Source organism: Acipenser ruthenus, chromosome 42 (genome assembly GCF_902713425.1).
Source record: "Acipenser ruthenus chromosome 42, fAciRut3.2 maternal haplotype, whole genome shotgun sequence".
Classification (NCBI taxonomy): domain Eukaryota; kingdom Metazoa; phylum Chordata; class Actinopteri; order Acipenseriformes; family Acipenseridae; genus Acipenser; species Acipenser ruthenus.
Window position 1 is genome coordinate 4,549,777 of NC_081230.1, and position 69,961 is coordinate 4,619,737.

A 69,961-nucleotide genomic window follows, 5' to 3' on the forward strand; every position below is an offset into this window, starting at 1 on the left:
GTGCTGGTGAGGAGCTAAGGACAGTTTGGCATGCAGCTGGGACCCAGCGCAGGGTCGCTGGTCCCAGTGCGCGTGCTGGGGAGGTGCCAGGGACCATTTGGTGTGACGCTGGGACCCGGCATGGGGTCGCTGGGGCGCGTGCACACGCTGGTGAGGTACCAGGGACCATTTGGCAAGCTGCTGGGACTCCACGCGGGGTCTCTGGGGCCCGTGCGCACGCTGGTGAGGTGCCAGGGACCATTTTGCGAGCCACTCGGACCACTCCTGGGGTCTCTGGGGCCCGTGCGCGCGCTGGGGAGGGGCCAGGGACCATTTGGGAAGCCACTGTTACCCCGCGGGAAGTCGCTGCGGCGCGTGCGCACGCTGGTGAGGTGCCAGGGATCATTTGGCGAGCCGCTGGGATCCCGCGCGAAGTCGCCTGTCCCCATGCGTGCGCTGGTGAGGTGCCAGGGACCATTTGGCGAGCCGCTGGGACCCCGTGCGAAGTCGCTGGGGCCCATGCGCGCTAGGGATGTGCCAGGGAACATTTGGCGAGCTCTCTGGGACCCCATGCGAAGTCGCTGGGGCCTGTGCATGTGCTGGGGAGGTGCCAGGGACATATGAACATAAGAACATAAGAACATAAGAACATAAGAACATAAGAAAGTTTACAAATGAGAGGAGGCCATTCAGCCCATCTTGCTCGTTTGATTGTTAGTAGCTTATTGATCCCAGAATCTCATCAAGCAGCTTCTTGAAGGATCCCAGGGTGTCAGCTTCAATAACATTACTGGGAAGTTGGTTCCAGACCCTCAAAATTCTCTGTGTAAAAAAGTGTCTCCTATTTTCTGTTCTGAATGCCCCTTTATCTAATCTCCATTTATGACCCCTGGTCCTTTTTTCTTTTTTCAAGTCAAAGAAGTCCCCCGGGTTGACATTATCTATACCTTTTAGGATTTTGAATGTGGGACCGTTTGGCGAGGCGCACAAATCCCGCGCAGGGTCTCTGAAGCCAGTGCGTGCGCTGGGGAGGGGCCACAGACCATTTGGCGAGCCGCTGGGACCCCGTGTGAAGTTGCTGGGGTCCGTGCGTGTGCTGGTGAGGAGCTAAGGACAGTTTGGCATGCAGCTGGGACCCAGCGCAGGGTCGCTGGTCCCAGTGCGCGTGCTGGGGAGGTGCCAGGGACCATTTGGTGTGACGCTGGGACCCGGCATGGGGTCGCTGGGGTGCGTGCACACGCTGGTGAGGTACCAGGGACCATTTGGCAAGCTGCTGGGACTCCACGCCGGGTCGCTGGGCGGTGTGCGCACGCTGGTGAGGTGCCAGGGACCATTTGGCGAGCCACTCTGACCACGCCTGGGGTCTCTGGGGCACGTGCGCGCGCTGGGGAGGGGCCAGGGACCATTTGGGAAGCCGCTGTTACCCCGCGGGAAGTCGCTGGGGCGCGTGTGCACGCTGGTGAGGTGCCAGGGACCATTTGGCGATCCACTCGGCCCACGTCTGGGGTCTCTGGGGCCTGTGTGCGTGCTGGGGATGTGCCAGGGATCATTTGGCGAGCCGCTGGGATCCCGCGCGAAGTCGCCTGTCCCCATGCGTGCGCTGGTGAGGTGCCAGGGACCATTTGGCGAGCCGCTGGGACCCCGTGCGAAGTCGCTGGGGCCCATGCGTGCTAGGGATGTGACAGGGAACATTTGGCGAGCTCTCTGGGACGCAAATCGTCCCTGGCACATCCCCAGCACGGGCACGGGCCCCAACAGGGACCATTTGGCGAGCCACTCGGACCACGCCTGGGGTCTCTGGGGCCCGTGCGCGCGCTGGGGAGGGGCCAGGGACCATTTGGGAAGCCGCTGTTACCCCGCGGGAAGTCGCTGGGGCGCGTGTGCACGCTGGTGAGGTGCCAGGGACCATTTGGCGATCCACTCGGCCCACGTCTGGGGTCTCTGGGGCCTGTGTGCGTGCTGGGGATGTGCCAGGGATCATTTGGCGAGCCGCTGGGATCCCGCGCGAAGTCGTCTGTCCCCATGCGTGCGCTGGTGAGGTGCCAGGGACCATTTGGCGAGCCGCTGGGACCCCGTGCGAAGTCGCTGGGGCTCATGCGCGCTAGGGATGTGCCAGGGAACATTTGGCGAGCTCTCTGGGACCCCACGCGAAGTCGCTGGGGCCCGTGCATGTGCTGGGGAGGTGCCAGGGACCATTTGCGAGCTGCTATGACCCCGCCTGTGGTTGCTGGGCTCTGTGTGCGTGCTGGCGAGCCGCTGGGATTCCACGCGATCTCGCTGGGGACACTGCGCGTGCTGGGAAGGTGCCAGGGACATTTTGGCGAGCCGCTGGGACCCCACACGGGGTCGCTAGGGACTGGGCGCGCGCTGGGGAGGTACCTGGGACCATTTGGCGAGCCCCAGGGACCCTGCACAGGGTCTCTGAGCCCTGTGTGTGTGCTGGGGAGGTGCCAGGGACAGTTTGGCGAGCTGCTTGGACCCCGCGTGATGTCACTGGGGTCCGTGCTCGCGCTGGATAGGTGCCAGGGACCATCCGGTGAGCCGCTGGGACCCTGCACAGAGTCGCTGAGGCCATGCATGTGCTGGGGAGGTGTCAGTGACTGTTTAACGAGCCACTGGGACCCAACGCAAAGTCGCTGGGGCCCATGCACGTGCCGGGGGATGTGCCAGGGACCATTTGGCAACACGCTGGGAACCTGCGCGGGGTCGCTGTGGCCAGTGTGCGTGCTGGTGAGGTGCCAGGGGCCATTTGTCGAGCAGCTGGGACCCTGTGCGGGGTCGCTTGGGCCTGTGCGCGTTTTGGGGAGCCGCCAGGGATTGTTTGGCGAGCCGCTGGGACCCTGCGCATGGTCGCAGGGTACAGTGCGTGCGCTGGGGAGGTGCTAGTCACCATTTGGCGAGACGCTGGGACACCACACGGGGTCACTGGGCCTTGTGCATGTGCTGGGGAGGTGCCAGGGACCATTTGGCAAGCAGCTCGGACCCCACGCGGGGTCTCTGTGGACCGTGCGCGCACTGGGGATGTGTCAGGGACTATTTGGTGAGCCGCTGTGACCCCGAGCGGGGTCGCTGGATCCCGTGCACGCTGGGGAGGTGCCAGGGACAGTTTGGCGAGCAGCTGGGACCCCGTGCAGTGTCTCTGGGGCCCATGCGCGCGCTGGGGATGTGCCAGGGACGGATTGGCGAGCCGCTGTGACCCAACGCGAAGTCGCTGGGGCCCGTGCACGTGCCGGGGGAGGTGCCAGGGACCATTTGGTAAGCCGCTCGGAACCTGCGCGGGGTCTCTGGTACCCGTGTGCGTGCTGGGGAGGTGCAAGGGACCATTTGGCGAGCCGCTGGGACTCCACGCGGGTTCGCTGGGGCCCTTGCACGTGTTGGTGAGGTGCCAGGGACCATTCGACGAGCCGCTGGGACCCTGCGCGAGGTCACTGGGGACTGTGCGATCACTTGGGAGGTGCCAGGGACTGTTTGGCGAGCCACTGGTACCCCACACGAAGTTGCTGGGGCCCGTGTGCGTGCTGGGGAGGTGCCAGGGATCATTTGGCGAACCGCTGGGACCCCAGGCGATGTCGCTGGGGCTCTTGCGCGTGCTGCTGAGGTGCCAGTGACAGTTTGGCAATCCGCTTGGACCACGGGAGAAGTTGCTGGGGTTTGTGCACGCCCTGTGTAGGTGCCAGGGACCATTTGGTGTGATGCTTGGACCTCGTGCGCGGTCACTGGGCCCCGTACACACACTGTGGAGGTGCAAGGGATCTTTTGGCGAGCCGCTGGGACTACACGCGAAGTCGCTTGGGCCCGTGCGCGCATTGGGGGGTGGCTAGGGACCATTTGGGAAGCCGCTGGGAACCCGCGCAAAGTCGCTGGAGCCCATGTGAGCGCTGGGGATGTGCCAGGAAACATTTGTGAGCTGCTAGGACCCCACGTGTGGTTGCTGGGCTCTGTGAGCATGCTGGATAGGAGCCAGTGACCATTTGGCGAGCCGCTGGGATGCCACGTGATGTCGCTGGGGCCCCTGCGCTTGCTGGTGAGGTGCCAGGGACAGTTTGGCAAGCCGTCTGGATCATGCGCGAGGTCGCTGGAGCCCCTGCCGTGCTGGGGAGGTGCCAGGGACCATTTGGCGAGCTGCTGGGACACCACGGGGTGTCGCCTGTCCCCATGCGTGCGCTGGTGAGGTGCCAGGGACCATTTGGCAAGCCGCTTGGAGGACGCGCGAAGTCGCTGGGGTTCGTGCGCGTGTTGGGGAGGTGCCAGGGATCATTTGGTGTGAGGCTGGGACCTCGGGCAGGGTCGCTGGGGTGCGTGCGCACGCTGGTGAGGTGCCCGGGACCATTTGGCAAGCAACTGGGACTCCACGTGGGGTCGCTGGGTGCTGTGCACGCACTGGGGACGTTCCAGGGACCATTTGGTGAGCCGCTGGGAACCCGCGTGGGGTCGCTGGTGCCCGTGCGTGCGCTGTGGATTTGCCAGGGACCATTTGCGAGCTGCTGCGACGCGTGCGATGTCGCTGGTGCCCGTGCGCGCGCTGGGGATGTGCCAGGGACCATTTGCGAGCCGCTAGGACCCCACTTGAAGTCGCTGGGGCCCGTGCATGCGCTGGTGATGTGCCAGGGACCATTTGCGAGCGTCTAGGTCCCCGCTTGAAGTTGTTGGGGCTCGTGCGCTTGCTGGGGATGTGCCAAGGATCATTTGGCGAGCTGGTGGGACCCCGCGCGAAGTCAATGGGGCCCATGCACGCGCTGGGGATGTGCTAGGGTTCATTTGTGAGCCGCTAGGACCCCGCTTGAAGTTGTTGGGGCCCGTGCCCGTGCTGGGGATGTGCCAGGGACCATTTGGCGTGCCTCTGGGACCTCGCGAGTGGTCACTGGGCCCCGTGTGCACGCTGGGGAGGTATCAAGGACCTTTTGGTAAGCCACTTGGACTGCACACGGGGTCGCTGGGGCCCATGCGCGTGCTGGTGAGGTGCCAGGTACCATTTGGCGAGCTGCTGGGACACCACGTGTTGTCACTGGGTTCCCTGTGCATGCTGGTGAGGTGCCAGGGACAGTTTGGCAAGCCGCTTGGAGGACGCGCAAAGTCGCTGCGGTTCGTGCGCGTGCTGGGGAGGTGCCAGGGACCATTTGTTGTGACGCTGGGACCCGGCACAGGGACGCTGGGGCGCGTGCGCACGCTGGTGAGGTGCCAGGGACCATTTGGCAAACCGCTGGGACTCCACACGGGGTCGCTGGGCGGTGTGCGCACGCTGGTGAGGTGCCAGGGACCATTTGGCGAGCCACTCGGACCACGCCTGGGGTCTCTGGGGCCCGTGTGCGTGCTGGGGATGTTCCAGGGATTATTTGGCGAGCCGCTGGGACCCTGCACGAAGTCACTGGTCCCCATGCGCGCGCTGGGGAGGGGCCAGGGATCATTTGGGAAGCCGCTGTTACCCCGCGGGAAGTCGCTGGGGCCAGTGCACCCGCTGGGGATGTGCCAGGGACGATTTGCGAGCCGCTAGGACCTCGCTTGAAGTCGCTGGGGCCCGTGCGCCCGCTGGTGATGTGCCAGGGACCATTTGCGAGCCGCTAGGACCCCTCTTGAAGTTGTTGGGGCTCGTGCGCTTGCTGGGGAGTTGCCAGGGACCATTTGTGAGCCGCTAGGACCCCGCTTGAAGTTGTTGGGACCCGGCATGGGGTCGCTGGGGCGCGTGCGCACGCTGGTGAGGTGCCAGGGACCATTTGCCGAGCCACTCGGACCACGCCTGGGGTCTCTGGGGCACGTGCGCGCGCTGGGGAGGGCCAGGGACCATTTGGGAAGCCGCTGTTACCCCGCGGGAAGTCGCTGGGGCGCGTGCGCACGCTGGTGAGGTGCCAGGGACCATTTGGCGATCCACTCGGCCCACGTCTGGGGTCTCTGGGGCCTGTGTGCGTGCTGGGGATGTGCCAGGGATCATTTGGCGAGCCGCTGGGATCCCGTGCGAAGTCGCTGGGGCCCATGCGCGCTAGGGATGTGCCAGGGAACATTTGGCGAGCTCTCTGGGACCCCACGCGAAGTCGCTGGGGCCCGTGCATGTGCTGTGGAGGTGCCAGGGACATAAGAACATAAGAACATAAGAACATAAGAAAGTTTACAAATGAGAGGAGGCCATTCAGCCCATCTTGCTCGTTTGATTGTTAGTAGCTTATTGATCCCAGAATCTCATCAAGCAGCTTCTTGAAGGATCCCAGGGTGTCAGCTTCAATAACATTACTGGGAAGTTGGTTCCAGACCCTCAAAATTCTCTGTGTAAAAAAGTGTCTCCTATTTTCTGTTCTGAATGCCCCTTTATCTAATCTCCATTTATGACCCCTGGTCCTTTTTTCTTTTTTCAAGTCAAAGAAGTCCCCCGGGTTGACATTATCTATACCTTTTAGGATTTTGAATGTGGGACCGTTTGGCGAGGCGCACAAATCCCGCGCAGGGTCTCTGAAGCCAGTGCGTGCGCTGGGGAGGGGCCACAGACCATTTGGCGAGCCGCTGGGACCCCGTGTGAAGTTGCTGGGGTCCGTGCGTGTGCTGGTGAGGAGCTAAGGACAGTTTGGCATGCAGCTGGGACCCAGCGCAGGGTCGCTGGTCCCAGTGCGCGTGCTGGGGAGGTGCCAGGGACCATTTGACGAGCAGCTGGGACGCCGTGCGGGGTTGCTGTGTCCCGTGCGCATGCTGGGGAGGCGCCATGGACGGTTTGGCGAGCCTTTGGGACCCCGTGTGGGGTAGCTGGTGCACGTGCACGCACTTGGGAGTTACCAGGGACCATTTGGCGAGCAGCTTGGACACCGCGTGGGGTCGCGGGGTTGCGGGGTTGCTGGGCCCCGTGCATGCGCTGGTGATGTGCCAGGGACCATTTGCGAGCGTCTAGGTCTCCGCTTGAAGTTGTTGGGGCTCGTGCGCTTGCTGGGGATGTGCCAAGGATCATTTGGCGAGCTGGTGGGACACCGCGCAACGTCAATGGGGCCCATGCACGCGCTGGGGATGTGCTAGGGTTCATTTGTGAGCCGCTAGGACCCCGCTTGAAGTTGTTGGGGCCCGTGCCCGTGCTGGGGATGTGCCAGGGACCATTTGGCGTGCCTCTGGGACCTCGCGAGTGGTCACTGGGCCCCGTGCGCACACTGGGGAGATATCAAGGACCTTTTGGCAAGCCACTTGGACTACACACGGGGTCGCTTGGGCCCGTGCACATGCTGGGTATGTGCCAGGGACCATTTGGCGTTCCTCTGGGACCACTACCGAAGTTGCTGGGGTTCGTGCACGTGCTGGTGAGGTGCCAGGGACCATTTGGCGAGCCACTCGGACCACGACTGGGGTCTCTGGGGCCCGTGCGCGCGCTGGGGAGGGGCCAGGGACCATTTGGGAAGCCGCTGTTACCCCGCGGGAAGTCGCCTGTCCCCATGCGTGCGCTGGTGAGGTGCCAGGGACCATTTGGCGAGCCGCTGGGACCCCGTGCGAAGTCGCTGGGGCCCATGCGCGCTAAGGATGTGCTAGGGAACATTTGGCGAGCTCTCTGGGACCCCACGCGAAGTCGCTGGGGCCCCTGCATGTGCTGGGGAGGTGCCAGGGACCATTTGCGAGCTGCTATGACCCCGCCTGTGGTTGCTGGGCTCTGTGTGCGTGCTGGGTAGGAGTCAGGGACCATTTGGCGAGCCGCTGGGATTCCACGCGATGTCGCTGGGGACACTGCGCGTGCTGGGAAGGTGCCAGGGACATTTTGGCGAGCCGCTGGGACCCCACACGGGGTCGCTAGGGACTGGGCGCGCGCTGGGGAGGTACCAGGGACCATTTGGCGAGCCCCAGGGACCCTGCACGGGGTCTCTGAGCCCTGTGTGTGTGCTGGGGAGGTGCCAGGGACAGTTTGGCGAGCTGCTTGGACCCCGCGTGATGTCACTGGGGTCCGTGCTCGCGCTGGATAGGTGCCAGGGACCATCCGGTGAGCCGCTGGGACCCTGCACAGAGTCGCTGAGGCCATGCATGTGCTGGGGAGGTGTCAGTGACTGTTTAACGAGCCACTGGGACCCAACGCAAAGTCGCTGGGGCCCATGCACGTGCCGGGGGATGTGCCAGGGACCATTTGGCAACACGCTGGGAACCTGCGCGGGGTCGCTGTGGCCAGTGTGCGTGCTGGTGAGGTGCCAGGGACCATTTGTCGAGCAGCTGGGACCCTGTGCGGGGTCGCTTGGGCCTGTGCGCGTTTTGGGGAGCCGCCAGGGATTGTTTGGCGAGCCGCTGGGACCCTGCGCATGGTCGCAGGGTACAGTGCGTGCGCTGGGGAGGTGCTAGTCACCATTTGGCGAGACGCTGGGACACCACACGGGGTCACTGGGCCTTGTGCATGTGCTGGGGAGGTGCCAGGGACCATTTGGCAAGCAGCTCGGACCCCACGCGGGGTCTCTGTGGACCGTGCGCGCACTGGGGATGTGTCAGGGACCATTTGGTGAGCCGCTGTGACCCCGAGCGGGGTCGCTGGATCCCGTGCACGCTGGGGAGGTGCCAGGGACAGTTTGGCGAGCAGCTGGGACCCCGTGCAGTGTCTCTGGGGCCCATGCGCGCGCTGGGGATGTGCCAGGGACGGATTGGCGAGCCGCTGTGACCCAACGCGAAGTCGCTGGGGCCCGTGCACGTGCCGGGGGAGGTGCCAGGGACCATTTGGTAAGCCGCTCGGAACCCGCGCGGGGTCTCTGGTACCCGTGTGCGTGCTGGGGAGGTGCAAGGGACCATTTGGCGAGCCGCTGGGACTCCACGCGGGTTCGCTGGAGCCCTTGCACGTGTTGGTGAGGTGCCAGGGACCATTCGACGAGCCGCTGGGACCCTGCGCGAGGTCACTGGGGACTGTGCGATCACTTGGGAGGTGCCAGGGACCGTTTGGCGAGCCACTGGTACCCCACATGAAGTTGCTGGGGCCCGTGTGCGTGCTGGGGAGGTGCCAGGGACCATCTGGCGAGCCGCTGGGACACCAAGCTATGTCGCTGGGCGCCTGTGTGTGCTAGGGATGTGCCATGGACCATTTGGGAAGCCGCTGGGACCCCGCGCGGGGTCTCTGAGGCCCGTGTGCGTGCTGGGGAGGTGCCAGGGATCATTTGGCGAGCCGCTGGGACCCCAGGCGATGTCGCTGGGGCTCTTGCGCGTGCTGCTGAGGTGCCAGTGACAGTTTGGCAATCCGCTTGGACCACGGGAGAAGTTGCTGGGGTTTGTGCACGCCCTGTGTAGGTGCCAGGGACCATTTGGTGTGATGCTTGGACCTTGTGCGCGGTCACTGGGCCCCGTACACACACTGTGGAGGTGCAAGGGATCTTTTGGCGAGCCGCTGGGACTACACGCGAAGTCGCTTGGGCCCGTGCGCGCATTGGGGGGTGGCTAGGGACCATTTGGGAAGCCGCTGGGACCCCGCGCAAAGTCGCTGGAGCCCATGTGAGCACTGGGGATGTGCCAGGAAACATTTGTGAGCTGCTAGGACCCCACGTGTGGTTGCTGGGCTCTGTGAGCATGCTGGGTAGGAGCCAGGGACCAATTGGCGAGCCGCTGGGATGCCACGTGATGTCGCTGGGGCCCCTGCGCTTGCTGGTGAGGTGCCAGGGACAGTTTGGCAAGCCGTCTGGATCATGCGCGAGGTCGCTGGAGCCCCTGCCGTGCTGGGGAGGTGCCAGGGACCATTTGGCGAGCCGCTAGGACCCCTCTTGAAGTTGTTGGGGCTCGTGCGCTTGCTGGGGAGTTGCCAGGGACCATTTGTGAGCCGCTAGGACCCCGCTTGAAGTTGTTGGGGCCCGTGCACGTGCTGAGGAGGTGCCAGGGACCATTTGGTGTGACGCTGGGACCCGGCATGGGGTCGCTGGGGCGCGTGCGCACGCTGGTGAGGTACCAGGGACCATTTGGCAAGCTGCTGGGACTCCACGCGGGGTCTCTGGGGCCCGTGCGCACGCTGGGGAGGGGCCAGGGACCATTTGGGAAGCCGCTGTTACCCCGCGGGAAGTCGCTGGGGCGCGTGCGTACGCTGGTGAGGTACCAGGGACCATTTGGCAAGCTGCTGGGACTCCACGCGGGGTCTCTGGGGCCCGTGCGCACGCTGGTGAGGTGCCAGGGACCATTTGGCGAGCCACTCGGACCACTCCTGGGGTCTCTGGGGCCCGTGCGCGTGCTGGGGAGGGGCCAGGGACCATTTGGGAAGCCGCTGTTACCCCGCGGGAAGTCGCTGCGGCGCGTGCGCACGCTGGTGAGGTGCCAGGGATCATTTGGCGAGCCGCTGGGATCCCGCGCAAAGTCGCCTGTCCCCATGCGTGCGCTGGTGAGGTGCCAGGGACCATTTGCGAGCTGCTGCGACCCGTGCGATGTCGCTGGTGCCCGTGCGCGCGCTGGGGATGTGCCAGGGACCATTTGCGAGCCGCTAGGACCCCACTTGAAGTCGCTGGGGCCCGTGCATGCGCTGGTGATGTGCCAGGGACCATTTGCGAGCGTCTAGGTCCCCGCTTGAAGTTGTTGGGGCTCGTGCGCTTGCTGGGGATGTGCCAAGGATCATTTGGCGAGCTGGTGGGACCCCGCGCGAAGTCAATGGGGCCCATGCACGCGCTGGGGATGTGCTAGGGTTCATTTGTGAGCCGCTAGGACCCCGCTTGAAGTTGTTGGGGCCCGTGCCCGTGCTGGGGATGTGCCAGGGACCATTTGGCGTGCCTCTGGGACCTCGCGAGTGGTCACTGGGCCCCGTGTGCACGCTGGGGAGGTATCAAGGACCTTTTGGTAAGCCACTTGGACTGCACACGGGGTCGATGGGGCCCATGCGCGTGCTGGTGAGGTGCCAGGTACCATTTGGCGAGCCGCTGGGACACCACGTGATGTCGCTGGGTTCCCTGTGCATGCTGGTGAGGTGCCAGTGACAGTTTGGCAAGCCGCTTGGAGGACGCGCAAAGTCGCTGCGGTTCGTGCGCGTGCTGGGGAGGTGCCAGGGACCATTTGTTGTGACGCTGGGACCCGGCACAGGGACGCTGGGGCGCGTGCGCACGCTGGTGAGGTGCCAGGGACCATTTGGCAAGCCGCTGGGACTCCACACGGGGTCGCTGGGCGGTGTGCGCACGCTGGTGAGGTGCCAGGGACCATTTGGAGAGCCACTCGGACCACGCCTGGCTTCTCTGGGGCCCGTGTGCGTGCTGGGGATGTTCCAGGGATTTTTTGGCGAGCCGCTGGGACCCTGCGCGAAGTCGCTGGGGCCCGTGCACCCGCTGGGAATGTGCCAGGGACGATTTGCGAGCCGCTAGGACCTCGCTTGAAGTCGCTGGGGCCCGTGCCCCTGCTGGTGATGTGCCAGGGACCATTTGCGAGCCGCTAGGACCCCTCTTGAAGTTGTTGGGGCTCGTGCGCTTGCTGGGGAGTTGCCAGGGACCATTTGTGAGCCGCTAGGACCCTGCTTGAAGTTGTTGGGGCCCGTGCACGTGCTGAGGAGGTGCCAGGGACCATTTGGTGTGACGCTGGGACCCGGCATGGGGTCGCTGGGGCGCGTGCGCATGCTGGTGAGGTACCAGGGACCATTTGGCAAGCTGCTGGGACTCCACGCGGGGTCTCTGGGGCCCGTGCGCACGCTGGGGAGGGGCCAGGGACCATTTGGGAAGCCGCTGTTACCCCGCGGGAAGTCGCTGGGGCGCGTGCGCACGCTGGTGAGGTACCAGGGACCATTTGGCAAGCTGCTGGGACTCCACGCGGGGTCTCTGGGGCCCGTGCGCACGCTGGTGAGGTGCCAGGGACCATTTGGCGAGCCACTCGGACCACTCCTGGGGTCTCTGGGGCCCGTGCGCGCGCTGGGGAGGGGCCAGGGACCATTTGGGAAGCCGCTGTTACCCCGCGGGAAGTCGCTGCGGCGCGTGCGCACGCTGGTGAGGTGCCAGGGATCATTTGGCGAGCCGCTGGGATCCCGCGCGAAGTCGCCTGTCCCCATGCGTTCGCTGGTGAGGTGCCAGGGACCATTTGCGAGCTGCTGCGACCCGTGCGAAGTCGCTGGTGCCCGTGCGCGCGCTGGGGATGTGCCAGGGACCATTTGCGAGCCGCTAGGACCCCACTTGAAGTCGCTGGGGCCCGTGCATGCGCTGGTGATGTGCCAGGGACCATTTGCGAGCGTCTAGGTCCCCGCTTGAAGTTGTTGGGGCTCGTGCGCTTGCTGGGGATGTGCCAAGGATCATTTGGCGAGCTGGTGGGACCCCGCGCGAAGTCAATGGGGCCCATGCACGCGCTGGGGATGTGCAAGGGACCATTTGGCGTGCCTCTGGGACCTCGCGAGTGGTCACTGGTCCCCGTGTGCACGCTGGGGAGGTATCAAGGACCTTTTGGTAAGCCACTTGGACTGCACACGGGGTCGCTGGGGCCCATGCGCGTGCTGGTGAGGTGCCAGGTACCATTTGGCGAGCCGCTGGGACACCACGTGATGTCGCTGGGTTCCCTGTGCATGCTGGTGAGGTGCCAGGGACAGTTTGGCAAGCCGCTTGGAGGACGCGCAAAGTCGCTGCGGTTCGTGCGCGTGCTGGGGAGGTGCCAGGGACCATTTGTTGTGACGCTGGGACCCGGCACAGGGACGCTGGGGCGCGTGCGCACGCTGGTGAGGTGCCAGGGACCATTTGGCAAGCCGCTGGGACTCCACACGGGGTCGCTGGGCGGTGTGCGCACGCTGGTGAGGTGCCAGGGACCATTTGGAGAGCCACTCAGACCACGCCTGGCTTCTCTGGGGCCCGTGTGCGTGCTGGGGATGTTCCAGGGATTATTTGGCGAGCCGCTGGGACCCTGCGCGAAGTCGCTGGTCCCCATGCGCGCGCTGGGGAGGGGCCAGGGACCATTTGGGAAGCCGCTGTTACCCCGCGGGAAGTCGCTGCGGCGCGTGCGCACGCTGGTGAGGTGCCAGGGATCATTTGGCGAGCCGCTGGGATCCCGCGCGAAGTCGCCTGTCCCCATGCGTGCGCTGGTGAGGTGCCAGGGACCATTTGGCGAGCCGCTGGGACCCTGTGCGAAGTCGCTGGGGCCCATGCGCGCTAGGGATGTGCCAGGGAACATTTGGCGAGCTCTCTGGGACCCCATGCGAAGTCGCTGGGGCCCGTGCATGTGCTGGGGAGGTGCCAGGGACATATGAACATAAGAACATAAGAACATAAGAACATAAGAACATAAGAACATAAGAACATAAGAAAGTTTACAAATGAGAGGAGGACATTCAGCCCATCTTGCTCGTTTGATTGTTAGTAGCTTATTGATCCCAGAATCTCATCAAGCAGCTTCTTGAAGGATCCCAGGGTGTCAGCTTCAATAACATTACTGGGAAGTTGGTTCCAGACCCTCAAAATTCTCTGTGTAAAAAAGTGTCTCCTATTTTCTGTTCTGAATGCCCCTTTATCTAATCTCCATTTATGACCCCTGGTCCTTTTTTCTTTTTTCAAGTCAAAGAAGTCCCCCGGGTTGACATTATCTATACCTTTTAGGATTTTGAATGTGGGACCGTTTGGCGAGGCGCACAAATCCCGCGCAGGGTCTCTGAAGCCAGTGCGTGCGCTGGGGAGGGGCCACAGACCATTTGGCGAGCCGCTGGGACCCCGTGTGAAGTTGCTGGGGTCCGTGCGTGTGCTGGTGAGGAGCTAAGGACAGTTTGGCATGCAGCTGGGACCCAGCGCAGGGTCGCTGGTCCCAGTGCGCGTGCTGGGGAGGTGCCAGGGACCATTTGACGAGCAGCTGGGACGCCGTGCGGGGTTGCTGTGTCCCGTGCGCATGCTGGGGAGGCGCCATGGACGGTTTGGCGAGCCTTTGGGACCCCGTGTGGGGTAGCTGGTGCACGTGCACGCACTTGGGAGTTACCAGGGACCATTTGGCGAGCAGCTTGGACACCGCGTGGGGTCGCGGGGTTGCGGGGTTGCTGGGCCCCGTGCGCATGCTGGGGAGGCGCCAGGGACCGTTTGGCGTGGTGCTGGGAACCCGCGCGGGGTCGCTAGGCCCCGTGCGCGTGCTGGGGATGTAGCAGGGAACATTTGGTGAGCTGCTGGGACCCAACACGAAGTCGCTAGGGCCTGTGCGTTTGATGGGGAGGTGCCATGGACCATTTGGCGTGCAGCTGGTACCCCGCGTGGGGTAGCTGGTGTACGTGCGCGTGCTGGGGAGGTGCCAGGGACCATTTGCGAGCCGCTAGGACCCCACTTGAAGTCGCTGGGGCCCTTGCATGCGCTGGTGATGTGCCAGGGACCATTTGCGAGCGTCTAGGTCTCCGCTTGAAGTTGTTGGGGCTCGTGCGCTTGCTGGGGATGTGCCAAGGATCATTTGGCGAGCTGGTGGGACCCCGCGCAATGTCAATGGGGCCCATGCACGCGCTGGGGATGTGCTAGGGTTCATTTGTGAGCCGCTAGGACCCCGCTTGAAGTTGTTGGGGCTCGTGCGCTTGCTGGGGAGTTGCCAGGGACCATTTGTGAGCCGCTAGGACCCCGCTTGAAGTTGTTGGGGCCCGTGCACGTGCTGAGGAGGTGCAAGGGACCATTTGGTGTGACGCTGGGACCCGGCATGGGGTCTCTGGGGCGCGTGCGCACGCTGGTGAGGTACCAGGGACCATTTGGCAAGCTGCTGGGACTCCACGCGGGGTCTCTGGGGCCCGTGCGCACGCTGGTGAGGTGCCAGGGACCATTTGGCGAGCCACTCGGACCACGACTGGGGTCTCTGGGGCCCGTGCGCGCGCTGGGGAGGGGCCAGGGACCATTTGGGAAGCCGCTGTTACCCCGCGGGAAGTCGCTGGGGCGCGTGCGCACGCTGGTGAGGTGCCAGGGATCATTTGGCGAGCCGCTGGGATCCCACGCGAAGTCGCCTGTCCCCATGCGTGCGCTGGTGAGGTGCCAGGGACCATTTGGCGAGCCGCTGGGACCCCGTGCGAAGTCGCTGGGGCCCATGCGCGCTAGGGATGTGCCAGGGACCATTTGGCGAGCTCTCTGGGACCCCACGCGAAGTCGCTGGGGCCCGTGCATGTGCTGGGGAGGTGCCAGGGACATAAGAACATAAGAACATAAGAACATAAGAACATAAGAACATAAGAAAGTTTACAAATGAGAGGAGGCCATTCAGCCCATCTTGCTCGTTTGATTGTTAGTAGCTTATTGATCCCAGAATCTCATCAAGCAGCTTCTTGAAGGATCCCAGGGTGTCAGCTTCAATAACATTACTGGGAAGTTGGTTCCAGACCCTCAAATTTCTCTGTGTAAAAAAGTGTCTCCTATTTTCTGTTCTGAATGCCCCTTTATCTAATCTCCATTTATGACCAATGGTCCTTTTTTCTTTTTTCAAGTCAAAGAAGTCCCCCGGGTTGACATTATCTATACCTTTTAGGATTTTGAATGTGGGACCGTTTGGCGAGGCCAGTGCGTGTGCTGGGGAGGGGCCACAGACCATTTGGCGAGCCGCTGGGACCCCGTGTGAAGTTGCTGGGGTCCGTGCGTGTGCTGGTGAGGAGCTAAGGACAGTTTGGCATGCAGCTGGGACCCAGCGCAGGGTCGCTGGTCCCAGTGCGCGTGCTGGGGAGGTGCCAGGGACCATTTGACGAGCAGCTGGGACGCCGTGCGGGGTTGCTGTGTCCCGTGCGCATGCTGGGGAGGCGCCATGGACGGTTTGGCGAGCCTTTGGGACCCCGTGTGGGGTAGCTGGTGCACGTGCACGCACTTGGGAGTTACCAGGGACCATTTGGCAAGCAGCTTGGACACCGCGTGGGGTCGCGGGGTTGCTGGGCCCCGTGCGCATGCTGGGGATGTTCCAGGGACCGTTTGGCGTGCTGCTGGGACCCTGCGCGAAGTCGCTGGTCCCCATGCGCGCGCTGGGGAGGGGCCAGGGATCATTTGGGAAGCCGCTGTTACCCCGCGGGAAGTCGCTGGGGCCCGTGCACCCGCTGGGGATGTGCCAGGGACGATTTGCGAGCCGCTAGGACCTCGCTTGAAGTCGCTGGGGCCCGTGCGCCCGCTGGTGATGTGCCAGGGACCATTTGCGAGCCGCTAGGACCCCTCTTGAAGTTGTTGGGGCTCGTGCGCTTGCTGGGGAGTTGCCAGGGACCATTTGTGAGCCGCTAGGACCCCGCTTGAAGTTGTTGGGGCCCGTGCACGTGCTGAGGAGGTGCCAGGGACCATTTGGTGTGACGCTGGGACCCGGCATGGGGTCGCTGGGGCCCGTGCGCACGCTGGTGAGGTGCCAGGGACCATTTGGCGAGCCACTCGGACCACGCCTGGGGTCGCTGGGGCCCGTGCGCACGCTGGTGAGGTGCCAGGGACCATTTGGCGAGCCACTCGGACCACGCCTGGGGTCTCTGGGGCCCGTGCGCGCGCTGGGGAGGGGCCAGGGACCATTTGGGAAGCCGCTGTTACCCCGCGGGAAGTCGCTGGGGCGCGTGCGCACGCTGGTGAGGTGCCAGGGACCATTTGGCGATCCACTCGGCCCACGTCTGGGGTCTCTGGGGCCTGTGTGCGTTCTGGGATGTGCCAGGGATCATTTGGCGAGCCGCTGGGATCCCGCGCGAAGTCGCCTGTCCCCATGCGTGCGCTGGTGAGGTGCCAGGGACCATTTGGCGAGCCGCTGGGACCCCGTGCGAAGTCGCTGGGGCCCATGCGCGCTAGGGATGTGCCAGGGAACATTTGACGAGCAGAGGACCCAGCGACCCCATACGAAGTCCCAGCTGTTCGCCAAATGATCCCTGGCACCTCCCGAGTACGCGCATGGGCCCCAGCGACCCCGTGCGGGGTCCAAGCAGCTCGCCAAACGGTCCCTTGCAAGTCCCCAGCACGCGCATAGGCCACAGCGACCACGCATGGGGTCACGACGGCTTACCAAATGGTCCCTGGCCCATCCCAAGTGCGCGCAGGGGGCCCAGAGACTTTGCGCGGGGTCCCAGTGGATAGCAAATATTCCCTGGCACATCCCCAGCGCGCTCAGGGGCCCCAGTGATTTCGCACGGGGACCCAGCGGCTTGCCAAATGGTCCCTGGCCCCTCCCCAGCGTGCACACGGGGCCCAACGACCCCGCGCGGTGTCCCAATGGCTCGCCAAATGGTACCTGGCTCCACCCCAGCGGGTGCACGTGGCCCAGTGACCCCATGCAGGGTTCCAGCGGTCGCCGAATGCTCCCTGGCACCTCCCCAGCATTCGAATGGAGCCCATCGACCCACCTCAGGGTCTCAGCGGCTCACCAAATGGTCCCTGGCACCTCCCCAGCGCGCACGGGGCCCAGCGACCTCGCGCCTGGTCCCAGAGACTCGCCAAATGGTCCCTGGTACCTCCCCAAAGCACGCACTGGGCCCATTGACCCCACACGGGGTCCCAGCGGCTTGCAAAACGGTTCCTGGCACCTCCCCAGTGATCGCACGGACCCCAGTGACCTCGCGCAGGGTCCCAGAGGTTCGCCAAATGGTCCCTGGCACTTCCCCAGCGCGCAAAAGGCCCAGTGACTTCGCGCTGGGTCTCAGCGGCTCGCCAAATCATCCCTAGTACCTCCCCGGCACACGCACTGGGCCCAGCGACCCCACGTGGGGTCCCAGCGGCTCGAGAAATGGTCCCAGGCACCCCCCAGTGCGCGCACGGGGCCCAACGACCTTGTGCAGGATCACAGCGGCTCGCCAAATGGTCCCTGGTGCCTCCCCAGAGCGTGCACAGGGCCCAGCGACCCCACATGGGGTCACAGCAGCTCACTAAATGGTCCCTGGGACCTCCCCTGCCATTGCACGGGCCCCAGCGACATCACGCAGGGTCCAAGCAGCATGCCAAACTGTCCCTGGCACCTCCCCAGCACGAGCATGGGTCACAGCTACCCCACGCGGGGTCCCAATGGCTCGCCAAATGGTCCCTGGCACCACCCCAGCACACACACGGGGCCCAGCGACCCCGCGCGGGGTTCCAGCCGCACTCCAAATGGTCCCTGGCACCTACCTAGCGCACACAGGCCCCAGCGACTTTGCACGGGGTCAAAGCGGCTTGCCAAATGATACCTGGCAACTTCCCAGTACGCGCACAGAGCTCAGCGACCCCGTACGGGGTCCCAGCGGCACTTCAAATGGTCCCTAGCACCTCCCGAGGACGCGCACGGGTCCCAGCGACTTCGCGCGGGGTCCCAGCGGCACGCCAAACTATCCCTGGCACTTCCCCAGCACGCGCACGGGACCCAGCGACCACGTGCGGCATCCCAGCTGCTCGCCAAATGGTCCCTGTTACCTCCCCAGCGCACTCACTGGGCCCAGCGACCCCACACAGGGTCCCGGCGGCTCGCGAAACGGTCCATGGCACCTCCATAGCACGCTCACGGGCCCCAGTGACCCCATGCGGGATCCCTGAGGCTGGCCAAGCATTCCCTGGCACCTCCCAAGCACGCGCAAGGGCCCCAGCTACAGCACACGGGGTCCCAACGGCTCGCCAAATGGTCCTTGGCACCTTCCCAGCACGCGCACAGGGCCCAGGGACCCCTGGGCAGGGTCCCAGCCGCTCACCAAACAGTCCCTGGCACCTCCCCAGCACGAGTACGGGACCCAGCGAGATTGCGCAGAGTCCCAGCGGCTAGCCAAATGATCCCTGGCACATTCCCAGCGCGTGCACGGGCCCTAGCGACTTTGCGCGGGGTCCCAGCGGCTCGCCAAATGGTACCTGGCACCTCCCCAGTGCGCGCTCAGGCCCCAGCGACCTCGCACGGGGTCCCAGCAGCTCGCAAAATGTTACCTGGCTCCTCCCCAGCGCACGCAAGGGGCCCAACGACCCCGCGCCGGGTCCCAGCAGCTCTCCGAATGCTACCTGGCACCCCTGCAGCGCACTCACAAGGCCCAACGACCCCGCGCGGGGTCCCAGCAGCTCGCCAAATGATCCCTGGCACCTCCCCAGCGTGTGCAAGGGGCACAGCGACCTCACACAGGGTCCCAGAGGCTCGCAAAATGGTCCCTGGCACCTCCCCAGGGCGCGCACAGTCACCAGCTACCAGACGTGGATTCCCAGTTGCTCCCCAAAAGGTCAATGGCATCTTCCCAGAGCGCGCTCTGGGCAGCGACTTCGCGCTGGGTCTCAGCAGCTCGCCAAATCATCCCTGGCACCTCCCCAGCACGCGCACGTACACCAGCTACCCCACGTGGGGTCCCAACAGCTCGCCAAATGGTCCCTGGCGCCTCCCCAACATGCGCACGGGCCACAGGTACTCCGCATGGGGTCGCAGCTGCTCGTCAAATGGTCCCTGGCACCTCACCAGTTCACGCATGGGCACGAGCGAGCCCGCGCCAGGTCCCAGCAGCTCGCCAAATGGTCCCTGGCACCTCCCCAGCACTCGCACTGGGACCAGCGACCCAGCGCGGGGTCCCAGCTGCACGCCAAACTGTCCTTAGCTCCTCCCCAGCACGCGCACGGACCCCAGCGACCCCATGCAGGGTCCCAGCGGCTCGCCAAATGATCCCTGGCACCTCCCCAGCATGCGTACAGGCCCCAGCAACTTCATGCGGGGACCAAGCGGCTCGCAAATGGTCCCTGGCAAATCAGCAGCGCGCGCACGGGGCCCAGCGACTTCGCGCGGGGTCCCAGTGGCTTGCCAAATGGTCCCTGGCACCTCCCCAGCGCGCACATGGGCCCCGGCGACTTCGCACGGCGTCCCAGCAGCTAGCAAATAGTCCCTGGCACCTCCCCAGGGCGCGCACAGGCACCAGCTACCAGAAGTGGATTCCCAGTTGCTCCCCAAAAGGTCCCTGGCATCTCCTCAGAGCGCGCTCTGGGCAGCGACTTCGCGCTGGGTCTCAGCAGCTCGCCAAATCATCCCTGGCACCTCCCCAGCACGCGCACGTACACCAGCTACCCCACGTGGGGTCCCAACAGCTCGCCAAATGGTCCCTGGCGCCTCCCCAACATGCGCACGGGCCACAGGTACTCCGCATGGGGACTCAGGTGCTCGTCAAATGGTCCCTGGCACCTCACCAGTTCGCGCATGGGCACCAGCGAGCCCGCGCCAGGTCCCAGCAGCTCGCCAAATGGTCCCTGGCACCTCCCCAGCACAGGCACGGGCCCCAGCGACCCCGCGCCAGGTCCCAGCAGCTCGCCAAATGGTCCCTGGCACCTCCCCAGCACTCGCACTGGGACCAGCGACCCAGCGCGGGGTCCCAGCTGCACGCCAAACTGTCCTTAGCTCCTCCCCAGCATGCGTACAGGCCCCAGCAACTTCATGCGGGGACCAAGCGGCTCGCAAATGGTCCCTGGCAAATCAGCAGCGCGCGCACGGGGCCCAGCGACTTCGCGCGGGGTCCCAGTGGCTTGCCAAATGGTCCCTGGCACCTCCCCAGCGCGCACATGGGCCCCGGCGACTTCGCACGGCGTCCCAGCAGCTAGCAAATAGTCCCTGGCACATCCCCAGTGCGCGCACGTGTCCCAGCGACTTCACGCGGGGTCCCAACGGCTCGCATAATGGTCCCAGACCCCTCCCTAGCACGCGCACAGGGCCTAGTGACTTCGCATGGGGACCCAGCGGCTTGCCAAATGGTACCTGGCTCCTCCCTAGCGGGTGCACGTGGCCCAGCGACCCCATGCAGGGTTCCAGCGGTCGCCGAATGCTCCCTGGCACCTCCCCAGCATTCGAATGGAGCCCATCGACCCACCTCAGGGTCTCAGCGGCTCACCAAATGGTCCCTGGCACCTCCCTAGCGCGCACGGGGCCCAGCGACCTCGCGCCTGGTCCCAGAGACTCGCCAAATGGTCCCTGGTACCTCCCCAAAGCACGCACTGGGCCCATTGACCCCACACGGGGTCCCAGCGGCTTGCAAAACGGTTCCTGGCACCTCCCCAGTGATCGCACGGACCCCAGTGACCTCGCGCAGGGTCCCAGAGGTTCGCCAAATGGTCCCTGGCACTTCCCCAGCGCGCAAAAGGCCCAGTGACTTCGCGCTGGGTCTCAGCGGCTCGCCAAATCATCCCTAGTACCTCCCCGGCACACGCACTGGGCCCAGCGACCCCACGTGGGGTCCCAGCGGCTCGAGAAATGGTCCCAGGCACCCCCCAGTGCGCGCACGGGGCCCAACGACCTTGTGCAGGTTCCCAGCGGCTCGCCAAATGGTCCCTGGCACCTCCCCAGCACGAGCATGGGTCACAGCTACCCCACGCGGGGTCCCAATGGCTCGCCAAATGGTCCCTGGCACCACCCCAGCACACACACGGGGCCCAGCGACCCCGCGCGGGGTTCCAGCCGCACTCCAAATGGTCCCTGGCACCTACCTAGCGCGCACAGGCCCCAGCGACTTTGCACGGGGTCAAAGCGGCTTGCCAAATGATACCTGGCAACTTCCCAGTACGCGCACGGAGCTCAGCGACCCCGTACGGGGTCCCAGCGGCACTTCAAATGGTCCCTAGCACCTCCCGAGGACGCGCACGGGTCCCAGCGACTTCGCGCGGGGTCCCAGCGGCACGCCAAACTATCCCTGGCACTTCCCCAGCACGCGCACGGGACCCAGTGACCACGTGCGGCATCCCAGCTGCTCGCCAAATGGTCCCTGTTACCTCCCCAGCGCACTCACTGGGCCCAGCGACCCCACACAGGGTCCCGGCGGCTCGCGAAACGGTCCATGGCACCTCCATAGCACGCTCACGGGCCCCAGTGACCCCATGCGGGATCCCTGAGGCTGGCCAAGCATTCCCTGGCACCTCCCAAGCACGCGCAAGGGCCCCAGCTACAGCACACGGGGTCCCAACGGCTCGCCAAATGGTCCTTGGCACCTTCCCAGCACGCGCACAGGGCCCAGGGACCCCTGGGCAGGGTCCCAGCCGCTCACCAAACAGTCCCTGGCACCTCCCCAGCACGAGTACGGGACCCAGCGAGATTGCGCAGAGTCCCAGCGGCTAGCCAAATGATCCCTGGCACATCCCCAGCGCGTGCACGGGCCCTAGCGACTTTGCGCGGGGTCCCAGCGGCTCGCCAAATGGTACCTGGCACCTCCCCAGTGCGCGCACTGGGCCCATTGACCCCACACGGGGTCCCAGCGGCTTGCAAAACGGTTCCTGGCACCTCCCCAGTGATCGCACGGACCCCAGTGACCTCGCGCAGGGTCCCAGAGGTTCGCCAAATGGTCCCTGGCACTTCCCCAGCGCGCAAAAGGCCCAGTGACTTCGCGCTGGGTCTCAGCGGCTCGCCAAATCATCCCTAGTACCTCCCCGGCACACGCACTGGGCCCAGCGACCCCACGTGGGGTCCCAGCGGCTCGAGAAATGGTCCCAGGCACCCCCCAGTGCGCGCACGGGGCCCAACGACCTTGTGCAGGTTCCCAGCGGCTCGCCAAATGGTCCCTGGTGCCTCCCCAGAGCGTGCACAGGGCCCAGCGACCCCACATGGGGTCACAGCAGCTCACTAAATGGTCCCTGGGACCTCCCCTGCCATTGCACGGGCCCCAGCGACATCACGCAGGGTCCCAGCAGCACGCCAAACTGTCCCTGGCACCTCCCCAGCACGAGCATGGGTCACAGCGACCACGTGTGCCATCCCAGCAGCTCGCCAAATGATCCCTGGCACCTACCTAGCGCGCACAGGCCCCAGCGACTTTGCACGGGGTCAAAGCGGCTTGCCAAATGATACCTGGCAACTTCCCAGTACGCGCACGGAGCTCAGCGACCCCGTACGGGGTCCCAGCGGCACTTCAAATGGTCCCTAGCACCTCCCGAGGACACGCACGGGTCCCAGCGACTTCGCACGGGGTCCCAGCGGCACGCCAAACTATCCCTGGCACTTCCCCAGCACGCGCACGGGACCCAGCGACCACGTGCGGCATCCCAGCTGCTCGCCAAATGGTCCCTGTTACCTCCCCAGCGCACTCACTGGGCCCAGCGACCCCACACAGGGTCCCGGCGGCTCGCGAAATGGTCCATGGCACCTTCATAGCACGCTCAAGGGCCTCAGTGACCCCATGCGGGATCCCTGAGGCTGGCCAAGCATTCCCTGGCACCTCCCAAGCACGCGCAAGGGCCCCAGCTACAGCACACGGGGTCCCAACGGCTCGCCAAATGGTCCTTGGCACCTTCCCAGCACGCGCACAGGGCCCAGGGACCCCTGGGCAGGGTCCCAGCCGCTCACCAAACAGTCCCTGGCACCTCCCCAGCACGAGTACGGAACCCAGCGAGATTGCACAGAGTCCCAGCGGCTAGCCAAATGATCCCTGGCACATCCCCAGCGCGTGCACGGGCCCTAGCGACTTCGCACAGCGTCCCAGCAGCTAGCAAATAGTCCCTGGCACATCCCCAGCGCGTGCACGGGCCCTAGCGACTTCGCACAGCGTCCCAGCAGCTAGCAAATGGTCCCTGGCTCCTACCCAGTGCGCGCACAGGGCCCAGCAACCACGCGTGGGGTCCCAGCGGCTCACCAAATAGTCCCTGGCACCTTCCCAGCGCGCATACGGCCCCCATCGACTTCGACCGTGGTCCCAGAGTCTCGCCAAATGATCCCTGGCACATCCCCAGCGCGTGCACGGGCCCTAGCGACTTTGCACGGGGTCCCAGCAGCTCGTCGAATGCTACCTGGCACCCCTGCAGCGCGCGCACAAGGCCCAACGACCCCGCGCGGGGTCCCAGTGGCTCGCCAAATGATCCCTGGCACCTCCCCAGCATGCGCAAGGGGCCCAGCGACCTCACACAGGGTCCCAGAGGCTCGCCAAATCGTCCCTGGCACATCCCGAGCGCGAAAACGGGCCCCAGCGACTTCGCGCGTGTGTCCCAGCGGCTCGCCAAATGTTACCAGGCTCCTCCACAGTGTGTGCACAGGGCTCAGCAACCATACGGGGGGTCCCAGCGGGTCGCAAATGGTCCCTGGCCACTCCCCAGAGCGCGCATGGGGCACGGAGATCCCGTGCGGGTTCCCAGCGGCTTGCCAGATTGTCCCTGGCCCCTCTCTAGCGCGCCCATGGAGCCCAGTGGCTCGCCAAGCATTCCCTGGCACCACCCCAGCACGCGCACGGGCACCAGCTACAGCACATGGGGTCCCAACGGCTCGCCAAATGGTCCCTGGCACCTCCCCAACACACGCACTGGGCCCAGCGACCCCGCGCGGGGTTCCAGCGGCTCGCCAAATGATACCTGGCAACTTCCCAGCACGCGCACGGAGCTCAGTGACCCCGTACAGGGTCCCAGCGGCACTTCAAACGGTCCCTAGCACCTCCCCAGCACGAACACGGGTCCCAGCGACTTCGCGCGGGGTCCCAGCGGCACGCCAAACGATCCCTGGCACTTCCCCAGCACGCGCACGGGACCCAGCGACTTTGCGCGGGGTCCAAGCGTCTCGGCAAATGGTCCCTGGCACCTTCCCAGAGCACGCAAAAGGCCCAGTGACTTCGTGCGGGGTCCCAGCAACTCACAAAATGGTCCCTGGCACCTCCACAGCATGCTCACGGGCCCCAGCTACATCACACTGGGTCCTAACGGCTCGCCAAATGATCCCTGGCACATACCTAGCGAGCATACGGGCCCCAGTGACTTTGCACGTGGTCCCAGCTGCTCGTCAAATGGTCCCTGGCAACTCACCAGCATGCGCACTGGGCCTAGCGACCCCGCGCGGGTTCCCAGCGGCACACCAAACAGTCCCTGGCAACTCCCCAGCACGCGGACGGGACCCAGCGACCCCGTACGGCGTCCCAGCTGCTCGCCAAATGATCCCTGGCGCCTCTCGAGTACGCGTGGTCGCTGGGGCCCATGCACATGCTTGGGAGGTGCCAGGGATCATTTGGCGAACAGCTGGGACGCCGTACGGGGTCGCTGGATCCAGTACGGGGTTGTTCGGTCCTGTGAGCGTGCTGCGGAGGTGCCAGGGACCGTTTGGCAAGCCACTGGGACCCCGCACAGGGTTGCTGAAATCCCTGCGCGCACTGGGGAGGGGCCTGGTATCATTTGGCGAGACGCTGGGACCCCGTACGAAGTCGCTGGGGCCCGTCACGTGCACGGGACCCAGCGACCCCATACGGAGTCCCAGCTGTTCGCCAAATGATCCCTGGTACCTCCCGAGTACGTGCATGGGCCCCCACGACCTCGTGCGGGGTCCAAGCGGCTCGCCAAATGGTCCCTGGCACCTACACAGTGCGCTCTCATGGCCCAGCAACCCTGCGCTGGGTCCCAGCAGCTCGCCAAATGGTCCCTGGCATCTCCCCAGAGCGCGCACGTGCACCAGAGACCCCACGCGGAGCCCCAACGGCTCGCAAGACCATCCCTGGCACTTCCCCAGCGTACGGATGGGACCCAGTGACCCGGCACGGGGTCCCAGCAGCACGCCAAGCGGTCCCTGGCACCTCACCAGCACGGGCACCGCCCCCAACGACCCCGTGCAGGGTCCCAGAGGCACGCCAAGCGGTCTCTGGCACCACTACCAGCACGAACACTGAGCCCAGCGAACACGCGCTGGGTCCCAGCGGCATGCCAAACGGTCCCTTGCAAGTCCCCAGCACGCACACGGGCCACAGTGACCACGCATGGGGTCACGGCGGCTTACCAAATGGTCCCTGGCCCCTCCCCAGTTCGCGCAGGGGTCCGAGAGACTTTGCGCGGGGTCCCACTGGATAGCAAATATTCCCTGGCACATCCCCAACACGTGCAGGGTTCCCAGTGACTTCGCACGGGGACCCAGCGGCTTGCCAAATGGTACCTGGCTCCTCCCCAGCGCGCACGATGCCCAGCAACCTCGCGCCTGGTCCCAGAGATTCGCCAAATGGTCCCTGGTACCTCCCCAGCGCACGCACTGGGCCCAGTGACCCCACACGGAGTCCCAGCGGCTTGCAAAACGGTTCCTGGCACCTCCCCAGCGATCGCACGGACCCCAGTGACCTCGCGCAGGGTCCCAGAGGCTCGCCAAATGGTCCCTGGCACTTCTTCAGCACGCGCACGGGCCCCAGCGACTTTAAGTGGGGTCCCAGCGGCTCGGCAAATGCTCCCTGGCCCCTTCCCTGAGCGCGCAAAAGGCCCAGTGACTTTGCGTGGGGTCCCAGCGGCTCGCGAAATGGTCCCTGGCACCTCCCCAGGGTGCGCACAGGGCCCAGCGAACCCACGCGGGGTCCCAACAGCCCCCCAAATAGTCCCTGGTACCCCCTGCAGTTTGCACACAGGCCCCAGCTACCAGACGTGGAGTCCCAGCGGCTCCCCAAAAGGTCCCTGGCATCTCCTCAGCCCGCGCTCTGGGCAGCGACTTCGCGCTGGGTCTCAGCGGCTCGCCAAATCATCCCTAGTACCTCCCCAGCGCACACACTGGGCCCAGCGACCCCACGTGGGGTCCAGCGGCTCAGGAAATGGTCCCTGGCATCGCCCCAGTGCGCACACGGGGCCCAATGACCTTGTGCGGGGTCCCAGCGGCTCGCCAAATGGTCCCTAGCACCTCCCCAGCACGCACACTGGGCCCAGCGTACCCACGCTGGGGCCACAGCGGCTCACTAAATGGTCCCTGGGACGTCCCCAGTACGAGCATGGGCCACAGCTACCCCACGCGGGTTCCAAATGGTTCGCCAAATGGTCCCTGGCACCTCCCCAGCACACGCACTGGACCCAGCGACCCCGCGCGGGATCCCAGAGGCTGGCCAAGCATTCCCTGGCACCTCCCAATCATGCGCAAGGGCCCCAGCTACAGCACAAGGGGTCCCAACGGCTCGCTAAATGGTCCCTGGCACCTCCCCAGCACGCGCACGGGGCCCAGCGACCCTGCGGGGGTCCCAGCGTCTCGCCAAATGGTCCCTGGCACCTTCCCAGCACACGCACAGGGCCCAGGGACCCCTGGGCGGGGTCCCAGCCGCTCACCAAACGGTCCCTGGCACCTCCCCAGCACGCGCACGGGTCCCAGCGAGATTGCGCAGGGCCCCTGCGGCTAGCCAAATGGTCCGTGGCCTCTCCCCAGTGCACGCACGGGCCCCAGAGTCCCAAGGCGGGGTCCCAGCGACTTGCCAAACGGTCCCTGGCACCTCCCCAGAACGCGCACGGGACCCAGCGACCATGTGCGGCGTCCCAGATGCTCGCCAAATCATCCCTGGCACCTCCCCAGCACGCGCACGTACACCAGCTACCCCACACGGGGTACCAGCTGCACGCCAAATGGTCCATGGCACCTCCCCAGCACACGCACGGGCCCTAGCGACTTCGTGTTGGGTCCCAGTGGCTCACCAAATGTTCCCTGGTACATCCCCAGCACGCGCACGGGGCCTAGCGACCCCGCGTGGGTTCCCAGCGGCACGCCAAACGGTCTCTGACGCCTCCCCAGCACGCGCACGGGACCCAGCGACCCCGTGACCCCATGCGGTGTCCAAGCTGCTCGCCAAACGGTCCCTGGTAACTCCCAAGCGCGCGCACGTGCACCAGCTACCCCACGCGGGGTCCCAAAGGCTCGCCAAACCGTCCGTGGCGCCTCCCCAGCATGCGCACGGGCCACAGCTACCCCACGTGGGATCCCAACAGCTCGCCAAATGGTCCCTGGCTTGTCAAAATATCCCTGGCACCTCCACAGCGCGAGCACGGGCCCCAGTGACTTCTTGCGGGGTCCCAGCGGCTTGCCAAAATGTCAAAGGCACCTCCCCAGCACGAGCACGTACCTCAACAACTTCACGTGGGGTCCCAGCGCCTCACCAAAATGTCCCTGGCACCTCCACAGAGAGCGCACTGGACGAAGCGACCGCATGCAGGGTCACAGCGACTCGCCAAACGGTCCTTGGCATCTCCCCAGCGTGCACACGGGGCCCAGCGTCCCCGCTCGGGGTCCCATCGATTCGCGAAAGGGTCCCTGGCACCTCCCCAGCGCGAGCACGGGCCCCAGCGACTTCTTGCGGGTTCCCAGCGGCTCGCGAAACGGTCCCTGCCACATTCCCAGCGAGTGCAGGGGCACCAGCGACCTCGCGCAGGGACCCAGTGGCTCGCCAAATGGTCCCAGGCACCTCCTCAAGCGAACGCATGGTCTACAGAGACCTCACGCAATGTCCAATCAGCTCGCCAAATGTACCTTGGCACCTCCACAATGCGCGCACATGCCCCAGCGACCCCGCTTGGTGTCCCAGCAGCTCGCCAAAATATTAAAGGCACCTCTCCAGCACACGCATGTGCCTCAACGACTTCGTGTGGGGTCCCAGCTCCTCAGCGCGCGCTCTGGGCAGCGACTTCGCACTGGGTCTCAGCGGCTCGCCAAATCATCCCTAGTACCTCCCCAGCGCACACACTGGGCCCAGCGACCCCACGTGGGGTCCAGCCGCACTCCAAACGGTCCCTGGCACCTCCCCAGCACGCAAACGGGACCCAGCGACATTGCACAGGATCCCAATGGTTCGCCAAATGGTCCCTGGCACCTCCCCAACACACGCACTGGGCTCAGCGACCCCACGCGGGGTCCCGGCGGCTCGCGAAACGGTCCATGGCACCTCCCCAGCAATCACACGGATTCCAGCGACCTCGCGCAGGGTCCCAGAGGCTCGCCAAATGATCCCTGGCACTTCACCAGCGCGCGCACGGGACCCAGCGACTTTGCGCGGGGTGCAAGCGTCTCGGCAAATGGTCCCTGGCACCTTCCCAGAGCGCGCAAAAGGCCCAGTGACTTCGTGCAGGGTCCCAGCGACTCGCGAAATGGTCCCTGGCGCCTCCACAGCACGCTCACGGGCCCAGCGACCCCATGCGGGATCCCTGAGGCTCGCCAAGCATTCCCTGCAACTCCCAAGCACGCGCAATGGCCCCAGCTACAGCACACGGGGTCCCAACGGCTCGCCAAATGGTCCCTGGCACCTTCCCAGCACGCGCACGGGCCCCAGCGACCCCGCACGTGGTCCCAGTCGATCGCCAAATGGTCCCTGGCACCTCCCCAGCATGAGCACAGGGCCTAGTGACCCCGCTCGCGGTACCAGCGACATGCGAAACGATCCCAGGCCCCTACCCGGCACGCGCACAGGGCCCAGCTACTCCGCAAGGGGTCTGAATGGCTCACCAAATGGTCCCTGGCCCCGCCCCAGCACGCACACAGAGCCCAGCGTCCCCGCACGGGGTCCCAGTAGCACTCCAAACGGACCCTGGCACCTCCCCAGCACGCACACCGGGCCCAGCGTCACTGCGCGGGGTCCCAGCAGCTCACCAAATGGTCCCTGTCACCTCCCCAGCACGCAGACGGGCAACAACGACTTCATTCGGGGTCCCAGGGGCTCACCAAATTGTCCCTGGCCCATCTCCAGCACACGCACGGGGCCCAGTGACTGCGTGTGGGGTCCCAGAGGCACGCCAAACAGTCACTGGCATCTTCACAGCACGCGCACGGGTCCCAGCGACCCAGCGACCCAGCGCGGGGTCTCTGCGGCTCGCCAAATGGTCCCTGGAACCTCCCCAGCGGGTGCACAGGGCCCAGCGACCCAGCTTGGGGTCCCAGTGGCTCGCCAAACGGTCCCTGGCGTCTCCCCAGGGCGCACGGGCCCCAGCGACCCTCCACGGGATCCCAGAGGCTTGCCAAATGGTTCCTCGCACCTCCCCAGCACGCACGGGCCACAGCGACTTCGCGGTGGATCCCAGCGGCTCGCCAAACGGTCTCTGGGACCTCACCAGCACGCGCACGTGGCATAGCAACCACACTCGGGGTCCCAGCGGCACAAAAAAACGGTCCCTGGCACCTACCCAGCGAGCGCCCTGGACCCAGCGACCTTGCGCGGGGACCCAGTGGCTCGCCAAATGGTCCCTGGCACCTCCCCAACGAACAAACTGGGCACAGCGACATCGCACGGCGTCCCAGTGGCTCGCCAAATACTCCCTGGCACCTCCCCAGCATGCGCATGTGCCCCAGAGGCCCCGTGCGGGGTCAGAGCGGCTAGCCAAATGGTCACTGGCCCCTCCCCAGCACGCGCACGCGTCCCAGTGACCCCACTCGGAGTCCCAGCGGCTCACCAGATGGTCCCTGGCCCCTACCCAGCGCGTGCACGGGGCCAGCGACCCCACGCAGGGTCCCATCGGCTTGCCAAATGGTCCCTGGCACCTCCCCAGCGTGCACGGGCCCCAGCGACCCTGTGCGTGGCCCTAGCGGCTCGCCCAATTGTCCCTGGCACCTCCCCAGCGCGCGCACAAGCCCCAGCCACCCCACATGGGATCCAAGCGGCTCGCCAAATAGTCCTTGGCACCTCCCCAGCACATGCGCAGCTGCGTTCAGGACTGCGCAGCCCTTTTATATTTGGTGACGTTTTGTGCATATGAATGGTAAAATGCAGTTTTGAACAGCGAACGCATACACATGCGCAGCTGCGTAGTTTTAGCCGAATTGCTGCTTATGCGCAGCTGCGTTCAGGATTGCGCAGGCCATTCATTTTTGGTATTGTTTTGCGCATATAAATGTTAAAATACAGTTTTGAACGGCGAACGCATACACATGCGCAGCTGTGTAGTTTTAGCCGAGGTGCTGCACATGCACAGCTCTTTAGTTTTAGCCGAATTGCGCAGCTGCGTTCAGGACAGGCCTTTCATATTTGGTGACGTTTTGCGCATATATATGGTAAAATGCAGTTTTGAAAGGCGAAAGCGTACGCATGCGCAGCTGGGTAGTTTTAGCCAAGTTTCTGCGCATGCGCAGCTGCGTAGTTTTAGCAGAGGTGCTGCGCATACGCAGCTGCGTAGTCTTAACCGAGATGCTGCGCATGTGCAGCTGCGTTCAGGACTGCGCAGACCTTTCATATTTGGTGACGTTTTGCGCATATGAAAGGTAAAATGCAGTTTTGAATGGCGAACGCATACGCATGCACAGCTGGGTAGTTTTAGCCGAGTTTCTGTGCATGCGCAGCTGTGTAGTTTTAGCCGAGTTGCGGCGCATGCGCTGCTGTGTTCAGGATTGCGCAGGCCATTAATTTTTGGTATCATTTTGCGCATATAAATGTTAAAATGCAGTTTTGAACGGCGAACGGGGAAGTGCAAGGGACAGTTTGGCGAGCCGCTGGAAACCCCACATGAAGTCGCTGGGGCCCGTGTGCGTGCTGGGGAGGTGCCAGGGACCATTTGACAAGTCGCTGGGCCCCGTGCGCACGCTGGGGTGATGGCAGGGACCATTTGGCAAGCCGCTTTGACCCTGCGCGATGTCGCTGGGGCCCGTGCGTGCGCTGTGGATGTGCCAGGGACCATTTGCGATCTGTTGGGACACCGCGCGATGTCGCTGGGGACCGTGTGCATGCTGGGGATGTGCCAGGGATCATTTGGCGACCCTCTGGGACTTTGCGTGAGGTTGCTGCGGCTCGTGCGATCGCTGGGGGGTGTCTGGGACCGTTTGGTGGGCCGCTGGAACCCCATGCGAAGTCGCTGGGGCCCGTGCACGCGCTGGGGTGTTGCCAGGGACCATTTGGCAAGCCACTTTGACCCCACGCGAAGTCGCGGGGGTCCGTGCCTGCGCTGGGCATGTGTCACGGACCATTTGCGAGCCGTTGGGGCCCCCGTGAGTTGTCACTGGGGACCCGTGCTTGCACTGGGGGGGGACCAGGGACCATTTGGCAAGCCTCTGGGACCCTGCCCGAGGTCGCTGGGGCTTGTGCGATCGCTGGGGAGATGTCAGGGACCGTTTGGTGGGCCGCTGGAACCCCACACGAAGTCGCTGGGGCCCGTGCGTGTGCTGGGGTGGTGCCAGGGACCATTTTGCGAGCCGCTCTGTCCCCGCGGGGGGTCTCTGGGCCCCGTGCACTTGCTGGGGAGGTGCCAGGGATCATTTGGCGAGACGCTGGCAACCTGCGCTGGGTCGCTGGGGCCCGTGCGCGTGCTGGGGAGGTGCCAGGGTTCTTTTGGCGAGCTGCTGGCACCCTGCGCTGGGTCCCTGGGCACCGTGCGTGAGCTGTGGAGGTGTCAGGGACCATTTGCGAGCAGTTGGGACCACACGCGATGTCGCTGGGGCCCGTGTGCCTGCTGGGGATGTTCCAGGGACCATTTGGCGAGCCTCTGGGACCCTGTGCGAGGTCGCTGGGGCTCGTGCGATCGCTGGGGAGGTGTCAGGGACCATTTAGCGGGCAGCTGGAACCCCACGCGAAGTCGCTGGGGCCTGAGCGTGTGCTTGGTAGGTTCCAGGGACCATTTGATGAGCTGTCGTGACCCTGCTCAAGGTGGCTGGGCTCCATTCGTGTGCTGGGGAGGTGCGAGGGACCTTGGCGAGCCGCTGGGACCCCGCGCGGGGTCGCTGGGCCCCGTGCACTCGCTGGGGAGTTGCAAAGGATCATTTGGCGAGCAGCTGGGACCCCGCGTGAAGTCCCTGGGACCAGGGCGCGCGCTGGGGAAGGGCTAGGGACCATTTGGGAAGATGCCGGGACCCTGCGCAAAGTTGCTGGGGCCCGTGTGTGCACTGTGGACGTGCCAGGGATCATTTGTGAGCAGTTAGGACCCCACGCGATGTCGCTGGGGCCCAGTGCTTGCGCTGGGGAGGGAGCAGGGACCATTTGGCGAGCCTCTGGGACCCTGCAAGAGGTCATTGGGGCTCGTGCGATCGCTGGGGAGGTGTCAGGAACCATTTGGCGGGCCGCTGGAACCCCACGCGAAGTCGCTGGGGCGCGTGCTGGGGAGGTGACAGGGAACATTCGGCGAGCTGCTTTGACCCCACGCGTGGTCGCTGGGCCCCGTGCGTGCGCTGGGGAAGTGCCAGGGACAGATTGGCGAGCCGCTGGGACCCCTCGTGGGGTCGCTGGGCCCGTGCGTGCGCTGGGGATGTGCCAGAGACCATTTGGCAAGCCGCTTTTACCCCGAGCGTGTGCTGAGGATGTGCCAGGGACCATTTGCTAGCTTTTGGGACACACTGCGCTGTCGCTGGGGCCCCTATGCGTGCTGGGGATGTGCCACAGATCATTTGGCGAACCTCTGGGACCGTGCGCGAGGTCGGTGGGGCTCGTGCAATCGCTGGGGAGGTGTCAGGGACTGTTTGGCGGGCCACTGGAACCCCACGCGAAGTCGCTGGGGCCCGTGTGCGTGCTAGGGAGGAGCAAAGGACCATTTGGGAAGCCGCTGGGATCCCGCGCGAAGTCTCTGGGGCCTGTGCGCGTGCTGGGGAGGTGCTAGGGAACATTTGGCGAGCCGCTCTGTCCCCGCGGGGGGTCTCTGGGCCCCGTGCACACACTGGGTAGGTGCCAGGGATCATTTAGATGCTGGGACATTTGGGACCGTTTGGTGGGCCGCTGGAACACAACACGAAGTCGCTGGGGTGGTGCCAGGGACCATTTTGCGAGCCGCTCTGTCCCCGCGGGGGGTCTCTGGGCCCCGTGCACACACTGGGTAGGTGCCAGGGATCATTTAGATGCTGGCACCCTGCGCTGGGTCGCTGGGGCCCGTGCGCGTGCTTGGGAGGTGCTAGGGTTCTTTTGGCGAGCTGCTGGCGAGCTGCTGGCACCCTGCGCTGGGTCCCTGGGCACCGTGCGCAAGCTGTGGAGGTGTCAGGGACCATTTGCGAGCAGTTGGGGCCACACGCGATGTCGCTGGGGCCCGTGTGCCTGCTGGGGATGTTCCAGGGACCATTTAGCGGGCCGCTGGAACCCCACGCGAAGTCGCTGGGGCCTGAGCGTGTGCTTGGTAGGTTCCAGGGACCATTTCGCAATCCGCTCTTGCCCCGTACGGGGTCTCTGGGGCCCGTGTGACGAGCCGCTGGCATCCCGCGCCTGGTCGATGGGCCCCGTGCGCATGCTGGTGAGGTGCCAGGGACCATTTGATGAGCCGTCGTGACCCTGCTCGGGGTGGCTGGGCTCCATTCGTGTGCTGGGGAGGTGCGAGGGACCTTGGCGAGCCGCTGGGACCCCGCACGGGGTCGCTGGGCCCCGTGCACTCGCTGGGGAGTTGCAAGGGATCATTTGGCGAGCAGCTGGGACCCCGCGTGAAGTCCCTGGGACCAGGGCGCGCGCTGGGGAGGTGCTAGGGAACATTTGGCGAGCCGCCTGGGCCCAATGCAAAGTTGCTGGGCCCGGGCACGTGCTGGGGATGTTCCAGGGACCATTTGCGAGCTGGGGCTTGTGCGATCGCTGGGGAGATGTCAGGGACCGTTTGGTGGGCCGCTGGAACACAACACGAAGTCGCTGGGGCCCGTGCGTGTGCTGGGGTGGTGCCAGGGACCATTTTGCGAGCCGCTCTGTCCCCGCGGGGGGTCTCTGGGCCCCGTGCACACGCTGGGGAGGTGCCAGGGATCATTTGATGAGCCGTCGTGACCCTGCTCGGGGTGGCTGGGCTCCATTCGTGTGCTGGGGAGGTGCGAGGGACCTTGGCGAGCCGCTCGGACCCTGCAAGAGGTCATTGGGGCTCGTGCGATTGCTGGGGAGGTGTCAGGAACCATTTGGCGGGCCGCTGGAACCCCACGCGAAGTCGCTCGGGGTAAAAGGGACCTTTAGGCAGGCCGCTGGGACTCCACGCCTGGTCGCTGGGGTCCGTGCGCGCGCTGGGGATGTGCCAGGGACAATTTGCGAGTTGCTGTGACCTCGTGTGAATTCACTGGGGCCCGTGCGAGTGCTGGGGATGTGCCAGGCACCATTTGTGATCCGCTGGGACCCTGCGCGTGGTGGCGGGGCTCTGTGCGCTTGCTGGGAAGGAGTCAGGGACCATGTGGCGAGCGGCTGGGACCCGGCACGAGGTCACAGGGGCCTGTGCGATCGCTTGGGAGGTGCCAGGGACAGTTTAGTAAGCCAATCGGACCCCGCGCGGGGTCGCTGGGCACCATACGCACTCTGAGGAGGTGCCAGGGACCATTTGGCGAGCGGCTGGGACCCGGCGCGAGGTCGCTGGAGCCTCTGCATTGCTGGGGAGGTGCCAGGGACAGTTTTGCAAGCCGTCTGGACCACGCTCAGGGTCGCTAGGCCCCGTGCGCACGATGGTGAGGTGTCAGGGACCATTTGTTGAGCCTCTGGGACCCCACGTGGGGTCTATGGGCCCTGTTCACGCGCTGGGGATGGGCCAGGGAACATTTGGCAAGCCGCTGGGACCCCGATCGAAGTCACTGTGGCCTGTGCGTGTGCCGTGAATGTGCCAGGGACCATTTGGCGAGGCTCTGGGACCCCACGCGAAGTCGCAGGGGCCCATGCGCGCGCTGGATATGTGCCAGGGAGCATTTGGCGAGCCTCTGGGACCACACGAGGGGTCTCTGGGATCAGTGTGCGTGCTGGGGATGTGCCAGGGACTATTTGCGAGCCACTAGGACACTGCTTGAAGTCGCAGGGGCCCGTACTCGTGCTGGGGAGGTGCCAGGGACCATTTGCGAGCTGCTAGGACCCCGCGCGTGGTTGCTGGGCTCTGTGTGCGTGCTGGGTAGGCGCCAGGGACCATTTGGCGAGCCGCTGGAACCCTGCATGGGGTCGCTGGGGCCCGTGCGCGTGCTGATGAGGTGCCAGGGAGTATTCGACGAGCGGCTGGGACCCGGCGCGACTTCACTGGGGCCCGTGCGATCGCTTGGGAGGTGCCAGGGACCATTTGGCGAGCCGCTGGAACCCCACACGAAGTCGCTGGGACCAGTGCGCATGCTGGGGAGTTGCCAGGGACCATTAGTGAGCTAGTAGGACCCCGCGCGTGGTTGCTGGGCTCTGTGTGCGTGCTTGGTATGAGCCAGGGACCATTTGGCGAGCCGCTGGGATACCACGCGATTTCGCTGGGGCCCCTGCGCGTGCTGGTGAGGAGCCAGGGATAGTTTGTCAAGCTGTCTGGACCATGCGTGTGGTCGCTGGAGCCTCTGCCTTGCTGGGGAGGTGCCAGGGACCATTTGGCGAGCCACTGGGACTTCACGGGATGTTGCTGGGGCCCCTGCGTGTGCTGGTGAAGTGCCAGGGACAGTGTGGCAAGCCACCTGGAGCATGCGTGGGTTCACCAGGCCCCGTGCGCACACTGGTGAGGTGTCAGGGACCTTTAGGCAGGCCGCTGGGACTCCACGCCTGGTCGCTGGGGTCCGTGCGCGCGCTGGGGATGTGCCAGGCACCATTTGTGATCTGCTGGGACCCTGCGCGTGGTTGCTGGGCTCTGTGCGCTTGCTGGGAAGGAGTCAGGGACCATGTGGCGAGCGGCTGGGACCCGGCACGAGGTCACAGGGGCCTGTGCAATCGCTTGGGAGGTGCCAAGGACAGTTTAGCAAGCCAATCGAACCCCGCGCGGGGTCGCTGAGCACCATACGCACTCTGAGGAGGTGCCAGGGACCATTTGGCGAGTGGCTGGGACCCGGCGCGAGGTCGCTGGAGCCTCTGCATTGCTGGGGAGGTGCCAGGGACAGTTTGGCAAGCCGCCTGGACCACGCGCAGGGTCGCTAGGCCCCGTGCGCATGATGGTGAGGTGTCAGGGACCTTCAGACAGGCCGCTGGTACTCCATGCCTGGTCGCCTGGAGGTGCCAGGGACCATCTGGCCAGCTAATTGGACCATGCGCGGAGTCACTGGGCCCGGTACGCACGCTGCGGAGGTGCTAGGGACCTTTTGGCGAGCTGGTGGGACTCCACGCAGGGTCGCTGGGCCCTGTGCACGCGCTGGGGAGGTGCAAGGGACCATTTGGTGAGCCTCTGGGACCCCACGTGGGGTCGCTGGTTCCCGTTCGCGCGCTTGGGAGGGGCCAGGGACCATTTGGCAAGCCGCTGGGACCCCGATCGAAGTCACTGTGGCTCGTGCACCTGCTGTGAATGTGCCAGGGACCATTTGGCGAGGCTCTGGGAACCCCTGCGCAGTCGCTGGGCCCCGTGTGCACGCTTGGGATGGGCCAGGGACCATTTGGGAAGCCGCTGGAACCCCACGGAAAGTCGCTGGGGCCCTTGTGAGCGCTTGGGATGTGCCAGGGACCATTTGCAAGCCGCTAGGACACCGCTTGAAGTCGCTGGAGCCCGTGCATGTGCTGGGGAGGTGCCAGGGACCATTTGCGAGCTGCTAGGACCCCGCGCGTGGTTGCTGGACTCTGTGTGCGTGCTGGGTAGGAGCCGGGACCATTTGGCGAGCCGCTGGGACACCGCACGGGGTCGCTGGGGCCTTTGCGTGTGCTGGTGAGGTGACAGGGACTATTCAATGAGCCGCTGGGACGTTGCGCGAGGTAGCTGGATCACCTGCGCCCGCTGGGGAGGTGCCAGGGAGCATTTGGCGAGCCGCTGGCATACCACACGATGTCGCTGGGGCCCCTGCATGTTCTGGTGAGGTACCAGGGACAGTTTGGCAATTCGCCTGGACGACGCGCAAGGTCGCTGGAGCCCCTGCCTTGCTGGGGAGGTGCCAGGGACAGTTTGGCAAGCCGCCTGGACCACGTGCAGGGTCGCTAGGCCCCGTGCGCACGATGGTGAGGTGTCAGGGACCTTTAGGCAGGCCGCTGGTACTCCACGCCTGGTCGCCTGGAGGTGCCAGGGACCATCTGGCCAGCCAATCGGACCATGCGCGGAGTCACTGGGCCCAGTACGCACGCTGCGGAGGTGCCAGGGACCTTTTGGCGAGCTGGTGGGACTCCACGCAGGGTCGCTGGGCCCTGTGCACGCGCTGGGGAGGTGCAAGGGACCATTTGGTGAGCCTCTGGGACCCCACGTGGGGTCGCTGGTTCCCGTTCGCGCGCTTGGGAGGGGCCAGGGACCATTTGGCAAGCCGCTTGGACCACGTGCGAAGTCGCTGGGACCCGTGCGCGTGCTGGGGAGGTGCCAGGGACCCTTTGTGAGCTAGTAGGACCCCGCGTGTGGTTGCTGGGCTCTGTGCGCTCGCTGGGGAGGTGCCAAGGACCATTTGCCGAGCCGCTGGGATACCACGCGATGTCGCTGGGGCCCCTGCGCGTGCTGGTGAGGTGCCAGGGACAGTTTGACAATTCGCCTTGTGATGATGTGTATGTACCAAACGGTAATTTGGAGGCTTTAGGACCATGGGGGGGTAGCCACACACTTTGTTGAAACAAATGTAACAAGTGGTTAATTGTATAATTAATGGGCAAATGCTGATCAGATGGAAGTGATCAGGTCGGGGTTAAAAAGGGTTTTCAGTTTGTGTGTTCAGGGAGAAGGGTTGAAGTGGTGAAAGGTAAAAGACTGAAGAGTGAAAAAGCGTGTTGAACAAAAGATTTTCTGTTAATGAAACAAAGGTACGGGTATTTTTGACAACGAAGTTCTGGACGGTGATTTGGCTTAGGTGATTCTTGGAATTAGTTTAAACAGGGGAACAGGCTTACCCTGCCTTGCATTAGTTAGCACTACTGTTAATCAGTTTAGTTAGCACCTGAAGAAGGGCTAGGTTTTGTTTTGTGTTTTTGTTTTGTTTGAAATACCAGTTTGCTAAATAAACGTACGCCTCGGCGTTTAAAGAGCACTACCCTTGTATCGTGTGTAATTAAAGTGACAGACACCTGTTGGAAAGAACAGCACAGTCTCCGGCTGAAAGGATCAAAGTACTTCACAGCCTGGACGACGCGCAAGGTCGCTGGAGCCCCTGCCTTGCTGGGGGGGGTGCCAGGGACAGTTTGGCAAGCCGCCTGGACCACGCGCAGGGTCGCTAGGCCCCGTGCGCACGATGGTGATGTGTCAGGGACCTTCAGACAGGTCGCTGGTACTCCATGCCTGGTCGCCTGGAGGTGCCAGGGACCATCTGGCCAGCCAATCGGACCACGCGCGAAGTCACTGGGCCCCGTACGCACGCTGCGGAGGTGCCAGGGACCATTTGGCGAGCCGCTGGGACCCCGCGCGATGTCGCTGGTGCCTGTGCGCGCACTTCGGATGTGCCTGGGACCATTTGGCGAGCTGCTGGGACACCACGCGAAGTCGCTGGAGCCCGTGCGCGTGCTGGGGAGTTGCTAGGGACCATGTGGCGAGCCGCTGGGACCCCTCGTGAAGTCGCTAGGCTCCGTGCGCTCGCTGGGGAGGGGCCAGGCACCATTTGGGAAGCCGCTGGGACCCCGCACAAAGTCGCTGGGGCCCGTGCGCACGCTGGGGATGTGCCAGGTACCATTTGCGAGCTGCTAGGTCCCCGTTTGAAGTAACTGGGGCCCGTGCGCATTCCGGCGGAGTTGCCAGGTACCATCTGGTCTGCCAATCGGACCCTGCGCGGGGTCTCTGGGGCCCGTGCGCCTAGTGGGGAGGTGCCATGGATCATTTGGCGAGCCGCTGAGACCCCGCACAACATCGCTGGGCCCTGTGCGTGCGTTGGGGAGGTGCCAGGGACCATTTGGAGAGCTGCTGGGACCCCGTGCGGGGTCGCTGGACCATGTGTGCGCGCTTAGGATGTTCCAGGAACCATTTGGCAATCCTCTGGGACCCCGTGCGCAGTCGCTGGGGCCCGTGAGCGTGCAGGGGATGTGCCAGGGATCATTTGGGAAGCCGCTGGAACCCCGCACGAAGTCACTGGGGCCTGTGCGCGTGTTGGGGATGTGCCAGGGACCATTTGTAAGCCGATGGGACCCCGAAGTCGCTGGGACCGTGCGCGTGCTGGGGAGGTCCCAGGGACAATCTGGCCATCCAATCGGACCCCGCGCGGGGTATTTGGGGCCCATGTGCATGCTGGTGAGGTGCCAGGGATCATTTCACGAGCCTCTGGTACCCCGCGCGGGGTCGCTGGGCCCTGTGCGTGCGCTGGGGATGTGCCAGGGTCCATTTGGAGAGCCATCCGGGACCCTGCGCAAAGTCGCTGGGCCCCGTGCAGGCTCTGGGGAGGGGCCAGGGACCTTTTGGGAAGCCGCTGGGACCCCGCGCGAAGTCGCTGGGGCCTGTGCGCCTGTTCGGGATGTGCCAGGGACAATCTGGCCAGCCAATAGGACCCTGCGCGGGGTCTCTGGGGCACGTGTGTGTGCTGGGGAGGTGCCAGGGATCATTTGGCGAGCCGCTTGGACCCTGCGCGAAGTCGCTGTGGACTGTGCGTGCGCTGGGGATGTGCCAGGTACCATTTGCAAGCCGCTGGGACCTAGCGCGCGGTCTCTGTGGCTCGTGCACGTGCTGGGGATGTGCCAGGGACCATTTGCGAGCCGCTGGGACCCCGCGCGATGTCGCTGGTGCCTGTGCGCGCACTTCGGATGTGCCTGGGACCATTTGGCGAGCTGCTGGGACACCACGCGATGTTGCTGGGGCCCCTGCGTGTGCTGGAGAGGTGCCAGGGATAGTTTGGCAAGCCGCTTGGACCGCGCGCGAAGTCGCTGGGGTTCATGCGCGCACTGGGGAGGTGCCAGGGACCATTTGGCGAGCCGCTGGGACCCCGTGCGAAGTCGCTGGGCCCCGTGCGCGCACTGGGGAGGGGCCAGGGACCATTTGGGAAGCCGCTGGGACCCCGCACGAAGTCGCTGAGGCCCGTGCGTGCGCTGGGGATGTGCTAGGGACCATTTGCGAGCCGATAGGACCCTGCTTGAAGTTGCTGGGGCCTGTGCGCGTGCTGTGGAGGTGTCAGGAATCAATTGGCGTGCTGCTGTGACACCACGTGTTGTCACTGGGGCCCCTGTGCGTTCTAGTGAGGTGCCAGGTAAAGTTTGGGAAGCCGCTTGGAGCACGCGCTGGGGTTTGTGCATGTGCGGGTTTACGCGGGTTTGCTGGGGTGCGTGCCCGTGTTGGTGAGGTGCCAGGGACCACTTGACAATGTCGCTGGTGCCTGTGCGCGCACTTCGGATGTGCCAGGGACCACTTGGCGATCCGCTGGGACTCAAAACCTGGTCTCTGAGATCCGTGCGCGCGCTGGGGATGTGCCAGGGCCCATTTACGAGCTGCTGGGACCCCGCGTGAAGTCACTGGGGCCTGTGCGGACGCTGGGGATGTTCCAGGGACCATTTGGCGAGCCAATGGGACCCCACGCGATGTCGCTAGTGCCTGTGCGCACACTTCGGATGTGCCAGGGACCATTTGGCGAGCTGCTGGGAGAACACGCAATGTTGCTGGGGCCCCTGCATGTGCTGGAGAGGTGCCAGGGATAGTTTGGGAAGCCGCTGGGACCCCGCACGAAGTCGCTGAGGCCCGTGCGTGTGCTGGGGATGTGCTAGGGACCATTTGCGAGCCGATAGGACCCTGCTTGAAGTTGCTGGGGCCTGTGCGCGTGCTGTGGAGGTGTCAGGAATCAATTGGCATGCTGCTGTGACACCACGTGATGTTGCTGGGGCTCCTGCGCGTGCTGGTGAGGTGCCAGGGACCATTTGCAAGCCGCTCGGACCCTGCATAATGTCGCTGGGGCCCATGCGTGCGCTGGGCATGTGCCAGGGACCATTTGGCGAGCCGCTGGAACCCCATGCGAAGTTGCTGGGGGCAAGTGTGTGTGCTGGGGAGGTGCCAGGGATCATCTGGCGAGCCGCTGGGACCCAGTGCGTGGTCTCCGGGGCCCGTGTGCATGCTGGGGAGGTGCCAGGGGTAACAACATTTATTCAAGCAGCTTATTTTAGCGCCAGCACGAAGCGCCAGCCAACAGAAGAGCCTCAACAAAAGAGCCGGGAGTCTAGCTGTGGGAGTCTACAGGTAAACAGGTAACCAGGTAACCAGGTAACCAGCATCTGAAGCAAGATAGGTATTTGATCCTGCTCCTAGTAATTTTTCCATTAACTATATAGTATCATTATCTGGTGTTTCTAATTGGGGAGGAGTGTGTGATTTTATCCCAGGCAGTGTGCTTATTTTGAGTACTTAATTTGTAATTTGTAAATTTGAATCAGGGTGGGTTAACTTGATTAGAGCAGTTTGCATTTGAATTGGTCTCCACACAGCTCCTGCAGTTGTGTGATCCCATCAAAGTGTGTGAAACTATTGTCTCCAGAGCAGTTAGCAGCTAGTTCCCTTGCTAAGTGAAGGGAGTTATTTAAGAGTGGGCATCTGGTAATTAGTTCAGTCTACAGGGAGAGAGGCAGATAGATAAGTTCCTGCTTTTTGTAATTGTAACTACTACATTTGGTGACATTGTAAGGTGGTGTTTGAATTGGCTGAGTTTGTGTGTGATTAGTACCAGGTGAGTGGCTAAATTGATTAGCAGTTGATTTTGCTATTTGATTGGTTTCCACACAGTTTAGTTGGTTCTTTTGCCAAGCAGGGGTAACAACATTTATTCAAGCAGCTTATTTTAGCGCCAGCACGAAGCGCCAGCCAACAGAAGAGCCTCAACAAAAGAGCCGGGAGTCTAGCTGTGGGAGTCCAGCGAGGGGAGGCCTGCGCTGAGACGCTGTTCGACTAGATCCGAACCTACCAGCGCTCTGGAAGAAGCCATCTACTAGTCAGGTCTGTATCCTCCACCCCACTGCTCCTACTGTGCCTTTTGTCTTGCTTGTCCTGCTATGACTGTCTCTCACATCCCTGTTCTGTCCTCCCGTCCTCGTCCTCTGCCCTCCCTCCGCTGTTGCTCCTCCAACCCCTCTAACCTCATTTCTCTGCCTCTCCCCCCCTCCCGCACACTCTCTGGTGCACTCTGGAACTGTCACTCTTCTGCTAACAAAGCTGATTTCATCTCTGCCTTTGCCTCCCACCTCTCGCTCGATTTCCTTGCTCTCACTGAAACCTGGCTGTCCCCTGATAACACTGTTACTCCTGCTGCCCTGTCCTCTCTCTACGTCCTGTCCCATACCCCGCATCTCACCGGACGGGGAGGTGGGACGGGTCTTCTCCTCTCTCCCTCCTTACTCTTTTCTGTCCCCTCCGATCTCACCTCCCTCTCTGTCACTACCTTTGAATTTCATGCAGTCCAACTAACCTCTCCCTGTCAACTCCTGCTCATTGTTCTGTACCGCCCCCCTGGGCCTCTCACTCACTTTCTGGATGAACTCGACTATCTACTCTCCTCCCTCCCCTCTCTGTCTACCCCGACTGTCCTGTTGGGTGACTTCAACATCCATCTCTCCAACCCCAGCCACTCTGCTGGATTCCTCCCTCTCCTTCACTCCTTCGACTTCTGTCTCTCTCCGTCCCCTCCTACCCACAAAGCTGGCCGTCAACTGGACCTCACCTTCTCCAGGGCCTGCTGCCCCTCCAACCTCTCTGTCACCCCCCTGGACCTCTCTGATCACTATTTCATCTCTTTTTCTCTGTCTCTCCCCCCTCTCCCTGCTCCTCCTACCCCCACTGTCACCTCTCGCCGTAACCTCCGCTCTCTCTCCCCCTCTGTCCTTGCCTCCACTGCTCTCTCTCACCTCCCTCCTATCGACTCCTTTTCACAACTCTCCGTAGACTCTGCTACCTCCACCCTCTTCTCCTCACTCACCTCCTCCCTCGACTCCCTCTGTCCCCTCACCTCCCGACCTGCTCGCCCCTCCCCTCCCCATCCCTGGCTCTCCTCTGTGCTCCGCTCGGCAAGAATCACACTGCGATCTGCTGAAAAGAAATGGAAGAGAACCAAACTCCCTGCTGCCCTAGACCTTTACCGCACTCTTCTCTCCTCCTTCTCCTCTACTCTCTCCTCTGCTAAATGTGCTTATTTCCAATCTGTAATCCAAGCCTCCACTAACAACCCACGTAAACTATTCTCTACCTTCTCCTCCCTCCTAAACCCTCCCCCCCCTCCTCCTCCCTCCTCTATCTCCCCTGACGACTTTGCCTCCTTCTTCTCTTCTAAAATCTCAGATATCCGCAAACTCTTTAACACCTCTCCCTCCCCCGCACCCCCTCCTGCTCCAACCCCTACACCCACTACATCCCCTACTAACTCGCCCTCCCTCTCCGCCTTCTTGCCCCTCTCAGACTCTGACCTCTCCTCCCTGCTCCAGGGTCACAAACCCACCACGTGTGCCTTGGACCCCCTCCCCACTCACCTCTTTCAAGCTGCTGCTCCTGCTCTACTCCCCTTCATCTCCTCCCTCCTCAACACCTCTCTACTTTCTGGCATCTTCCCCTCTGCCTTCAAAAAAGCCTCTATCACTCCCCTCCTCAAAAAACCTACCCTCGACCCCACCTCCCTCCAGAGCTACCGTCCTGTCTCCCTCCTACCCTTCCTCTCCAAAACCCTCGAGCGGACTGTACACCGCCAGCTCTCTGCTTTCCTGTCCAACCACTCTCTGCTTGACCCTCTCCAATCTGGCTTCCGCTCTGCTCACTCCACTGAAACCGCCCTTCTGTCTGTCACCCACTCACTTAAGTGTGCCCGAGCTGCCTCTCTCTCCTCTGTCCTAATTCTCCTCGACCTCTCTGCTGCCTTTGACACTGTTGATCACTCTATTCTACTATCATCTCTTGCTGACCTGGGGATCTCTGGCACTGCTCTGGCCTGGTTCTCCTCCTACCTCTCCAACCGCACTTACCAGGTAACCTGGCGTGGAGCAACCTCCACACCTCACCCTCTCTTAACTGGAGTCCCCCAAGGGTCAGTCTTGGGTCCTCTCCTGTTCTCTCTCTACACCCGCTCCCTGGGCCCCCTCATCGCATCCTATGGTTTCTCATACCATTTCTATGCTGATGATGCTCAGATTTTCCTCTCCTTCCCCACCTCTGACTCCACCATCTCCTCCCGTATCTCTACCTGTCTGTCTGCTATTTCCTCCTGGATGCACTCGCATCACCTCAAACTCAACCTCTCTAAATCTGACCTCCTTTTCTTTCCCTCCTCCTCCCCCTCCTCTGATCTCTCTATCTCTGTTCCTCTGGAATCTACCACACTCTCTCCCTCTTCCTCAGCTAAGAACCTTGGAGTCACCCTGGACCCCTGCCTCTCTTATTCCCAGCACATCTCCACTCTGGCACGCACTTGCAGATTCTTCCTGAGCAACATCCGAAGAATCCGACCCTTCCTCACCAACTATGCTACCCAGCTCCTGGTCCAGGCCCTGGTACTCTCCTGTCTAGACTACTGCAACTCCCTCCTGGCTGGCCTCCCTGCGTCCGCCACCCGTCCGCTCCAGCTCATCCAGAACTCTGCTGCTCGCCTGGTGTTCTCTCTACCTCGCTTCGCCCACGCTACTCCACTACTCCGCTCGCTCCACTGGCTCCCGATCACCGCTCGCATCCAGTTCAAGACTCTTGTACTAGCCTACAGATGCCTTGATCAGACTGCACCCAGCTACCTCCAGACCCTCATCTCTCCCTACACCCCCACTCGACCTCTCCGCTCCGCCTGCACTAGAAGACTGGCTCTACCTCCGCTACGCTCCCCTGCCTCCCGAGCCCGCTCCTTCTCCACCCTTGCTCCGCAGTGGTGGAACGACCTTCCTACAGATGTCAGGACTGCCCAGTCCCTGACCACATTCCGGCGCCTCCTTAAGACTCACCTCTTCAAACAGCACCTGTAGAACTCCTCTGTTGTATCCTGGGACACTATCACCCTTCATTTAAATATGCTTTATTTTGCTCTTATCTGCCCCCTATTTTACTGCATTTAATCATGTACCTCAGAATATTGTAATCTGCCAAGTGTTTAATCTGTAGTATTTTGTACTTAATCATATCCTGATGTAACTATCACTATTTAATCATATCCTGATGTAACTTTCACTATTATCTGCTGTATTATTGAATTGTGGTTTGTCACACTTGAATTATTGTATTTCTTGTTCTTATTGTATGATTTATATTGTAACACTTGAATGTATTTGTATTTGCTTGCGATTGTAAGTCGCCCTGGATAAGGGCGTCTGCTAAGAAATAAATAATAATAATAATAATATCTTTTGTCGAGCAGCTGGGACCCCACACGAAGTTGCTGTGCCCCGTGTTCATGCTGGGGAGGTCGCCAGGGATCATTTGTTGAGCCTCTGGGACTACACACGAGGTCGCTGGAGCCCCTGCGCACGCTGGGGAGTTGTCAGGGACCTTTTGGCAAGCCGCTGGGACTTCACGCGGTTCCGCTGGGGCCCGTGCATGCGCTGGTGAGGTGACAGGGAGTATCTGGCGTGCCGCTGGGACACCACATGATGTTTGCTGGGGGCCCTTTGAGTGCTGGTGAGGTGCCAGGGACAGTTTGGCAAGCCGCTTGGACCACGTGCGAAGTCGCTGGGGCCCGTGTGTGTGCTGGGGAGGTGCCAGGGACCATTTGGCGAGCCGCTGGGACCCTTTGTGAAGTCGCTGGGCTCCGTGCGGGCGCTGGGGAGGGGCCAGGGACGATATGCAAGCTGCTAGGTCCCCGTTTGAAGTAACTGGGGCACGTGCGTGTGCTGGGGAGTTGCCAGGGACCATCTGGTCAGCCAATCGGACTCTGCGCGGGGTCTCTGGGGCCCGTGCGCTTAGTGAGGAGGTGCCAGGGATCATTTGGCGAGCTGCTGAGACCCCGCACAGGGTCGCTGGGCCCTGTGCGCGCGCTGGGGAGGTGCCAGGGACCATTTGGAGAGCCGGTGGGACCCCGCGCTGAGTCACTGGGCCCTGTGCGCGCACTGGGGAGGGGCCAGGGACCATTTGGCAAGTCGCTGGGACCCTGATCGAAGTCATTGGGGCTTGTGCGCGCGCTGGGGATGTACCAGGGACCATTTGTGAGCCGCCAGGACCTCGGACGATGTCACTGGGGCCCGTGCGCGCACTTGGGATGTTCCAGGAACCATTTGGCAATCCTCTGGGACCCCGTGAGCTGTCGCTGGGGCCCGTGAGCGTGCTGGGGATGTGCCAGAGATCATTTGGGAAGCCGCTGGGACCTCACGTGAAGTCGCTGGGGCCTGTGCGCGTGTTGGGGATGTGCCAGGGATCATTTTTCGAGCCTCTGGGAACCCACGCTTGGTCTCTGGGACCCGTGTACGTGCTGGGGAGGTGCCAGCGACAGTTTGGCAAGCCACTTGGACCACGCACGAAGTTGCTGGTGTTTGTGTGCGCACTGGGGAGGGGCCAGGGACCATTTGCGAGCCGCTGGGACCCTGCGCGATGTCGCTGTGGCCCGTCCGCGCGCTGGGGATGTGCCAGGGACCATTTGCGAGCTGCTAGGTCCCCGTTTGAAGTAACTGGGGCCCGTGCGCATTCCGGCGGAGTTGCCAGGTAGCATCTGGTCAGCCAATCGGACCCTGCACGGGGTCTCTGGGGCCCGTGCGCCTAGTGGGGAGGTGCCATGGATCATTTGGCGAGCCGCTGAGACCCCACACAAGATCGCTGGGCCCTGTGCGTGCGTTGGGGAGGTGCCAGGGACCATTTGGAGAGCTGCTGGGACCCCGTGCGGGATCGCTGGACCATGTGCGCGCGCTTGGGAGTGGCCAGGGACCATTTGGCAAGCCACTGGGACCCTGATCGAAGTCATTTATGAGCCGCCAGGACCTCGGGCGATGTCACTGGGGCCCGTGCGTGCACTTGGGATGTTCCAGGAACCATTTGGCAATCCTCTGGCACCCCGTGCGCAGTCGCTGGGGCCTGTGCGCGTGTTGGGGATGTGCCATGGACCATTTGCAAGCTTCTGGGACCGTGCGCATGCTGGGGAGGTCCCAGGGACAGTCTGGCCATCCAATCAGACCTCGTGTGGGGTATCTGGGGCCATGTGCGTGCTGGGAAGGCGCCAGGGATCATTTCACGAGCCTCTGGTACCCCGCGCGGGGTCACTGGGCCCTGTGCAGGCACTGGGAAGGGGCCAGGGATCTTTTGGGAAGCCGCTGGGACCCCGCGCGAAGTCGCTGGGGCCTGTGCGCCTGTTGGGGATGTGCCAGGGAGAACCTGGCCAGCCAATCAGACCTGACGCGGGGTCTCTGGGACCCGTGTACATGCTGGGGAGGTGCCAGGGATAGTTTGGCAAGCTGCTTGGACCATGCGCGGAGTTGCTGGTGTTCGTGTGCGCACTGGGGAGGTGCCAGGGACCATTTGGCGAGCCGCTCGGACCCCGCACGGGGTCTCTGGGGCCCGTGTGCGTGCTGGGGATAGGCCAGGGACCATTTGTGAGCCGCTTGGACCCCGTGCGATGTCGCTGTTGCCCGTCCGCGCACGGGGGATGTGCCAGTGACCATTTTGTAAACCACTTGGACACCGTGCCAGGGACCATTTGGCGAGCCTCTGGGACTACACGCGAGGTCACTGGAGCCCCTGCGCATGCTGGGGAGTTGCCAGGAACCATTTGCTGTTACGCTTGGACATCGCACGGGGTCGCCCCGTGCGCATGCTGGGGAGTTGTCAGGGACCTTTTGGCAAGCCGCTGGGACTCCACGCGGTTCCGCTGGGGCCCGTGCGTGCGCTGGTGAGGTGACAGGGAGCATCTGGCGTGCCGTTGGGACACCACGCGATGTTTTCTGGGGGCCCTTCACGTGCTGGTGAGGTGCCAGGGACAGTTTGGCAAGCCACTTGGACCACGTGCGAAGTCGCTGGAGCCTGTGCGCGTGCTGGGGAGGTGCAAGGGACCATTTGGCGAGCCGCTGGGACCCCTTGTGAAGTCGCTGGGCTCCGTGCGCTCGCTGGGGAGGGGCCAGGGACCATTTGGGAAGCCGCTGGGACCCCGCACAAAGTCGCTGGGGCCCGTGCGCACGCTGGGGATGAGCCAGGGACCATTTGCGAGCTGCTAGGTCCCCGTTTGAAGTAACTGGGGCCCGTGCGCATTCCGGCGGAGTTGCCAGGTACCATCTGGTCTGCCAATCGGACCCTGCGCGGGGTCTCTGGGGCCCGTGCGCCTAGTGGGTAGGTGCCATGGATCATTTGGCGAGCCGCTGAGACCCCACACATGATCGCTGGGCCCTGTGCGTGCGTTGGGGAGGTGCCAGGGACCATTTGGAGAGCTGCTGGGACCCCGTGCGGGGTCGCTGGACCATGTGCGTGCGCTTGGGAGGGGCCAGGGACCATTTGGCAAGCCACTGGGACCCTGATCGAAGTCATTTGTGAGCCGCTAGGACCTCGGGCGATGTCACTGGGGCCCGTGCGTGCACTTGGGATGTTCCAGGAACCATTTGGCAATCCTCTGGGACCCCGTGCGCGGTCGCTGGGGCCCGTGAGCGTGCTGGGGATGTGCCAGGGATCATTTGGGAAGCCCCTGGGACCCCGCACGGAGTAGTTGGGGCCCATGCATGCGCTGGGGAGGTGCCAGGCACAGTTTAGCGAGTCGCTGGGACCCCGCGTATGGTTGCTGGGTCCTGTGCGCGCACTGGGTAGGTGCCAGGGACCATTTGGTGAGCCGCTGGGACCCCGCACGGGTCGCTTGGACACGTGTTTGTGCTGGGGAGGTGCCAGAGACCATTTGGAGAGCAGCTGGGACCCCACTCAGGGTCGCTGGGTCCAGTGCGTGCACCGGCGAGGTGCCAGGGACCATTTGTCGAGCTGCTGGGAACCAGCGCGAAGTCACTGGGGACCGTGCTCGCACTGGGGAGGTACCAGGGACCATATGGCGAGCAACTGGGACCCCGTGAATGTTGCTGGGCCCTGTGCGCGCGCTGGGTAGGTGCCAGGGACCATTTGGTGAGCCGCTGGGACCCGTGCGTGTGCTGGGGTAGTGGCAGAGAGCATTTGGCGAGCAGCTGGGATCACACTCAATGTCGTTGGGTCCAGTGCGCGCACTGGGGAGGTGCCTGGGACCATTTGCGAGCAGCAGGGACCCCGTGCGGGGTCGCTGGGGAGGTGCCAGGGATCATTTGCAAGCCGCTGTTACCCCGCGCGTGGTTGCTGGGATCTGTGCATGCGGTGGGACGTGCCAGGGAACATTTGGTGAGCCGTTGGGACCCCGGGCGGGGTTGCTGGGCCAAGTGCACGTGCTGGGTAGTTGCTGGTGTCCGTGTGCGAGCTGGGGTTGTGCCAGGGAACATTTGTGAGCCGCTGGTACCCAGCGCGTGGTTGCTGGGCCCTGTGTGTGCGCTGGGTAGGTGCCAGGGACCATTTCTCGAGCCGCTTTGTCTATGCACGGGGTCGCTGGGGCCCGTTTGTGTGCTGGGGAGGTGCCAGGGACCATTTGGTGAACAGGTGGGACGCCGCGCTTGGTTGCTGGACCCTGTGCACATGTTGGGGAGATGCAAGGGACCATTTGGCGAACCGCTGGGACCCTGCATGGGGTCGCTGGGGCCCGTGTGCGTGCTGGGGAGGTGTCAGGGACGATTTGGCGAGCAAGTGGGAACCCGTGCGGGGTTGCTGGGGCCCGTGCGCGCACTTAGGAGGCGCCAGGGACCATTTGGCGAGCTGCTGGGACCCCGTGCTGGGTCGCTGGGCCCAGTATGCATGCTGGGGAGGTGCCAGGATCCATTTGGCGACTAGCTGGGACCCCGCACGGGGTTGCTAGTGTCCGTCCGGGCGCTGGGGAGTTGCCAGGGACCATTTGGCTAACCGCTGGGACCCTGACTGAAGTCGCTGGTGCCCGTGCGCGAGCTTGGGTTGTGAATGGGAACATTTGCGAGCCGCTTGTACCCAGCGCGTGATGGCTGGGCCCTGTGTGTGCGCTGGGTAGGTGCAAGGGACCATTTCTCGAGCCGCTTTGTCCATGCACGGGGTCGCAGGGGCCCGTGTGCGTGCTGGGGAGGTGCAAGGGACCATTTGGTGAGCAGGTGGGACCCTGCGCGTGGTTGCTGGACCCTGTGCACACGCTGGGGAGGTGCCAGGGACCATTTGGTGAGCAGGTGGGACCCCGCGCGGGGTTGCTGTGGCCCGTGCGCGCACTTAGGAGGCGCCAGGGACCATTTGGCGAGCTGCTGGGACCCCGTGCTGGGTCGCTGGGCCCAGTATGCATGCTGGGGAGGTGCCAGGATCCATTTGGCGACTAGCTGGGACCCCGCACGGGGTTGCTAGTGTCCGTCCGGGCGCTGGGGAGGTGCCAGGGACCATTTGGCTAACCGCTGGGACCCTGACTGAAGTCGCTGGTGCCCGTGCGCGAGCTTGGGTTGTGAAAGGGAACATTTGCGAGCCGCTTGTACCCAGCGCGTGATGGCTGGGCCCTGTGTGTGCGCTGGGTAGGTGCAAGGGACCATTTCTCGAGCCGCTTTGTCCATGCACGGGGTCGCAGGGGCCCGTGTGCGTGCTGGGGAGGTGCAAGGGACCATTTGGTGAGCAGGTGGGACCCCGCGCGTGGTTGCTGGGCCTGTGCGCGCACTTGGGAGGTGCCAGGGACTATTTGGCGAGCCACTGGGACTCCATGCGGGGTCGCTGGGGACCGTGCGCGCTCTGGGGAGGTGACAGGGACGGTTTGGCCAGCAGCTGGGACCCTGCGTGGGGTTGCTAGTGTCTGTGCGCGTCGCTGGGGAGATGCCAGGGTCCGTTTGGCGACCCACTGGGACTCTGTGCGGGGTCGCTCGGCCCAGTGCGCATGCTGAGGAGGTGCCAGGGACCATTTGCCGAACCGCTGTGACCCAGGACTGGGTCGCTGGTGCATGTGTGCACGTTGTGGAAGCGCCAGGGACGGTTTGGCGAGCCGCTGGGACTCCGCACGGGGTCACTGGTGTCCGTGTGCGTGCTGGGGAGGTGCCATTGAACATTTGGCTAGCAGGTGGGAACATGTGCGGGGTTGCTGGGGCCTGTGCACTCACTGGGGAGGCGCCAAGGACCATTTGGGGAGCCGCTGGGACCCCGCGCAAGGTCGCTGGGCCCAGTGTGCGAATCGGGGAGGTGCCAGGGACCGTTTGGCAAGCCGCTGTGACCTCACGTGAAGTCGTTGGGTCCCGTGCACATACTGGGGTGGTGCCAGGGACCGTTTGACAAGCTGCTGGGACCCTGCGTGGGGTTGCTGGTGCCTGTGCGCATGTTGTGAAAGCGCCAGGGACAGTTTGGCTAGCCGCTGGGAGCCCAAGTGGGGTAACTGTGGCTTGTGCGCGCGCTGGGGAGGTGCCAGGGATCATTTCATGAGCCTCTGGTGCCCTGCGCGGGGTTGCTGGGACCTGTGCGTGCGCTGGGTAGGTGCCAGGGACCATTTGGCGAGTCGCTGTGACCTCGCGAGTGGTTGCTGGGTCCTGTGTGGGTGCTGGGTAGGTGTCAGGTAATATTTGGCGAGCCACCGGGACGCCGCACGGGGTCGCTGGACCATGTGTGCGCGCTTGGGAGGGGCCAGGGACCATTTGGCAAGCCACTGGGACCCTGATCGAAGTCATTTGTGAGCCGCCAGGACCTCGGGCGATGTCACTGGGGCCCGTGCGTGCACTTGGGAAGTTCCAGGAACCATTTGGCAATCCTCTGGGACCCCGTGCGCGGTCGCTGGGGCCCGTGAGCGTGCTGGGGATGTGCCAGGGATCATTTGGGAAGCCGCTGGGACCCCGCACGGAGAAGTTGGGGCCCGTGCGTGCGCTGGGGAGGTGCCAGGCACAGTTTTGCGAGTCGCTGGGACCCCGCGTATGGTTGCTGGGTCCTGTGCGCGCACTGGGTAGGTGCCAGGGACCATTTGGTGAGCCGCTGGGACCCCACTCAGGGTCGCTGGGTCCAGTGCGTGCACCGGCGAGGTGCCAGGGACCATTTGTCGAGCTGCTGGGAACCAGCGCGAAGTCACTGGGGACCGTGCTCGCACTGGGGAGGTACCAGGGACCATATGGCGAGCAACTGGGACCCCGTGAATGTTGCTGGGCCCTGTGCGCGTGCTGGGTAGGTGCCAGGGACCATTTGGTGAGCCGCTGGGACCCGTGCGTGTGCTGGGGTAGTGGCAGAGAGCATTTGGCGAGCAGCTGGGATCACACTCAATGTCGTTGTGTCCAGTGCGCGCACTGGGTAGGTGCCAGGGACCATTTGGTGAGCCGCTGGGACCCCGTGCGGGTCGCTTGGACACGTGTGTGTGCTGGGGAGGTGCCAGAGACCATTTGGAGAGCAGCTGGGACCCCACTCAGGGTCGCTGGGTCCAGTGCGTGCACCGGCGAGGTGCCAGGGACCATTTGTCGAGCTGCTGGGAACCAGCGCGAAGTCACTGGGGACCGTGCTCGCACTGGGGAGGTACCAGGGACCATATGGCGAGCAACTGGGACCCCGTGAATGTTGCTGGGCCCTGTGCGCGTGCTGGGTAGGTGCCAGGGACCATTTGGCGACTAGCTGGGACCCCGCACGGGGTTGCTAGTGTCCGTCCGGGCGCTGGGGAGGTGCCAGGGACCATTTGGCTAACCGCTGGGACCCTGACTGAAGTCGCTGGTGCCCGTGCGCGAGCTTGGGTTGTGAAAGGGAACATTTGCGAGCCGCTTGTACCCAGCGCGTGATGGCTGGGCCCTATGTGTGCGCTGGGTAGGTGCAAGGGACCATTTCTCGAGCCGCTTTGTCCATGCACGGGGTCGCAGGGGCCCGTGTGCGTGCTGGGGAGGTGCAAGGGACCATTTGGTGAGCAGGTGGGACCCCGCGCGTGGTTGCTGGGCCTGTGCGCGCACTTGGGAGGTGCCAGGGACCATTTGGCGAGCCACTGGGACTCCATGCGGGGTCGCTGGGGACCGTGCGCGCTCTGGGGAGGTGACAGGGACGGTTTGGCCAGCAGCTGGGACCCTGCGTGGTGTTGCTAGTGTCTGTGCGCGTCGCTGGGGAGATGCCAGGGTCCGTTTGGCGACCCACTGGGACTCTGTGCGGGGTCGCTCGGCCCAGTGCGCATGCTGAGGAGGTGCCAGGGACCATTTGCCGAACCGCTGTGACCCAGGACTGGGTCGCTGGTGCATGTGTGCACGTTGTGGAAGCGCCAGGGACGGTTTGGCGAGCCGCTGGGACTCCGCACGGGGTCACTGGTGTCCGTGTGCGTGCTGGGGAGGTGCCATTGAACATTTGGCTAGCAGGTGGGAACATGTGCGGGGTTGCTGGGGCCTGTGCACTCACTGGGGAGGCGCCAAGGACCATTTGGGGAGCCGCTGGGACCCCGCTCAAGGTCGCTGGGCCCAGTGTGCGAATCGGGGAGGTGCCAGGGACCGTTTGGCAAGCCGCTGTGACCTCACGTGAAGTCGTTGGGTCCCGTGCACATACTGGGGTGGTGCCAGGGACCGTTTGACAAGCTGCTGGGACCCTGCGTGGGGTTGCTGGTGCCTGTGCGCATGTTGTGAAAGCGCCAGGGACAGTTTGGCTAGCCGCTGGGAGCCCAAGTGGGGTAACTGTGGCTTGTGCGCGCGCTGGGGAGGTGCCAGGGATCATTTCATGAGCCTCTGGTACCCCGCGCGGGGTTGCTGGGACCTGTGCGTGCGCTGGGTAGGTGCCAGGGACCATTTGGCGAGTCGCTGTGACCTCGCGAGTGGTTGCTGGGTCCTGTGTGGGTGCTGGGTAGGTGTCAGGTAATATTTGGCGAGCCACCGGGACGCCGCACGGGGTCGCTGGACCATGTGTGCGCGCTTGGGAGGGGCCAGGGACCATTTGGCAAGCCACTGGGACCCTGATCGAAGTCATTTGTGAGCCGCCAGGACCTCGGGCGATGTCACTGGGGCCCGTGCGTGCACTTGGGAAGTTCCAGGAACCATTTGGCAATCCTCTGGGACCCCGTGCGCGGTCGCTGGGGCCCGTGAGCGTGCTGGGGATGTGCCAGGGATCATTTGGGAAGCCGCTGGGACCCCGCACGGAGAAGTTGGGGCCCGTGCGTGCGCTGGGGAGGTGCCAGGCACAGTTTAGCGAGTCGCTGGGACCCCGCGTATGGTTGCTGGGTCCTGTGCGCGCACTGGGTAGGTGCCAGGGACCATTTGGTGAGCCGCTGGGACCCCACTCAGGGTCGCTGGGTCCAGTGCGTGCACCGGCGAGGTGCCAGGGACCATTTGTCGAGCTGCTGGGAACCAGCGCGAAGTCACTGGGGACCGTGCTCGCACTGGGGAGGTACCAGGGACCATATGGCGAGCAACTGGGACCCCGTGAATGTTGCTGGGCCCTGTGCGCGTGCTGGGTAGGTGCCAGGGACCATTTGGTGAGCCGCTGGGACCCGTGCGTGTGCTGGGGTAGTGGCAGAGAGCATTTGGCGAGCAGCTGGGATCACACTCAATGTCGTTGGGTCCAGTGCGCGCACTGGGTAGGTGCCAGGGACCATTTGGTGAGCCGCTGGGACCCCGTGCGGGTCGCTTGGACACGTGTGTGTGCTGGGGAGGTGCCAGAGACCATTTGGAGAGCAGCTGGGACCCCACTCAGGGTCGCTGGGTCCAGTGCGTGCACCGGCGAGGTGCCAGGGACCATTTGTCGAGCTGCTGGGAACCAGCGCGAAGTCACTGGGGACCGTGCTCGCACTGGGGAGGTACCAGGGACCATATGGCGAGCAACTGGGACCCCGTGAATGTTGCTGGGCCCTGTGCGCGCGCTGGGTAGGTGCCAGGGACCATTTGGTGAGCCGCTGGGACCCGTGCGTGTGCTGGGGTAGTGGCAGAGAGCATTTGGCGAGCAGCTGGGATCACACTCAATGTCGTTGGGTCCAGTGCGCGCACTGGGGAGGTGCCTGGGACCATTTGCGAGCAGCAGGGACCCCGTGCGGGGTCGCTGGGGAGGTGCCAGGGATCATTTGCAAGCCGCTGTTACCCCGCGCGTGGTTGCTGGGATCTGTGCATGCGGTGGGACGTGCCAGGGAACATTTGGTGAGCCGTTGGGACCCCGGGCGGGGTTGCTGGGCCAAGTGCACGTGCTGGGTAGTTGCTGGTGTCCGTGTGCGAGCTGGGGTTGTGCCAGGGAACATTTGTGAGCCGCTGGTACCCAGCGCGTGGTTGCTGGGCCCTGTGTGTGCGCTGGGTAGGTGCCAGGGACCATTTCTCGAGCCGCTTTGTCTATGCACGGGGTCGCTGGGGCCCGTTTGTGTGCTGGGGAGGTGCCAGGGACCATTTGGTGAACAGGTGGGACGCCGCGCTTGGTTGCTGGACCCTGTGCACATGTTGGGGAGATGCAAGGGACCATTTGGCGAACCGCTGGGACCCTGCATGGGGTCGCTGGGGCCCGTGTGCGTGCTGGGGAGGTGTCAGGGACGATTTGGCGAGCAAGTGGGAACCCGTGCGGGGTTGCTGGGGCCCGTGCGCGCACTTAGGAGGCGCCAGGGACCATTTGGCGAGCTGCTGGGAACCCGTGCTGGGTCGCTGGGCCCAGTATGCATGCTGGGGAGGTGCCAGGATCCATTTGGCGACTAGCTGGGACCCCGCACGGGGTTGCTAGTGTCCGTCCGGGCGCTGGGGAGGTGCCAGGGACCATTTGGCTAACCGCTGGGACCCTGACTGAAGTCGCTGGTGCCCGTGCGCGAGCTTGGGTTGTGAATGGGAACATTTGCGAGCCGCTTGTACCCAGCGCGTGATGGCTGGGCCCTGTGTGTGCGCTGGGTAGGTGCAAGGGACCATTTCTCGAGCCGCTTTGTCCATGCACGGGGTCGCAGGGGCCCGTGTGCGTGCTGGGGAGGTGCAAGGGACCATTTGGTGAGCAGGTGGGACCCTGCGCGTGGTTGCTGGACCCTGTGCACACGCTGGGGAGGTGCCAGGGACCATTTGGTGAGCAGGTGGGACCCCGCGCGGGGTTGCTGTGGCCCGTGCGCGCACTTAGGAGGCGCCAGGGACCATTTGGCGAGCTGCTGGGACCCCGTGCTGGGTCGCTGGGCCCAGTATGCATGCTGGGGAGGTGCCAGGATCCATTTGGCGACTAGCTGGGACCCCGCACGGGGTTGCTAGTGTCCGTCCGGGCGCTGGGGAGGTGCCAGGGACCATTTGGCTAACCGCTGGGACCCTGACTGAAGTCGCTGGTGCCCGTGCGCGAGCTTGGGTTGTGAAAGGGAACATTTGCGAGCCGCTTGTACCCAGCGCGTGATGGCTGGGCCCTGTGTGTGCGCTGGGTAGGTGCCAGGGACCATTTGGTGAGCCGCTGGGACCCGTGCGTGTGCTGGGGTAGTGCCAGAGAGCATTTGGCGAGCAGCTGGGATCACACTCAATGTCGTTGGGTCCAGTGCGCGCACTGGGGAGGTGCCAGGGACCATTTGCGAGCAGCTGGGACCCCGTGCGGGGTCGCTGGGGAGGTGCCAGGGATCATTTGCAAGCCGCTGTTACCCCGCGCGTGGTTGCTGGGATCTGTGCATGCGGTGGGACGTGCCAGGGAACATTTGGTGAGCCGTTGGGACGCCGCACGGGGTCGCTGGACCATGTGTGCGCGCTTGGGAGGGGCCAGGGACCATTTGGCAAGCCACTGGGACCCTGATCGAAGTCATTTGTGAGCCGCCAGGACCTCGGGCGATGTCACTGGGGCCCGTGCGTGCACTTGGGAAGTTCCAGGAACCATTTGGCAATCCTCTGGGACCCCGTGCGCGGTCGCTGGGGCCCGTGAGCGTGCTGGGGATGTGCCAGGGATCATTTGGGAAGCCGCTGGGACCCCGCACGGAGAAGTTGGGGCCCGTGCGTGCGCTGGGGAGGTGCCAGGCACAGTTTTGCGAGTCGCTGGGACCCCGCGTATGGTTGCTGGGTCCTGTGCGCGCACTGGGTAGGTGCCAGGGACCATTTGGTGAGCCGCTGGGACCCCACTCAGGGTCGCTGGGTCCAGTGCGTGCACCGGCGAGGTGCCAGGGACCATTTGTCGAGCTGCTGGGAACCAGCGCGAAGTCACTGGGGACCGTGCTCGCACTGGGGAGGTACCAGGGACCATATGGCGAGCAACTGGGACCCCGTGAATGTTGCTGGGCCCTGTGCGCGTGCTGGGTAGGTGCCAGGGACCATTTGGTGAGCCGCTGGGACCCGTGCGTGTGCTGGGGTAGTGGCAGAGAGCATTTGGCGAGCAGCTGGGATCACACTCAATGTCGTTGTGTCCAGTGCGCGCACTGGGTAGGTGCCAGGGACCATTTGGTGAGCCGCTGGGACCCCGTGCGGGTCGCTTGGACACGTGTGTGTGCTGGGGAGGTGCCAGAGACCATTTGGAGAGCAGCTGGGACCCCACTCAGGGTCGCTGGGTCCAGTGCATGCACCGGCGAGGTGCCAGGGACCATTTGTCGAGCTGCTGGGAACCAGCGCGAAGTCACTGGGGACCGTGCTCGCACTGGGGAGGTACCAGGGACCATATGGCGAGCAACTGGGACCCCGTGAATGTTGCTGGGCCCTGTGCGCGTGCTGGGTAGGTGCCAGGGACCATTTGGCGACTAGCTGGGACCCCGCACGGGGTTGCTAGTGTCCGTCCGGGCGCTGGGGAGGTGCCAGGGACCATTTGGCTAACCGCTGGGACCCTGACTGAAGTCGCTGGTGCCCGTGCGCGAGCTTGGGTTGTGAAAGGGAACATTTGCGAGCCGCTTGTACCCAGCGCGTGATGGCTGGGCCCTATGTGTGCGCTGGGTAGGTGCAAGGGACCATTTCTCGAGCCGCTTTGTCCATGCACGGGGTCGCAGGGGCCCGTGTGCGTGCTGGGGAGGTGCAAGGGACCATTTGGTGAGCAGGTGGGACCCCGCGCGTGGTTGCTGGGCCTGTGCGCGCACTTGGGAGGTGCCAGGGACCATTTGGCGAGCCACTGGGACTCCATGCGGGGTCGCTGGGGACCGTGCGCGCTCTGGGGAGGTGACAGGGACGGTTTGGCCAGCAGCTGGGACCCTGCGTGGTGTTGCTAGTGTCTGTGCGCGTCGCTGGGGAGATGCCAGGGTCCGTTTGGCGACCCACTGGGACTCTGTGCGGGGTCGCTCGGCCCAGTGCGCATGCTGAGGAGGTGCCAGGGACCATTTGCCGAACCGCTGTGACCCAGGACTGGGTCGCTGGTGCATGTGTGCACGTTGTGGAAGCGCCAGGGACGGTTTGGCGAGCCGCTGGGACTCCGCACGGGGTCACTGGTGTCCGTGTGCGTGCTGGGGAGGTGCCATTGAACATTTGGCTAGCAGGTGGGAACATGTGCGGGGTTGCTGGGGCCTGTGCACTCACTGGGGAGGCGCCAAGGACCATTTGGGGAGCCGCTGGGACCCCGCTCAAGGTCGCTGGGCCCAGTGTGCGAATCGGGGAGGTGCCAGGGACCGTTTGGCAAGCCGCTGTGACCTCACGTGAAGTCGTTGGGTCCCGTGCACATACTGGGGTGGTGCCAGGGACCGTTTGACAAGCTGCTGGGACCCTGCGTGGGGTTGCTGGTGCCTGTGCGCATGTTGTGAAAGCGCCAGGGACAGTTTGGCTAGCCGCTGGGAGCCCAAGTGGGGTAACTGTGGCTTGTGCGCGCGCTGGGGAGGTGCCAGGGATCATTTCATGAGCCTCTGGTACCCCGCGCGGGGTTGCTGGGACCTGTGCGTGCGCTGGGTAGGTGCCAGGGACCATTTGGCGAGTCGCTGTGACCTCGCGAGTGGTTGCTGGGTCCTGTGTGGGTGCTGGGTAGGTGTCAGGTAATATTTGGCGAGCCACCGGGACGCCGCACGGGGTCGCTGGACCATGTGTGCGCGCTTGGGAGGGGCCAGGGACCATTTGGCAAGCCACTGGGACCCTGATCGAAGTCATTTGTGAGCCGCCAGGACCTCGGGCGATGTCACTGGGGCCCGTGCGTGCACTTGGGAAGTTCCAGGAACCATTTGGCAATCCTCTGGGACCCCGTGCGCGGTCGCTGGGGCCCGTGAGCGTGCTGGGGATGTGCCAGGGATCATTTGGGAAGCCGCTGGGACCCCGCACGGAGAAGTTGGGGCCCGTGCGTGCGCTGGGGAGGTGCCAGGCACAGTTTAGCGAGTCGCTGGGACCCCGCGTATGGTTGCTGGGTCCTGTGCGCGCACTGGGTAGGTGCCAGGGACCATTTGGTGAGCCGCTGGGACCCCACTCAGGGTCGCTGGGTCCAGTGCGTGCACCGGCGAGGTGCCAGGGACCATTTGTCGAGCTGCTGGGAACCAGCGCGAAGTCACTGGGGACCGTGCTCGCACTGGGGAGGTACCAGGGACCATATGGCGAGCAACTGGGACCCCGTGAATGTTGCTGGGCCCTGTGCGCGTGCTGGGTAGGTGCCAGGGACCATTTGGTGAGCCGCTGGGACCCGTGCGTGTGCTGGGGTAGTGGCAGAGAGCATTTGGCGAGCAGCTGGGATCACACTCAATGTCGTTGGGTCCAGTGCGCGCACTGGGTAGGTGCCAGGGACCATTTGGTGAGCCGCTGGGACCCCGTGCGGGTCGCTTGGACACGTGTGTGTGCTGGGGAGGTGCCAGAGACCATTTGGAGAGCAGCTGGGACCCCACTCAGGGTCGCTGGGTCCAGTGCGTGCACCGGCGAGGTGCCAGGGACCATTTGTCGAGCTGCTGGGAACCAGCGCGAAGTCACTGGGGACCGTGCTCGCACTGGGGAGGTACCAGGGACCATATGGCGAGCAACTGGGACCCCGTGAATGTTGCTGGGCCCTGTGCGCGCGCTGGGTAGGTGCCAGGGACCATTTGGTGAGCCGCTGGGACCCGTGCGTGTGCTGGGGTAGTGGCAGAGAGCATTTGGCGAGCAGCTGGGATCACACTCAATGTCGTTGGGTCCAGTGCGCGCACTGGGGAGGTGCCTGGGACCATTTGCGAGCAGCAGGGACCCCGTGCGGGGTCGCTGGGGAGGTGCCAGGGATCATTTGCAAGCCGCTGTTACCCCGCGCGTGGTTGCTGGGATCTGTGCATGCGGTGGGACGTGCCAGGGAACATTTGGTGAGCCGTTGGGACCCCGGGCGGGGTTGCTGGGCCAAGTGCACGTGCTGGGTAGTTGCTGGTGTCCGTGTGCGAGCTGGGGTTGTGCCAGGGAACATTTGTGAGCCGCTGGTACCCAGCGCGTGGTTGCTGGGCCCTGTGTGTGCGCTGGGTAGGTGCCAGGGACCATTTCTCGAGCCGCTTTGTCTATGCACGGGGTCGCTGGGGCCCGTTTGTGTGCTGGGGAGGTGCCAGGGACCATTTGGTGAACAGGTGGGACGCCGCGCTTGGTTGCTGGACCCTGTGCACATGTTGGGGAGATGCAAGGGACCATTTGGCGAACCGCTGGGACCCTGCATGGGGTCGCTGGGGCCCGTGTGCGTGCTGGGGAGGTGTCAGGGACGATTTGGCGAGCAAGTGGGAACCCGTGCGGGGTTGCTGGGGCCCGTGCGCGCACTTAGGAGGCGCCAGGGACCATTTGGCGAGCTGCTGGGAACCCGTGCTGGGTCGCTGGGCCCAGTATGCATGCTGGGGAGGTGCCAGGATCCATTTGGCGACTAGCTGGGACCCCGCACGGGGTTGCTAGTGTCCGTCCGGGCGCTGGGGAGTTGCCAGGGACCATTTGGCTAACCGCTGGGACCCTGACTGAAGTCGCTGGTGCCCGTGCGCGAGCTTGGGTTGTGAATGGGAACATTTGCGAGCCGCTTGTACCCAGCGCGTGATGGCTGGGCCCTGTGTGTGCGCTGGGTAGGTGCAAGGGACCATTTCTCGAGCCGCTTTGTCCATGCACGGGGTCGCAGGGGCCCGTGTGCGTGCTGGGGAGGTGCAAGGGACCATTTGGTGAGCAGGTGGGACCCTGCGCGTGGTTGCTGGACCCTGTGCACACGCTGGGGAGGTGCCAGGGACCATTTGGTGAGCAGGTGGGACCCCGCGCGGGGTTGCTGTGGCCCGTGCGCGCACTTAGGAGGCGCCAGGGACCATTTGGCGAGCTGCTGGGACCCCGTGCTGGGTCGCTGGGCCCAGTATGCATGCTGGGGAGGTGCCAGGATCCATTTGGCGACTAGCTGGGACCCCGCACGGGGTTGCTAGTGTCCGTCCGGGCGCTGGGGAGGTGCCAGGGACCATTTGGCTAACCGCTGGGACCCTGACTGAAGTCGCTGGTGCCCGTGCGCGAGCTTGGGTTGTGAAAGGGAACATTTGCGAGCCGCTTGTACCCAGCGCGTGATGGCTGGGCCCTGTGTGTGCGCTGGGTAGGTGCCAGGGACCATTTGGTGAGCCGCTGGGACCCGTGCGTGTGCTGGGGTAGTGCCAGAGAGCATTTGGCGAGCAGCTGGGATCACACTCAATGTCGTTGGGTCCAGTGCGCGCACTGGGGAGGTGCCAGGGACCATTTGCGAGCAGCTGGGACCCCGTGCGGGGTCGCTGGGGAGGTGCCAGGGATCATTTGCAAGCCGCTGTTACCCCGCGCGTGGTTGCTGGGATCTGTGCATGCGGTGGGACGTGCCAGGGAACATTTGGTGAGCCGTTGGGACCCCGGGCGGGGTTGCTGGGCCAAGTGCACGTGCTGGGTAGTTGCTGGTGTCCGTGCGCGAGCTGGGGTTGTGCCAGGGAACATTTGTGAGCCGCTAGTACCCAGCGCGTGGTTGCTGGGCCCTGTGTGTGTGCTGGGTAGGTGCCAGGGACCATTTCTCGAGCCGCTTTGTCTATACACGGGGTCGCTGGGGCCCGTTTGTGTGCTGGGGAGGTGCCAGGGACCATTTGGTGAATAGGTGGGACGCCGTGCTTGGTTGCTGGACCCTGTGCACATGTTGGGGAGGTGCAAGGGACCATTTGGCGAACCGCTGGGACCCTGCACGGGGTTGCTGGGGCCCGTGCGCGCACTTAGGAGGCGCCAGGGACCATTTGGCGAGCTGCTGGGACCCCGTGCTGGGTCGCTGGGCCCAGTATGCATGCTGGGGAGGTGCCAGGATCCATTTGGCGACTAGCTGGGACCCCGCACGGGGTTGCTAGTGTCCGTCCGGGCGCTGGGGAGGTGCCAGGGACCATTTGGCTAACCGCTGGGACCCTGACTGAAGTCTCTGGTGCCCGTGCGCGAGCTTGGGTTGTGAAAGGGAACATTTGCGAGCCGCTTGTACCCAGCGCGTGATGGCTGGGCCCTGTGCGTGCGCTGGGTAGGTGCAAGGGACCATTTCTCGAGCCGCTTTGTCCATGCATGGGGTCGCAGGGGCCCGTGTGCGTGCTGGGGAGGTGCAAGGGACCATTTGGTGAGCAGGTGGGACCCCGCGCGTGGTTGCTGGGCCTGTGCGCGCACTTGGGAGGTGCCAGGGACCATTTGGCGAGCCACTGGGACTCCATGCGGGGTCGCTGGGGACCGTGCGCGCTCTGGGGAGGTGACAGGGACGGTTTGGCCAGCAGCTGGGACCCTGCGTGGGGTTGCTAGTGTCTGTGCGCGTCGCTGGGGAGATGCCAGGGTCCGTTTGGCGACCCACTGGGACTCTGTGCGGGGTCGCTCGGCCCAGTGCGCATGCTGAGGACGTGCCAGGGACCATTTGCCGAACCGCTGTGACCCAGGACTGGGTCGCTGGTGCATGTGTGCACGTTGTGGAAGCGCCAGGGACGGTTTGGCGAGCCGCTGGGACTCCGCACGGGGTCACTGGTGTCCGTGTGCGTGCTGGGGAGGTGCCATTGAACATTTGGCTAGCAGGTGGGAACATGTGCGGGGTTGCTGGGGCCTGTGCACTCACTGGGGAGGCGCCAAGGACCATTTGGGGAGCCGCTGGGACCCTGCGCAAGGTCGCTGGGCCCAGTGTGCGAATCGGGGAGGTGCCAGGGACCGTTTGGCAAGCCGCTGTGACCTCACGTGAAGTCGTTGGGTCCCGTGAACATACTGGGGTGGTGCCAGGGACCGTTTGACAAGGTGCTGGGACCCCGCGTGGGGTTGCTGGTGCCTGTGCGCATGTTGTGAAAGCGCCAGGGACAGTTTGGCTAGCCAATGGGAGCCCAAGTGGGGTAACTGTGGCTTGTGCGCGCGCTGGGGATGTGCCAGGGACAATTTGGCGAGCAGTTGGGACCCCGCGCGGGGTCGCTGGGCCCTGTGCGTGCGCTGGGGAGGGGCCAGGGACCATTTGGCGAGTCGCTGGGACCCCGCACGGAGTAGTTGGGGCCCGTGCGTGCGCTGGGGAGGTGCCAGGGAGTATTTGACGAGCCGCTGGGACCTCGCGAGTGGTTGCTGGGTCCTGTGTGGGTGCTGGGTAGGTGTCAGGTAATATTTGGCGAGCCACCGGGACGCCGCACGGGGTCGCTGGAGCCCAGTGCGCAAGCTGGGGAGGTGACAGGGACCCTTTGGCGAGCCGCTGGGACCCCACGCGGGATCACTGGGGCGCGTGCGCACGCTGGTGAGACCCCGCACAACATCGCTGGGCCCTGTGCGTGCGTTGAGGAGGTGCCAGGGACCATTTGGAGAGCTGCTGGGACCCCGTGCGGGGTCGCTGGACCATGTGTGCGCGCTTGGGAGGGGCCAGGGACCATTTGGCAAGCCACTGGGACCCTGATCAAAGTCATTTGTGAGCCGCCAGGACCTCGGGCGATGTCACTGGGGCCCGTGCGTGCACTTGGGATGTTCCAGGAACCATTTGGCAATCCTCTGGGACCCCGTGCGCGGTCGCTGGGGCCTGTGAGCGTGCTGGGGATGTGCCAGGGATCATTTGGGAAGCCGCTGGGACCCCGCACGAAGTCGCTGGGGCCTGTGCACGTGTTGGGGATGTGCCAGGGACCATTTGCAAGCCGCTGGGACCACGCGCGGGGTATTTGGGGCCCATGTGCATGCTGGGGAGGTGCCAGGGATCATTTCACGAGCCTCTGGTACCCCGCGCGGGGTCGCTGGGCCCTGTTCGTGCGCTGGGGAGGGGCCAGGGTCCATTTGGAGAGCCATCCGGGACCCTGCGCAAAGTCGCTGGGCCCCGTGCAGGCTCTGGGGAGGGGCCAGGGACCTTTTGGGAAGCCGCTGGGACCCCGCGAGAAGTCACTGGGGCCTGTGCGCCTGTTCGGGATGTCCCAGGGACAATCTGGCCAGCCAATCGGACCCTGCGCGGGGTCTCTGGGACCAGTGTACGTGCTGGGGAGGTGCCAGGGACAGTTTGGCAAGCCACTTGGACCACGCATGAAGTTGCTGGTGTTTGTGTGCGCACTGGGGAGGTGCCAGGGACCATTTGGGGAGCCGCTAGGACCCCGCACGGTGTCTCTGGGGCCCGTGCACGCGCTGGGGAGGTGCCAGGGACCATTTGCGAGCCGCTGGGACCCTGCGCGATGTTGCTGTGGCCGGTCCGCGCGCTGGGGATGTGCCAGGGACCATTTGTGAGCTGCTAGGTCCCCGTTTGAAGTAGCTGGGGCCCGTGCGCATTCCGGCGGAGTTGCCAGGTACCATCTGGTCAGCCAATCGGACCCTGCGCGGGGTCTCTGGGGCCTGTGCGCCTAGTGGGGAGGTGCCATGGATCATTTGGTGAGCCGCTGAGACCCCGCACAAGATCGCTGGGCCCTGTGCGTGCGCTGGGGAGGTGCCAGGGACCATTTGGAGAGCTGCTGGGACCCCGTGCGGGGTCGCTGGACCATGTGCGCGCGCTTGGGAGGGGCCAGGGACCATTTGGCAATCCACTGGGACCCTGATCGAAGTCATTTGTGAGCCGCCAGGACCTCGGGCGATGTCACTGGGGCCCGTGCGTGCACTTGGGATGTTCCAGGAACCATTTGGCAATCCTCTGGGACCCCGTGCGCGGTCGCTGGGGCCCGTGAGAGTGCTGGGGATGTGCCAGGGATCATTTGGGAAGCCGCTGGGACCCCGCACGAAGTCGCTGGGGCCAGTACGCATGTTGGGGATGTGCCAGGGACCATTTGCAAGCCGCTGGGACCAAGCGCGGGGTATTTGGGGCCCATGTGCATGCTGGGGAGGTGCCAGGGATCATTTCATGAGCCTCTGGTACCCCGCGCGGGGTCGCTGGGCCCTGTGCGTGCGCTGGGGAGGGGTCAGGGACCATTTGGCTAGCCGCTGGGACCCCGTGCGAAGTCACTGGGGCCTGTGCGCGCGCTGGGGATGTGCCAGGGTCCATTTGGAGAGCCATCCGGGACCCTGCGCAAAGTCGCTGGGCCCCGTGCATGCTCTGGGGAGGGGCCAGGGACCTTTTGGGAAGCCGCTTGGACCCCGCGCGAAGTCGCTGGGGCCTGTGCGCCTGTTCGGGATGTGCCAGGGACAATCTGGCCAGCCAATCGGACCCTGCGCGGGGTCTCTGGGACCCGTGTACGTGCTGGGGAGGTGCCAGGGACAGTTTGGCAAGCCACTTGGACCACGCACGAAGTTGCTGGTGTTTGTGTGCGCACTGGGAAGGTGCCAGGGACCATTTGGGGAGCCGCTCGGACCCCGCACGGTGTCTCTAGGGCCCGTGCGCGCACTGGGGAGGGACCAGGGACCATTTGCGAGCTGCTGGGACCCTGCGCGATGTCGCTGTGGCCCGTCCGCACGTTGGAATGTGCCAGGGCCCATTTTTCGAGCCCCTGGGACCCTGCGTGAGGTCGCTGGGGCCAGTGTGCGTGCAGGGGAGGTGCCAGTTATCATTTGGCGAGCTGCTGGGACCCCGATCGGGGTAGCTGGGCCCCATTCACGGGCTGGGGAGGGGCCAGGGACCATTTGGCAAGCCGATGGGACCCTGATGGACGTCATTGGGGCTTGTCCACACGCTGGGGAGGTGCCAGGGACCTCTTGGCGAGCTGCTGGGACCCTGCACGGAGTCTTTGGGACCCGTGTGCTTGCTGGGGAGGTGCCAGGGATCATTTGGCGAGCCGCTCAGACCCCGCACGGGGTCTCTGGGGCCACGTGCGCACCCTGGGGAGGTGCCAGGGACCATTTGGCGAGCCGTCAGGACACCACGCAATGTCGCTGGGGTCCCTGCGCGTGCTAGTGAGATTCTAGGGACAGTTTATCAAGTTGCTTGGTCCATGCGCGAAGTCGTTAGTGTTTGTGCGCGCACTTGGGAGGTGGGGCCTGGGGCCCATGCGCAGGCTGGGTAGGTGCCAGGGACCATTTTGCGAGCCGCTGGGATCCCGCACGAGGTCGCTGGTGCCCGTGGGCATGCTGGGGAAGTGACAGTTACAATTTGGCGAGCCACTGGCACTCCACGTGGGGTCGCTAGTTTCCGTGCGCTCGCTGGAGAGGTGCCAGGGACAGTTTGGCGAGCCACTGGGACCCTGTGCGGGGTTGCTGGGCCCCGCCTTGGGTCACTAGTGTCTGTGCGCGCGCTGGGGAGGTGCCAGGGACCATGTGGTGAGCCGCTGGGACCACGCGCGGGGTCGCTGGGGCCCTTGCGAGCGCTGGGGAGGTGCCAGGGATGGCTTGTCAAGACGCTGTGACCGCGCGTGGGGTCGCTGGTACCTGTGCAAGCACTGGGGAAGCGCCAGGGATGGTTTGGTAAGCTGCTGGGATCCTGCGTGTGATCGCTGGGGCCTGTGCACATGCTAGGGAAGCGCCAGGGACGGTTTGCTGAGCCGCTGTGACCCAGCGTGGGATCACTAGTGTCCGTGCGCGTGCTGAGGAGTTACCAGGGACTGTTTGGCGAGTGGCTGGGACCCTGCACGGGGTCGCTGGTGCCCATGTACGTGCTGGGCAGGTGCCAGGGACCATTGGGAAGCAGCTGGGAGTCCGCACAGGGTCGCTTGGCCCCGTGCGCGCTCTGGGGAGATGCCTGGGACCATTTGGCGAGCCGCTGGGATCCAGCACAGGGTCGCTGGGCCCTGTGTGTGTTGGGGAGTTGCCAGGGACCGTTTGGCGAGCAGCTGGGACCCCATGCGGGGTCGCTTGGCCTCTTGCATGCGCTGGGGAGATGCCAGGGACCATTTGCCGAGCAGCTGGGACCCCATGCGGGGTCGCTGGGGACCATCCGCGTGCTATGGAGCTGCCAAGGATGGTTTGGCGAGCTGTTGGACCTCGCCTGTGAGCGCGCTTGGTAGGTGAGGGGACCATTTGGCGAGCCGCTGGAACCCCGCATGGGCTTGCTGGGGTCCGTGTGCGTGCATGGGATGTGCTAGGGACCATTTGGCGAGCCGCTGGGACCCTGCGTGTGGTTGCTAGTGTCTGTGCGTACTGGGGAGTTGCCAGGGAGCATTTGCCGAGCAGCTGGGACCCCGTGCAGGGTCGCTGGGGCCCATCCGCGCGCTGGGGAGGCGCCAGGGATGGTTTGGCGAGCCGCTGTGACACAGTGTGGGGTCGCTGGGCCCAGTGCGTGCGCTGGGGAGGTGCCAGGGACCGTTTGGAGAGTCGCTGGGACCCCGCTTGGGGTTGCTGGTGCCGGCGTACGTGCTGGGGAGGTGCCAGGGACCATTTGGCGTGCCGTTGATAACCCACATGGGTTCGCTAGTGTACGTGGGCGCTAGGGGAGTTGCCAGGGACCGTTTGGCGAGCCGCTGGGACCCCGCACGGGGTCGCTGATTCCCTTGTGCTTGCTGGGGAGGTGCCAGGGACCATTTGGCAAGCCGCTAGGAACCCGCGCAGGATCGCTGGTGCCCGTGCATGTGTTAGGGAGGTGCCAGGGACCATTTGGCGTGCCGCTGGGACCCCTCGCAAGGTCGCTGGGGCCCGTGCTCGCGCTAGGGAGGTGCCAGGGATGGTTTGGCAAGCCGCTGGGACCCCGCGTGGGGTCGCTAGTGTCCGTGCACGCGTTGAGGAGGTACCAGGGACCGTTTGGCGAGCCGCTGGGACCCCGCGCGGGGTTGCTGGGAACCGTGCTCATGCCGTGGAGGTGCCAATAGCCATTTGGCTAGCGGCTGGGACCCCGTGCGGGGTCGCTGGAGCCCTTTCGCACGCTGGGGATGCGCAAAGGACGGTTTGGCGAGCCGCTGGACCCCGCCTGGGGGCGCTGGGGCCCGTGGGCATGCTGGGGGAGGTGCCAGTTACAATTTGGCGAGCCACCGGCACCCCACGTGGGGTCGCTAGTTTCCGTGCGTGCTGGAGAGGTGCCAGGGACAGTTTGGCGAGCCGCTAGGACCCTGCGTGTGGTCGCGGTGGCCTGTGCGCACGCTGGGGAGGTGCCAGGGGTCATCTGGCGAGCAGCTGGTACCCCGCACGGGGTTGCTGGGCCCTGTGCGCGTGCTTTGTAGGTACAAGGGACAATTTGCCGATCCGCTGGGACCCCACAGAGTTTAGCTGGGGCCCGTGCGCATGCTAGGGAGGTGCCAGGAGCCATATGGCGAGCAACTGCGACCCCGTGTGGGGTCGCTGTGGTCTGTGCGCGAGCTGGGGAGGCTTCAGGGACGGATTGGCGTGTTGCTGGGACCACGCGTGGGGTCGCTATTGACCGTGCACATGCTGGCGAGGTGCCAGGGACGGTTTGGCGAGCCGCTGGACCCCACCTGGGGTCGCTGGGTCCCGTGCGCACTGGAGAGGTGCCAGGGATCATTTGTCGAACTGCTGGGACCCAGTGTGAAGTCGCTGGGGCCTGTGCGCATGCCTGGGATGTGCCAGGGATCATTTGCGAACCGCTGTTACCCCCTGCGTGGTTGCTGGGCTCTGTGCGCACAGTGGGACGTGCCAGGGAACATTTGGTGAGCCGCTGTGACCCTGGGCGGGGTTGCTGGGCCCAGTGCATGTGCTAGGTAGGTGCCAGGGACGGTTTAGCGAGCCGCTGGGAACCCGCGTGTGGTTGCTGGTCCCTGTGCGCGTGCTGGGTAGGTGCCAAGGACCATTTGGCGAGCTGCTGGGACCCCGCACGGGGTCGCTTGGACCCGTGTGCGTGCTGGGGAGGTGCCAGAGACAATTTGGCAAGCAGCTGGGACCTCGCGCGGGGTCGCTGGGTCCAGTGCGCGCGATGGGGAGGTGCCAGGGACCATTTACGAGCTGCTGGGACCCCGCACAGTATCGCTGGGACCCGTGCGCATGCTGGGGAGGTGCCAGAGACAATTTGGCAAGCAGCTGGGACCCCGCGCGTGGTTGTTGGGTCCAGTTAGCGTGCTGGGGAGGTGCCAGGGACCATTTGGCGAGCCGCTGGGACCCCGCACGGGGTCGCTTGGACCCGTGTGCGTGCTGGGGAGGTGCCAGAGACAATTTGGCAAGCAGCTGGGAACCCACGCAACATCAATGGGCATCGTGCGCGCGCTGGGGAGGTGCCAAAGACCATTTGGCGAGCAGCTGGTATCCCGTGCGAGGTCGCTGGGGCCTGTGCGCGCTCTGGGGAGGTGCCAAGGAAAATTTGGTGAGCCGCTAGGTCCCCGCGCGTGGTTGCTGGGTCCAGTGAGCGTGCTGGGGAGGTGCCAGGGACCATTTGGCGAGCCGCTGGGAAGACGTGCAAAGTCACTGGGGACCGTGCACGCTGGGGAGGTGCCATTGACCATTTTGCGAGCCGCTGGGACCGTGCGCGGGGTCGCTGGGGCCCGTGCGCGTGCTGGGGATGCGCTAGGGACGGTTTGTGGAGCCGCTGAGATGCCGCATGGGGTCGCTAGTGTCCATGCGCGCGTTGTGGAGGTGCCAGGGACCGTTTGGCTAGCCGCTGGGACCGCGCGTGGGGTTGCTAGTGTCTGTGCGCGCGCTGGGGAGGTGCCAGGGAGCATTTGGCGAGCAGCTGGGACCCCGTGCGGAGTCGCTGGGGCCCGTGCGCGCGTTGGGGAGGTGCCAAGGACGGTTTGGTGAGCTGCTGGACCCTGCCAGGGGGTAGCTAGTGACGGTGCGCATGCTGGGGAGGTGCAAGTTACCGTTTGGCGAGCCGCTGGGACCCCGCGCGGGATCGCTGGTGCCCGTGCGCGCGCTGGGTAGGTGCCAGGGACCATTTGGTGAGCCGCTGGGACCCGTGCGTGTGCTGGGGTAGTGCCAGAGAGCATTTGGCGAGCAGCTGGGATCACACTCAATGTCGTTGGGTCCAGTGTGCGCACTGGGGAGGTGCCAGGGACCATTTGCGAGCAG